Here is a 58,811-nt window from a genome sequence, read left to right as displayed (position 1 = left end):
GGAGGCAGCACTGACCATGGAGCCAGGTCCCTCCCAGGTTGAGCTGGGACTGTCCAGCGCCATTGATGGGGACGTAATCCTCCTGTGTTCCCAGCTAGGAGTCCTGTGCTGGTCTCCCCTCACCGCCAATCTATGGCCTCACTCTGGGAGAAGGAGAAGCACACCCCCACGCCATGGCTAGTTCCGTGCAGGGGTTCAGGTGCACTGGGCTCCCAGGTGAGGGACCGCCACCGTGGACTCATCAGCAGGTGGCTTCTGCTCCCTGGACACTGCTGGCCAGGGATGGGACTGTCCACAGACAGGGACATGGATGACTCACGAGGAGGCATGCCGCATGGGCTGCCCCCAGGAAGGGGACCTGGTGTCCAGCCACCTCTGTAACCGCAGCAAGGGTGACGTAGAACCGTGAGTGTGGGTGCTGGAATTCTGGGGTGGAAAGCCCTCCCTCCCCTGGACACCCACCTCTAGCCCTTCTTCCTGCGCAGTGTGGGAAATTCCAGAGGGAACACCATACTGTGCCAGCGCCCTCTCCCTGGGCTTGCAACTGGAAGCCAACACCTTTCTGGAGCCTCTGTCCCTCGCCCGGAGCTATGTGCGCCCCTCCCACAGAGCCTGCCCCTGGCTCCCCGATGGAGTTAGACAGGATGACCCACGTGGCCCAGGCGAGTGTGGAGAACACAGAGAGGGGCAGACAGAGGGAGCACAGGTGTCCCCCACCCCACCACCCCGCCGTCATCGAGGCTGCCGGCTGTCCCCACAGGGTGCCTGTGCCGTGCACGCAATCTATCAAGCAAAACACAGCGAAGACTCGCCTTTTAAAACAGTATCTGGAGATCCTTTATGAGCACAAAAGGATTCTGCTAAGGTCAATGATCCAAAACTTGGAGAGCCAGCAAAGGGTGACTGGGTGATATGAGGAGGGGTCCAGCAGGCCCGCCAGGGGATTGTCTCATTTGGAGGATTCATTCAGAAACTTCTGTTTGATTTGCTATTTGATACTCATTGCATCCCAGACTGTGTTGTGTCAGTTCTCAGATTTGTGCCCCCAAAAGACACAAATGATGATTTCTGTCCAGTAGCAAAGAGAACCCCGAAGTTCTGGTTTTCTTGTCCTAAGGGACAGTAAGCAATTTCGTCACTAACTGAACAACCTGACTCCAGCATTCTTTCTTCACTGACTATAAATACTCAGTTCCTCAAACGTTCTTTGAACCAGCTTTCCTGTCCACACCATGAACATAATTCAGCCTTAAATAGGAAGGGAATCCCAGGACCTGCTATGATGCGGATGGACCTGAGGACACGGTGCTGAGGGAGGTGAGCCAGGCACAGAGGGACCAGCCCTGAAGGACCCACTCCTAGGAGGCCCCCGAGGAGTCGGACCCACAGACATGGGGGCAGGGGCATGTGTCACGGGGACAGAGTCCAGTCTGGGAAGTAGAACACATCCTGGGAATAGACAGAGGGGACGGACGCACGACAGTATGACTGCGCTGACACCCCTGAGCTGTGCACTTAAAAATGCTTAAAATGACCAATTTTACGTCACATATATTTTACCATTCAAAACGTGTAACTAATAATTTATCAGACCTCCATGTGAAGGCTGCAAGGGTCAAACGTCAGGGATGGAAAAGAAACAAGACCTTTGGCGAAAAGGTCCCGAGCAGACACAAACGGGACCAGCCACAAAGGAAATTGCTGGTAAGCTGCATTTCATGGAAAATGAGAACTCAAAAGATAGTGTGGAGACAGGACCCAAGGATGCCCGGTAAAGACATCTCAAGAGCTCTATAGGCCAATCAGGAAAAGGACAACTCAGCGCAGGGGGGGTGGGGAGTGGGGGATGGCAGGGGAGGGGTTGTCACCAGGGAGACGGAGCAGGGCCTCCAAAGCAGGGAGGGGTGGGGGGGGGATGGGAGGGCACCAGAGGGTGTCCACAAGCGCCCACAAGGAGGATCAACCCCAAGCCCACAAAAGATTAGATGCTGACAACATGGGGACCTCCTGGAACACCTGCCCTACAAGCTCCTCCAGGATAGCACATGCCCGCAGGGTGGCTGCGAAGGGCCAGGTACTGAGTCAGGGGAGCCACACCCACTCCCTCACCTGAGGCTCAACAGGAAACCCATCCAGGTGCCAGGTGCTCAGTTGATGGGGTGGGGGTTGGGGGACTGGGGAAGGCAAGGGGGTCTAGGGAGTGCTTCCCCTCCTCGGGGTCACAGAGCAAACTGTGCACTCAGAACCTGCGCAGGTTTCTGCAGGCTGCATGGCAGGTGTGCCTCAAATAACAGGTGAGCAGTGGCAGGCTGAGACATGGAAGGAGGAGTAAACACTGGCATGTGCCTCATGACCCAAACCTGCGCCTTTCACTGGAGAAAATCGGGTAAGTAATGTCACTCTACTAACAGCTTTTGGTGGCAGACATTTCTGCAACTTATCTCAGCAATCCACACACAAGTTTTTAAAAAACATGTTGGTGGTGGGTGGGGTGAGGGACAGAGGCTGTGTCCACACACCCCACCCGGCACTGCAGTGTGGGAGGTTCCCCAGGATGGTCATCTGCTCTGCCAAATTCCCAAGATCTCAGAACCCCATCTCCCCAGGGAGAGCGGACGTAAACAATCCCAGGTCCCGTCGCTGTGGCCTCAATGTCCAGGTCCTGCCTGGCTTTTTAATCTTAGCTCAGGAGAAATGCCCCCTCCCCCTTTTATAGAGAGGGAAACCGAGGGTCTGAGCAGCAAAGGAATCAGCTGGCTGGCCCAGGAACAGGATGTGAATCTTGAGAGTGGACATCAGGCGTCTTGGTCCAGACATGACTCCCGGACTAAGCGCTCCTGGGCCACAAGTCACTGAGGACCCACAGACCAGGGGGATGCACCCCAGTGCCAGACAGCAGGTGGGGAAGAGCCCAGGCTCGGGACCCCAGGTGGCAGCCCCGTGGGGGCCCATGCGCGTGGTGTCAGGGCGCACCCAGTCTCCGCCTCCCCCTGGGGCAAGGCAGGGGGCCCAAGAGCCGCCCCAGCGAGGGTGGGGGGCTGGTGGCCAGCACTCAGGACCATCCTCTGTCCCCGAGGCCAGGAGAGCCGATGCCACCACTGCCAGCCACCGTCGCGGCGCCTGCACACTGCCGCACCTCTTGGATTCCCTAACGGTTCCCCCGGGAGCACTGAAGGTAAATATGTTAATTTGACTTCAATCACAGCTTTTTAAAACAGAGTGCGCACTCTCTCAGTTTAGGGCACTGAACCTGAAAACCGCCCACATGATTGTCTGAGCATGCTACCCTGGGCCAAGGGGACACCAGGAGAAGCCAACCTGCCAGCTCCCCCATGGGATCAGCCACCATGCTGCCATCCGGCTCCTCACAGGCAACACCTCACACCCTTGACTCAGGGAGGGCCCGGCTTCCTGGCTGTGCGGCCCGTGAGCTGTCCAGATCAGCCCGGAGGCTGGGCACCCAGCCTTCCCCTCCCACCTCAGTTGGCCCTGGAGCAAGAATGGAGCAAGCAGCCGGTGGCCACTGGGACCGAGGCGGGGGGCAGGCCCACTCACGAGCAGAGTCCCATCTGCAGCTGTGGGCCTCCCTCCCTCTGCCACCCTGTGGAGCTCTGTCCAGGGACTGAGCCCACATGGCCAGTCCTCCCTGAGTGTCAGCCCACCGCCCTGGAGTCTTAAAAATTGTCAACTCCACGGTGAGCATGTAAACCACCCCACCCAGACTGTACGGAATTTAGCCAACGAAGGAAAACTTTTAGGGCTCTTACCTTATTCTAGGGGGCAGAGGGTAGACCCCGTGGGGACACTGATACCTCTGCAGAAGGGGCTCAGGGAAAGGACACCAGCCAGATGCCTGAGCTGGACAGCCTGCCCCATGCAGCAGGTGGGCAGCACAGCCTCCCAGGGGGAGGCTGACAGGGCAGCAGGTCAGTGACAGGTAAACACCCACATTTCCAGCACCAGTGTTGTTAACTGTATAAATTCAAGAACAAGTAGGTAACCGCACAGCTGTGTCATTAATCGCCACACAGACAGCATCCCTGGGCCCCGGGCTGTGAGAAGCTTCCCCCCAGTCTCCCTGCCATCATAAGCAGCCATAAGCCCAGGAAGGCCCCGTCCCCACCATGGCCCGGGCAGGAGCCAGTGCGCATGGGGACAGCCGGGGACAGCCCTGGACAGCCAGCCCCTGCCCATGCCCTCTAGGAGGCTTGGGGACGGCTAACCCCATGAGTGGCTGCTTGGACACATGGGAGAGGCTGACCTAGAACACCCAGACCAGGGTCAAGGACCTCCAACGGTCTCGGGAATGACATAGTCACACACGTCGTCTGTTCCAGGACTGACAAGGAACCTGGGAAAGAGCTCCCAACGGTGGACACCAAACCAGACTCAGGGCCCAGACACCCACCTAAGGACCCTCCAGGCCCCCTCGCCACTGGAAACGCAGCCACCAGCCAGCCAGCTCCCCTGGAGGCCCTGAGTGGTGGCAGGACGGGGGTCAGTGCCACTCGAGGGAGCCAACGACCCACCACCATCACCCCAGGGCCACCTCTTGTTGAGCAGGAGCTGGTGGGTGCCTCCGTCCCTGCTCTGTCCCTGCTCCGTCCCTGCTCAGTGGCGGTCCCAGTGCACAGGGCGAGCATCCCCTGGCATGGCAGCTCAGATGTGCAGGGCGCCTGCCTCCACCGCGGGCTTTAACGCATTCCCTCATGGGGTTTCTTGGAAATCAGTGACTGTAATGTAATCACAGCTGCTGGGACTCTGCGCAAGCCCGCTCTGTGGCTCCGTTTGGTTATAATTATTACAGAAGCACAGTGAAGAAACAGGAGTGAAACCTTTAGGAAGACCCAAGAACCGGTGGAGGGGCAGCCCTACCTGGTGGCTGTGCCCTCACCCACCACCCCGACACCCCACCAACATGGGGACACCCTGTCACTTCCTGCAGGCCCCTCACTGAGCCCTCCTGACCCAGGGTGGTGGCCTCTGGGCCACCCTGACAGAACTTCATATACCTGGATACACCTGGTCCCTATAATCAGGCAGTTCTGGGGTGAGGGCAGGGCTAGGAAGGCAGCTGGCAACCACCCCTGCCAGCGGGCTCCTGCTGTCCCTGCCCTAGCCCACCCAGGGCAGTGCCCTGGGACCCCAAGACCCCATAAGTGGGGGTGGTTATAAGACACCCACTCGGCTCTTTCACCCAACTCCTCTGAGTTGTTTCCCTTCCACAAAATGAGGGAGTATCAGACACTCTCCAGAGACCCTGAGCCAGCAGCTCTGGGCCACCTCCTCGGACCAAAGTAAAACCAGGACTGGCCCGTCCTTCTTCAGTTGGGGGGAGAGGAGGGGACTCTCCCCAAAGGGCCACGGGGTCCAAACCAAGAGAGCAGCTCAAGGCCACCCCAAGCCGTGGCCCATGGCCTTGAGCTGGCAGCTGGACCTCTCAGACACCAGTTCACCTGCCCCCTCCTGACACCTTGGTGGGTACAGCAGCCTGACCCCTGGGGAAGGCTGACCCCAGAGCACCTGCCCTGAGGCGCCCTCACCCATAAAGCACAAAGCACAGCACCCAGACTCAGGCCAAACAAAAAAAGGGGCACGGAGAGGCACCCACTGCCCCAGGCAGCGCCTCCCTGAGGACACCAGGACCCCTGGGGCCACAGGTGGGAAGATCTGGGCAGCCCAGACTCCCACGGACAGGCCCACCACAGAGCCCCACCCCCCTCCCTATGCGCCCACCTTCACACCCTTGGGCAGGGTGTTCCACTGGCCATCCCCCATCCCTGGGTGTTTGCTTCCTTCCTTCTCCCCACAGAGAATAACACATTTTCTGGCTAATTTTATTTTGCTAATTCTCCTCTCACGTACGGCCCACCTTATGAGTAGGATCTTGTGCTGACTGCTGCAATCCCACCAAATTTAGGAGCAAGAGGAATGAGCCTGTGTTTTAAGTTCTGCTCCATCTCTTCGGTACAGACATGACACGGATCAGACTCTGTTCCAGTGCAGGACTCCAAGCACGACAGCCTGGCCCTGGGCTGGAAACCCAGAGATGGAGCCACCCTGGAGGAGAGGAGCCCGGACAGGTCAGAGGGCCAGGAGTGCACCCCCAGAGCATAGGATGAGTAGACATCCCTGCTGTGTGTCTTCCAAGACTAGGGGTCAGAGAGGGAGGAGGCAACAGTCACGCCCGTCCTGGCAGAGGGTCCACCTGGACGCAGACGATGTGATACTGAAGCCAGACATGGGGATGTGGTCCATCCAGGTGACAGGAGGTATCATGGGGTTGAGGGTGAGCTATACACTAGACAGTTGGTGTCCTCCTGAGAAGGAAAGGCAGACACACAGGACACACAGAGGACTGTGACCGGGGAGGCAGAGATGGCAAGGGTGTGCTGTGAGCTGAGCATGCTGGGAGAACCTCTGGCGGGGCACCATGACCTCCAGACCCAGGTGAGCGCCAAGCTCTGCTGTGTTAGGTCACCCAGCCTGCAGCCCCAGAAACTGGCACAACCCACCCCACAGACACAGACCTCGACCCTGCCTCTGAGGGAATGGGGACCCACTAGTTCAGGACTCGGACGATGCTCAGACTCTCAGACGTTGTCCCTCAAGAGCGAAGCTGGCCTGGTACACGCTGGGTCAGGGGAGGTAGAGGGGACATGGTCAGCAGAGCCAAGAAAGCCGCTCCCCTGCTCTACTGTCATCCTTAGCAGCTGTTGGGGATGCCTCCTCATCACCCATGTCAAGCTTGGCCAGCTCACGACTGCCAGGTGGCTGCACACAGGCCAGGACGAGACCCACCTCTGGGAGCAGCAGGTTCTGACTGGACCATGGCATCACCCATTCTAGTCCCTCGTCACTCACCACTCAATAGCTTCCTCTCCGGACCAAAGACCCAAATATTCCCATGTACATGGGGTCCCATGCAGCCCCACCACTCCCTCACCTACCCCTCCCTGCAACCACAGGCTCAGCTGCTGGGGTGGCCTTGGAAACACACCCACCAGATTGAAAGTCCCCCAATGACATGATGTGCCACCTCCAGCTGACAGGACAGTCATACACTGCAACATCCCCCCCCCCCACCTGCCCGCCCCAAGACACACTGCCCTGCTGGGTGCCACGGGTTAGCCTCAGACAAACCCAGGCTAGGGGGAGGCCTTCAGCCAAACTAGCCTGGATTCCAGGGCCAAGGTCACAAGAGCCAAGACCACAGAAGTTTCCAGATTGAAGGAGCCTAAGAGACACAATAAGACTCAAACACAGAAGAGCACACCCACATTCACAGCAGCGTTATTCACAAAGCCAAAGAGTGGGCAGGACCTGAGTGCCCGTCGACAGAGCAATGGATGAGCAGCTATGGTCTGTCCATGGCGTGGCACATGGCTCTGCCTTCACAGGCAGGAACCTCAACCCCATGGGAAGAGTGGGACGCAGAAGAACAAGTGCTGCAGGATCCTGCTCCATGAGGCCCCGGGGGGCCGGGGAACCCGCACACACAAGGGAGGGAGCTGCTGTCTCAAGGGGACCACTTCTCATTTGCTGGAGGCCAGGTCCTGGGGATGGGTAGTGGGAGGGCAGCCCAGCACCCAGCAGCCCTGAACCACACACTTTGACCTGGACTGATGGTGGACATGATGTTACGCGTGTCGTTTACCATATTAAAGGGAGGAGGAGGAAAAAATTCAAGAGACAGAAGCGGGGGAGGGGGCTGTGGGGGGAATGGACGGGGGAGGATACAGGACAGGAGGGGGCTGTGGGGGATGTGGGGGACGTGGAGGGGCGGGGGAACGGGGTCCGTGTGTCTCGGGACAGAGTTCAGTCTGGGAAGGTGACCACATCCTGGGGACGGCCGGAGGGGATGGGGCACAGCAGTGTGGACGTGCTGATGCCCCTGGACCCCACTTAAAACTGGTTAAGATGGTAAATTGTATATATGAGTAACTAGAATTGTTTTTAATTAAAACCTTAAAGGGAGCCCTGGAAGCATTTGGGACCCACACCTGACACTCTGGCTGCACCAGGCATCCTGGGTTAGTGTCCCAGGCAGGCGTCCTGGGTGAGCGGGCTGTCTCAGAGATCCCCAGCTGCCATGCATATGAGACATGGTGATGTACTCTGGGCAACTCATTCTCAGACAGTTCAAGAAAAAGCTGTCCTTTCCATTCTCCTGGGTTATTAAGAACCTGACAAGAGACTCAGAGCAAAAGCACAGGGCAGCCCCCCCCCCGGCCCCCCACCCCCCACCCCACCCCCGGACCTCGGAACTCTCACTTCTGCAGTCCCTCCAGGCCCAGGTCAGTGTGCATGGCTTGGAGAGGCATGGGGAGAGACCAAGAACCCTACTCTCAACCAAGGAGGGCCCCAAGGCCTGGTTCCCATCTCTCTTGAGCCAGCCACCTGCTTCCTGTGCTCCTGGGCCCAGGATCGGGGGCCTGTGGAGGTCTGGCCTGGTGTGTACTCCAAGTACAGCATCACCCATGCCCCCACACCCCGCTGCCTGGATGCTGCAGCCCCCTCCAGTCCATTCTCATTCTCATTCTCGGCACCCGCCTCCCGGGCTGTGTTACTTCCCCTCTTTCCTCTGGGGGATGGAGGAGGGACCAGCGGACCCCAGTGGCCTGCGTCTGTGCTACCACCAGGCCCAGCCCTGAGGACTCCTCTGTGGCCGACACGCCTTTCCTTTCCTGGCCCTTCACATAACAGGGACTGGCCAACTAAACTGGGTTACAACAATTAACACAAATTCTGCCTCCTGTCCCAAAACTTACATAACCACAGACACTGTGTCTCAGGAAATTCTTCCTCCGCCCATGGCCCCATTTCCTGCCCTCGACCCCGGCTCTGGTCCTGAAAACAAAGCGCCTTCTAGACTTCCCAACTGGTACTGGCCCTTTGGCCCCGCTGCCCAATACTCATTGGAGCAACGGCCACCGTCCGTGTGTCTGGCCACCCACCCTCCTGGGCAAGCACGGGCTGTCTCAGCAACCCCCCCCCCCCCGAACTTCCCAGACAGCAAGCACCTCCTCCCCTGCAGACACGAAATGGTTTCTGTGACCCCCACACACTGGGTTGTTAGCGTCCCCTGAGGTTCCCATCTACCCAGGACCTCAGAGTGGGGCCTTGTTGGAGACGGGCTCTCCGCGAACGTGATCAGCCAAGGACAGAGATGAGGCCGTCCTGGATGGAGGGTGGGCCCTGCACCCCTGACCGGCATCCTTGTAAGAAGACAGAAAGAGGGAAAGAAGAGGGAAATTTGAACACGGACACACAGAGGGAGGACAGCCAAGTGACCACTGAGGCAGAGGTGGCAGGGATGTGTCTACCAGCCAAAGGACGCCAAGGACTGCCAGCACCACCCCAGGAGCTAGGAGGGACCAAGATCCTGTCCCAAAGCCTCCAGAAGGAAACAGCCCTGCCCACTCCCTGACTTCGGACCTCTGGCCTCCAGAACCAAGGAGAGAATAAGTCTCTGTCATTTAAAGCCACCAGGTCTATGGTCAGTTGTTGCCCGGGGCCCACACGCATGCCAGGTACTCATGAGGCCCACGGCCCCCCTGTCCACCTGCCATGTGCACATACACAGACCTCATGGCCCTCCTGGAGCTGACGGGCCCCAAGGGAATCCCACGGAGCCCGGGAGGGGAAGAGCTCGGCAGGAGAGGGAGAAGCACCACCGGCCCACAGTGGGCAAGCACACGTGGGGCATGGCACAGCCCCTCAGCCGGAGCGTATGTTGCCTGGAGCACCGCCATCCTGCTGACCGGGAAGTGGGTGTGCCCACGTCTGCTTCTCCTTCAAAGCTCTTCCCCCATTTTCCATATGGGGAAGCCGAGGCCCAGGGTCCCACAGCAAGGAACAGGGCTCAAAAATCCCACGCTGACACGCCCAGACCCTGCAGAAAGTGGCCGCTTGGCAAGAGTAGCCCTGCGTGGCCCGACAGGATCGTGGGAACTGTCAAGGTCTCGTCGGGTCCCAGCTGCCTCCAAAACCCTGCCCTCTTCCTGCCTGTGAGGTCCCAGGGGAGAGAGAGCCGCCATCCACTCTGGGGGTCACAGCAACACCCCCATGTCAGGTGCCCTGTTTCCTGACCTTGCCCCCTCACCACCCCTCTCACGGAAAGTGCAAGAGATTGGAGGTTCCTGGGCTACCGCTGCTTCTGAAAACCCATAAATGGGTTCTTCTGTCCCACGGGGTCAGAGGCTGTTTTCACCCCAAACTTGTTCTGTCTGACTTCTCCCAGACACTGGGAGAGGGCATCTGGAAGGAATCCGAAGCCATTAAACTGTGGGGCCCCACCCCCTGCAGTCAGGACCCACAGGGGTCTGGTGATAGAGGGACTGTCCTCAGACTCTAGCCACCCCACCTCTCCCCAAGGGTAAGAGTGTGAGTAGACAGTCCCCACAATAACGCAGACCAAGGACAGCCTGCCACATCCCCTTGGGGGGTGCCCTAGGCCCCTGCACGCTGCAAAGCCAGGGTGCTGAGTCCGTGAGTGGGATGGCCTCTGCACCCACGGGGTTGGGGTGGGGGGTCTGTGACACAGTCCCCCACTAAGGGACTGACAAGTGTTTGGGGCTCATGAATCACCAGGTCCAGTTACCCCAGGACCTGGTCACAGTGAACCACAGCACTGGGTACCTGCAGTGATCCCAGGGACCTCTGGGAAGGCCAGGTCCCCCAGGGTGGCAATGCTCACTCAGCCAACATCATGGTACCCAGTGGCCAGCTTGCAGAACAAGAGCTCCCTCCAAGCCACGGCAGGGTCCGGGCTGCCCCTGCTCCCGGGGTCCCTCGGCATCCCCCGGAGGCACCCACCCTGGGCCCCACGCCCTTCCTGGGAGCAGGTTTCCCAGAGGAGCCAGCAGGCAATTTGCATAATATTCTTTGCAAGTTAATATCAGCCTCTGATAATGATCTCGGCATAGCGTGGAGCGCTGAGGCGGCTGTTACAACACTAAGTAATCATATTTTAAATTATGTTTCCCTTTATAGAAAGGTGTTGCAAAAACACACAGACATGAAATCTGTCTGTAGCAGCCCCACTGCCAACCACCTGACCAGCTTCCCAGAGTTGGCTGTGACTGGAGCACCCGGGCCCAGGAGAGCCCGCCCGCCAGCCTCACCCAGAAACCACAGGCCGCATGTTGCCCCAGCCTCACCCAGGCCAGGGGACCCTTCCTCGCTGGGGCCCCACCCCTACCCAGGGCGAATCACACGCAGAACTTCACGGATGCACCTACCACCCATTCCTGCCAGGGGCTCCCCCTTCCCATGGTTCCCAGCCCCAGCCACACACTAGAGACCCAAGTGCCCAGGAGGCCAGACATCCGAAGGACCCACGTAGGACGCATGATCCTAAAAACTCAATACTCCAGGCTTTGACGCCAGCAGCCCTTCCCTGTACCACCGCGGGCCTAGCCGGTAGCGCCCCTGTCGCCCGTCACCCAGCACCTGGGCTCTGCACCCTCTTCCCAGGGAGGTAAGCTCAGCCTTGACTCTCACGCATCCACACCCCACACCCCAGCGGCGCCTCCTCCATCAGCCTGGGGAGGCCTTCCTACCCTAGCAACCCCGGGCCTGGGGGAGGTGGGTGGTGAAGAGGCCCAGGGCCCTGGGGCAGGTGCAGGGGTGCCAGGAGCCAAAGGGGCAGGGGTCTCCGCCCTGCTCAGAGGGGGCACCCCGTGGGGGAGGCTGCGTACTCCTCCACTCCCCTCTCCTTCCACTTGTGAGCCAGGGCCACCACTCAACCTTTATTTTCTTAAAAGCTTTTTTTTTAAGTAAAAAAAAAAAATCCAATTATAGCACAAATCTCTCAGCAGGGGTCAGTGTGGAACAAGAATAGTGGAAGTTAATGGACATGACACAGGCAAGATTAATGCCTAAAGGGCTTCAAAAGTTGTATGATGCAGATTTCATTAACATTTTAATTGTAATGTATCTTTTTAATCTTGCCTCTCTAATGGCTTTATATCCAAAAAAAGGGAAGAAAAAACTGCTGACACAACAAAAAGTATCAGTATACACGATTTAACAAAGGCGCTCAGCAGTGCAATGGAAACTAAATTAAATGAACTAAACTATGTTAACATTGTGATTTTTTAACGGCACAAAAGTCAGGAATGCGGCAGAGGCGGTTACTTCTCTCCAATCCTGGCACAGAGACAGGGATGGGGGCAAAGATGGGGGATGGCAGGGCAGGGCCAGGAGCTGAGGGCTGGGGCGGGGAGCCCCGTGAGGGCCCACGTGCCAGAGAGACCCAGGAACATGTCCTCCCGCTCCTGACCCTCAGGCACCGGGGCACCCGTCCTCCAGACTCCCAGCAGCGTCCGTCCGGGAGCCGGAGAGGGGATCGCGCCATCCAGAGGGCACCAGCCATCCATGGAAGGCCCCTGGTACTGCGGAGTGGGGAGGGACATCTGGGGCATCAGCGTAACGCAGGCATTTTGCAAGGCAGAGGCTGGGATTGCGGACAAACAAGCATCCCACCCACAGCCAGGGACCCCCAGGCAGCTCTCGGCAACCGGGCAGCCACGTCTTCCTGGCTCCAACTCTCAAAAGCAGTGTTTCCAGAAATACATCTGGTCCTGACCATCGAGGGCTTGGGAGATTTTTATTTTCAATCAACAAACAGTCACAGAGTGCCAAGCCTGTCTCAGGCTGCTCTATCTAATGGTTTGCCCCAAATCCACCTCTCCTCTCAGCAACACCCCGACCCGGGAGGCAAGGCCTCCCTCGGGGAGCTGGTGGCTGGGCCTGGGGGCCGGCCAGCCCGGGGCCTGGGACAAAGCTCCGCAGCTCTTTGCTCAAACCCAGTGACTATATATGGGCACTTTCAGGCCCCTGCGGTCCCCGCCCCCGACCTGCCGGCTTCCCAGGCACACAGGCAGGCGCTGGGCGGGGCCCATCCATGGCCATGTGCCCTCCTGGATGCCAGGGCCCAGGGCCGAGGGGGAGGGGGAAGATTCCTTCAGAGACCCAGAGCCAGCCTCTCCTCCGGCCAGGACTGAGAACAACGCCTGCCTCCTCTCCTCCTCTCCTCGGAGAAAAGTATGCCTGCAGTACTGTCCTCAGTCGGAGCCACATGGACAAGCAGCCTCCCCTTAAAGGGACATGTGCTCCTCCCAGGCTCCAGTGGGGAGGGGGCGTCTGGGAGGGCCTGGGGCTGGGCCGGCCTCACCTGCAGCCTGCAAGTCAATGGGGAAGCCACTGCTTCCCACAGGCCAGGGCGGGGCTCAGAGAGTGTGCATCCAGCATCCAAGGTCACAGAGCCCCAGGCAGGATGTGACCTGGTGGAGACCCCACAGCTCCTGCCACTGCCTGGCCTAGTCGCCCAGACCCAGGGCCAGCGGGCACACAGGAGGGCAAGAAGGGGCCCAAAGAGCCCAGGGTCCTGGTCACATCGCCCTCCATTCTTTCCCCCACTCAGACATGCTCCTGCCGCCCTTGTCAAGGGCAGTGCCCCACTCTGAAGATGCTAACCACCAAGGTGGCCACCAGGGAGCCCCACTTCCAAGTTTATGTCCCCAACATCAATGACCACCACTTCCAGACCCCTGTGTCCACCCCACCCACAGTCCGCCAGACCCTCACCCACAGGGCCCCACTTCCAAAATCTGAACTTGAAAGCACAAAGGCCAAAGGCCACCACGGAGGAAGCCGAACGAACACCCGGCACACAACAGCTGCAGGTGACACCAGGGGGGAGCCCTGGCCAGCACAGCACCAGAGTTTACAAAGAGCCTGAGAGCCAGGCCTGGTGAGAGCGAGCGTTCACTGAAAGAGCAGCAGAGCCCCCTGGGAGCCCTGCTCTGCCCTGGGTGGAGGCAGAATGCTCTCCCCAGCCTGCACCCCAGGGAGCCTAGGTCTGAGTTGGGGGGGGGGGAGCATGGAACCTTTCAGGCACCCCGCAGTAGCTGTGTCCCCAGGGTGGGGCCCACACATCCCTGACTTAAGGTGTAGACACGAACAGACAACAGGCTGTAGCCCCCAGCTGGGTCACCCCAGAGGAATCCAAGGGCTAGACTGCTCATCTAGGAGAGGCAGGGGGGACCGACGGGGCACCACCCAGACAGGAATGCAGCACAGGGCTGGCGGGGGGGGGGGGGGGGGGGGGGGGGGGGGGGGGGGGCCTCCCAGAGGGCCCAGGACACAGTGGTCGGCAGACCCCGCAGGCAGGCCCTGTACAGGCCCTGACGCCACTCCCCAGCCCCAGGCTGACCCCAGCCCCAGCCAGACTTCCCTAGCTCCCAACGCGGCTGCCCAGAGCTAGAGCAGCTCACCAGAGCTGGAGCTCAGGATCCAGCCAGGGGCCGGCAGCACCTGTTCTTACCCTGGGATCTCCAACACCTGCCCCTGCCCTCCCCCCCCCCCCCCCCCCTGCACAGGACCGTGCTCCCCTTCAGAGGACCAGCCTCAGGGATGAGGCAGGGAGCTCACACTAACCACCCTGACTTGAAAGATAACTTGTCATGTCCCAAGAACCCAGCTAGGGTCCAACTTCCCAAGTATGCCCACTGCACTGGGGTCTGTGGAAGGAGGCCCCGGTTCTCGGGGGGAAACCAGCTGAGTGTTCTAGGGTGAGAGGCCATGATGTGGACTGATGTGGGTCTCTGCCTGGGTCTGCCCTCTCCACCCGCCATCTCTCCATTGTGCCCAGGGGCCAGCGGTAGGGGCTTCCCAGCACTCCCTCGCTGTCACTTAAGCCTAGCAAGGACACCAGGACAGTCTCTGGTACTGGCTTCATCTCGCAGGTGAGGAAGCAGCTGGGCACGAGGGAGCCAGGGGAAGGGTCAGGCAGAGGGCACCACCTCCCTCCTTCCAGAGAGCCACCTGTCCCTCCTCCCTGCGGCCCCGTGGTGGAGTCCAGCAGAAGTTCACCAGCCGCCCCAGCCCGGAGGACACTCCCACCCCCTACAGCATCCACCCTCTGCTGCCCCATACCCCAGCCCAGGGACAACAGAACCTAGGGGAGCCCAGGCAGGGGAGCCCCATGTGGAAGGGGCACGTGCTGGGGTTGGGCCATGGAGGGAATGAAGACCCAGGGGCCTGAGGCTTCTGCCCTTGTTGGTGGCCAGTGCTGGGGACTGTGACCACTGGAGGCCTGCATTCCAGGGAGCACGGGCCTGAGAGGCAGGGGTGTGGGGTGGAGCCTTGGGAACGTTCTGGAAAGGGTCCACGCCACGCTTTCATCTCCTGTCCCACGGTGGGGGGGTGGGGGAAGGACTGGGCCCACCTTAGCCCAGGGCGCAAGGCAGGCAGGTCCCTGAAGCAAAGGCACAGAGGAGCCCAGTTGCACAGGCCAGCTCAGCACTTGCCGTCACCCCTTTCCGCAAACAAGCATGCTCGTGTTTGAGTGGGAAACAGGGAAAGAACCTGGAGACACCCTTGTGCAGCCTCAGGGTGGCCTGAAGCCTGATGCTTCAAGGTCGGTTACAGCAGGGGCGCCCGCCCGCCAACCATCCTCGGGAGCAGGCTCTAAATGGCTGCAGGAGCGATGGGCAGAGTCAGCACCGCCTCTGCCCCGGTGTGCCCACTGACAGCAGATCTCCAGCCACGGACAGGTGACAAGTGATACCTTGTGCTTCTGTGCTCCCTTCAGCAGGCTCACTGAGGAGCAGGGGCCAAGCACTGTGGGCCTTTTCCTTCCATTTCCTTTGCTCAGGCTCCAGCCAAGGAGCCACCCAACAATGGAATGACCCCAGTGAAATGCCACAGGGCCTCCTGGGAGGGACAGTCACCACAGGGGGCCGCAGGGAGGAGGAACAGGTGGCTCTCTGGAAGGTGGGAGGCAGTACTTGCCGCCTGACCCTTCCCCTGGCTCCTTTGTGCCCAGCTGTTTCCTCACTTGTGAGAGGAAGTCAGTACCAGAGGCTACCTCACCTGGTGTCCTTGCCAGCGAGTGAGTGCTGGGAAACCCCTGCCACCAGGCCCTGGGCACAGTGGAGAGGGAGGGAGGAGAAGGTGGGGGAGGGAGGAGGGGTGGAGAGGGCAGACCTGGAGAGACACACACCACACCAGACCAGTGGGCAGGTGAGCGGGCACAGGAAGCAGGAGGGCCAGGAGCCTGGTCCTGGCCCGCAGAGTGTCCAGCACAGAGGAGTGCTTGCAGCCCGCTCAGAGAGAGCAGCGTTACCAGGTGGTGAGCACACCGCTGGCAGAAGGGGGGGGGGCTGCAGAAGGACAGCCACCTCCAGCCTTCAGGGCCCACCCTCCGCCCAGCCCCCACCACTAGAACAGGCAGCCAGGGGACACACGGCTGGGTCCTTAGGGAGTCCCAGGAATTTCCACTAGGAAGGAGAGGCCCAACTGCCTAAACAGCCACAGCATCCCGAATCTGGAGGCCCCCAGGAGGAGGAGGAGGGGGAGAAGGGGGAGGAGGGGGCAGTGGGAATGACCTGTAAGGCCAGCTCCCGGGGCCCTACCACCAGCAGATCCACAGGCTTAATGAAAGGGCGTCAGGAGAGAGTTGGCAGCCACCAGCCCAAGAAGAAACTTCTGAGAAGCCCGGAAGAGGGGACCCGGGGTGACCTGACCTCGTGACAGGCCCCTCTACACACACACACACACACACACACACCCCAACGCGGGCCAACTTCGGAAGAGCCTGGGTCACGGGCGTGGGCAGCGGGCTCAGAGGTCTCCCCTGAGCTCCCCGGCTAAGGGGCTTGGGCCACTAGACCTCGGCTCCGCAGGGTCAGGGCAGCGGATGACAGGTGCCAGCCCCCCCCCCCCCGCCCGGGCACCGCACCAGCTTCCCCCGGGCTGGGGGGCCCGCACGAGGGAGGGACCGGGCCCCGGGAGCAGGCGCGAGAGGCGCCGGCCCGGCGGATGCGCAGCGGCGCGGCCGGCCTCGGACCCGGCCCGGCCTCCCCGCCCCCCGCCCCCCGCCCGGGCCGGCGCTCTGGGGCGGAGGCCGGGAGTGCGAGCGGGGCCCGCGCCCGCCGGGAGGAGGGCGGAGGCGGGGGCGGAGGGCGGGGGCGGAGGGCGCGCCGGGGCCCCTCGCACCGCGCTCGGACCCCGCTCGGGGACGCGGGCGGGCGGCACCTCCCAGGCCGGGCCGCCGCCTCCCGCCGCCTCCGGGCGGGCGCGCGAACTTGGGCTGCGGGCGGCCGGCGGGCACTGCGGCAGGGAGGCGGCCGGCGCGCGCGGAGTTTGAGGGAAGTGCGGCGGCGGCGACCCGGCCCGCGGCGCCAAGTTGGGCGTACCTGCGGGCGCCCGGCCCGGTCCGGCCTGCGGCGGCAGGAAGTGTCGCGTCCCCGCGCTCCGGCTCACATGGACTTTCTCCGGCCTCGCCCAGCACCGGCAGCACCGCGGCGGGCGGGGCGCGGGGAGGCGCCGCGGGCCGTTTAAAGGGACAGCGCGCCGGCCGCGCGCGCGCACTCGCCGCCCCGGGGCGCACCGCCCCCCGCCAGGTGGGAGCCGGGAGGGCGGGGGGAGGCGCCGGAGGGGGAGGAGGGGGCGCGGGGCGAGAGGGACGTCCCGGCGGGGGGTGGTCCCGGGCAGCGGGAGGCGGTGCCCCCGGACCCCCCGCGCCCCCGCACCGCCCTTCCCGGCTCCCCACGTCGCGCCCTGCGCGGGGCCCGGACCCCCACCCTCCCGGCCCTCCGGCCGCCGCACCGACCCGCGCAGCCCGGCAGCCCCGCGCCCTGGAGCGCCCCCTCCCCGCGGCGCCCGAGCTTGCACCCAGCGGCCTCCGCGAGGCGGCGCCAAGCGGGACTGCCGGCCGAGGCGAACGAGGAAGGCGGGGATGCGGGAGCAACGCGGGGCGAGCCGGGCGCCCGGCACCGGGGCCTCCTGTTCCGGCCGGGAACCGGGCCGAGAGAACTTGGCCCGCGCTGCTTTCAGGCCTGGAGTGATCCGGGCGCTCGGGCGCGTTATTGTCATCCGTTACCGCACCATCCGCCCCTCCCCCCACCCCCGCAGCTCCAGGTTTGTCCGAGGCCACGCTCTTGGGGACAGAGGTGCACATCCGGAGGGACCCACAAACGCCTCTTTCTCAGTCCCTCCCACCCTCACCTGGCCGCAGTGGTCCCCTGCCAGAGGCAGCCTGGCACCCTCCCTCCCGCAAGGGTCCTCCTGGGAAAATGGTACCAGAACAGTGATCTTGAGCATGGGGTCACCAGGAGGAGGGGGTTCATGGGAAAAAACAAGATGCCCACTCACCCTCCCAGAGAATGTTATGGACCACGTGGGGACCAGAGGCTAGGACTAAAGACCTGCAAGACCTAGCCAAGGTCATCCCTAGGACAATGGTCAGAAGCTGGTCCAAGCACTCCCATCCCCAACCTCAGGCCAGGTCCTTCACCTTGATCTCAGAGTGACCTCTACCCCTCCGTGAGGTCAGCACAGAAAACATCCTCCCACACCTCACTCCTGTCTTGCCCTCTGGGAGGATGGATATGAGCTCAAGGCTGTCTGAACACACCCCTAGGTCCCCCACTCAGACCCTAAACTGGGTCCCAGTTCCCTCATCCCCAGACCAGTTCAGCCTATGGCCACTTCCAAGCTCATGGGGCAGTCTGCCATGTCCAGGGGGCCTCTACCCACTGGAGACAGTTGTGTGGTCTGCCGTGTGGTCACATGGTTCAGGAGGAGCAAGGTGAGGGAGCCTAAGGTAAACGTCTGCACCATGATGCTGCCTTCTCAGCACAGGTACTGGCAGGAGGCTCTGGACCAGTTGAGGTGCCCTCATGTCAGCCCAGCAGCTTCAGGATTCCCGCTGGCTCCATCTCAGCAGTGCAACCTCCCCTCCCCTCTGGAATCGGGGCTTCTGCAGATGAGGGGGGCGAGCAGGGACAGACCTGGCTCCGGGTACTTCCAGCCCAGGGCAAGGCCACCAGAAGCCATCCACAGGCCCCGAAGTCCCTCCTGGCTGCACTGGTGTCACTGCGGCAACTGATTAGCTGTTTTGCACATTCTGATTATTCCCCTCACTCAGTTTTCTAAATATCAAAGAAAGTCTTTCTCCTTTAATGGAGGACATTTGGAAAACATTGAGAAGTTTTTAAAAGCCGCAGATAACCAGAAACTTTGTTCCCACGAGGGGAACTAACAGGATCTGGTTTGGTTTCTGTGCGTCTGGCTGCCAGTATGCGGCACCTGCATGTTTTAAATGCTAATGCCGCCGCCCACTAAGCTCTGACTTCCAGGCCCAGGCCGGCTGCAAGTCAAAGTCCCGGGTAGCTCTGACAATCCTCCGAGGTTAGCCCCCGCCCTCCTATCTCCCTAACGAGAATAATGCCGCTTAGGAAGAGAGTGCAGCCAGCCTGGGGTTGACTCAGCCAGGATTCCCAGCAGGCAGGGCAGATGGGACTTGAACCCACCCCAGGGTATGTGCCTGGGCACCTCCTGCGTCCATTCGACCATTGCAACCCATTGCGAGTTAGACGTTGTGCGCGTCAGCCTGCTGCTGCCTGATTAGGCCGGCAGGGTGGCCACAGCCCCCTCTTGCAGAATCTGATTAGCGCTGCAGTGCCCCGGAGATGCCCGTGAGGGTTTCCTCAGCTCAGGAAGGCCTGATCTCACATCTGGCCCTGTAGCTAGTCCAGAGGTCATCAGGCTGGGGAGAAGAGGGAAGTCACAAGAGAGGAATCTGCAAACTGATGAACCACCGAGGTGAGGGCTCAGGACAGGGGCCCAATGTACTGGGAAGCAAGGCAGACAACCCATGCCTGGCCACCCGTGTGTCCTCCCTGGGATGCCACAAACCTTTGTTCCTGTAGGTCACCCAGTGCTCTGGGGAAACCTGGCCATCCAGCAAGAAGGAGTCTGGAGGAGCACCTTTCTCCTCCCAGGGCTTCCCTGGCCACACACCTGCCCCCCCCCCTCTACTTTCTCCATGGTTCTTTCCTGGGCTTCCTCTGCGAGGTGTTTCTGGGTGCACAGACCTCAGACTGGAAGGGGCAGTCAGGTCTGCGTGCTTGACTGCCCCAGTCCTGGAGGATCCTGACCTCCTCCAGCCGAGGCTTGTCTGGAAGAAGGATGAAGGCGCATCAGGCACACTCACCAGCTGCCTCCTGGACACTCCGCTTGAGTGGGGGATGGCCATCTTGCCGTGCCACGGGCAAGTGGAGCCCCTCACCAGCCCCACACCTGCTCCTCCTGCCTCCTCTGCTTCGGCAAACAGCCTCTCACCCTTTGGGCAGCTCAGGCCTGGCACCTCGTTGTCCATCGCCTCTCTTCCATCCCGGGGCCAGGCCTTCCCCTAGGCCCAAAGCTCCACCCTAAAGCTAACCCTTTCTCACACTCGCTAGCTCCCTGCTACCCTCCCGGTCCCATTCTGTGCTCCTCAAATTAGCGCAGCAGCCGCGAAGCTAGGCTCCCTGTTTCCACTCACCCCGTTGCCCCTGCCCATGTCTTATACCACACAGCCCCACAGAGACGCCTCTGAACATGTCAGATCCTCCTCCGCTCAGATCTCTCAGTGCCCCCCTCTCCCTCCCACACAGAACTTGAGCCCAAGTCTTTGCAACAGCTGAGACCTGGGTCCCCACCCCACACTCACCCTGACTTGGGTCCCTGTTGCAGCTCCAGGACTGGGGACCCTCTGCTCCAGCCACACTGGTTTCTGCATGGGCCTTCCAACTGCTGGCATCTTTCTGCCCTAGGGACTTTGCACCTGCTGCTCCCACTACCCATACCTTCTACTCCCCCTCGCCATGTCTTTGGGACGACTCACTTCCTTTGGGTCTCTGCCCAATCATCCCCGGAGCCTGTGCCTTCCCGACCCTCCCATAAAAAAGAGCCAGACAGGCCATTGCCAGCTGGCTCTCCCTGCCCCAACCCTGGTGCTAATCCACTCTGACATTCACAGCCCCCCTCCCCCACCCCCATAGGGACTGGCACTCCATTTTGTTTCCCATCCCATCCCTGGCCCAGTGGGGTGCCCGATATAGGTCAGATGACCTGGGACGTCTGCAGCAGGTGCTGTGCCCTCCCAGGTAAAGGCCCGGAGCCCTGCTCACCTGCCTGAGTTTCAGTCCAGTCTCCAGTCAGCAGGCAGGGGACCCCAGGGTCAGACCCTTGTCCGGTCTGTGGGCCTGGGAACAGACTCCAGCCCTATTGATGGCTGCCCAGCAAGGCAGCCATGCCCCAGGAGGGGCACACTGGGTCCTAGCGGCCTGTGCAGGGGGGCAGTGGGCCCTCCTTGCTCCAGGGAAGCCTTTGGTTCCATGGGCCTTTGCACTCTCGGGAGGAAGCCTCTTTTATCATCCAAAGAGGTGTTCACACAGCCAAAGTCAACTTCTGATGGCAGGCCCCTAACCCTCCTAACCCTCAACCGGACACTGCCCCAGATGGGCTCTTCCTTAGCCCTGACAGGCTGCTGCAGAGGCTTTTCCTGCAAGCAGCACCCATGTTCCCAGCAAAGGCTGAGTCAGGAAAGACCCCAACCCATGACCAGCCAGGGACCAGGTGGCTGCCAGGCCAGGGAGGCTCCACTTCCACCTCCTCCCCCTGGGAAGCTCCGGGAGAGGCCTGGCTGCCCTGTCTGCGGCCACACGCCAGCAGCCCACAAAGGACCCCTTTGTTAGGATTCAGCTCTGTGCCAGCCAGGCGGCGAGGGGGGTTGCCAAACGCTGGCCCATCCCCTCACAGCCAGGGTTTGAGCAGGGGGGGCCCCCCAGTCTCACCCCGGACCGTTTGTGGATCTAAGCAGGGGCCAGAGCCAGCTATGTTGCAGCCCCCAGGTTTGTAGTATGCATCCAGCCCCCACTTTCAGCAGTTGGGTTTTTGCCCGCCCCATCCCTGGTTTCGGATTCAAACCGAGGCCACCACTTAAAATACCCAACAGTCCAACCAGATCCTGTGGCCTACCCCCTCCAGGACGTCTGCCCCGACACCTGACCCCAGGGTGGCTCTGCTGAGCCCTTAGGGGAGCTGGGTTCCACAGGGGGACAGAGCCAGCGCTGCCCACACTTCATGGCCACCCCGGGCAACAGTGGTGCAGGGCTCACATCTCACCAGGTGGAAAAATGGATCTGACCGTCACAAAAGGGTGACGTGAAGTGAACGTTTATTAAGTGAAGATGAGGCAGAGAGCAAAAGAGAGGAGCTCTCTAGGGTGAGCGCTCACAGTCGGTGGCCACCAAGGGCTTTTAGGGTCGGCCTCTTACAGAAAACTGCCCAGGGACCTTGGTAAACATCTTGTCTCTAACAGGTAAGAGGTGGTGTTCTCGTAAATGTTGTGAGAATACCCTGTCCATCTTTAGAACCAACGTGGTGCTCTCCTAAATACGAGGGCAAATGAGGTGTCCCCTCTCTCAGTTTATATCCCATCTGTGGGATGCCTGGTGGCTCAGTGGTTGAGTGCCTGCCTTTAGCCCAGGGTGTGATCCTGGAGTTCCCAGGTCAAGTCCCGCATCGGGCTCCCTGCGTGGAGCCTGCTTCTCCCTCTGCCTGTGTCTCTGCCTCTGTGTGTGTGTTTGTCTCTCATGAATAAATAAATGAAATCTTTTTTTAAAATCCCATCTGTGATCTTTCTCCACATCTGGGGTTTCTGTGAGCCTTGCCAGGTACTAGGACCCCAGGCAGGGACCCCCAGGGGCCATCTGCCTCAAGCCCAGGACACCCTGCAGCCACAGCCCAGGTCCGGACGCTGGGCTGGGATCTGGGTGGCAGTGGCCAGCCTTGCACACCGCCCACTCCCCTCCCCAGGAAACCACCTCACTTCTGTTCCTGGCCTGGCTCCTGGAGGTGGGGGGTTGGGTGGGGAGCCAGGGCCTGGCTGCTGGGCAGCACTGTGTGCGTTCCTGCGGGAGAGAAAGGACATGGAAGGCGCTAGCAGGTCGCGAGTCTCTAGGCCCTGGACATGGGGGCCGCTCCCACCAAGGGGCGCGGCCCAGCTTCCCTGGGGACAGGCCACCCTGGCCTGTCAGGTTCCCTCCCAGTCCTCTGCCAGTTCTATTCTTTCTGTGGTTCTTCTGGAGAATCGGTGGCAGCCCTGAGGGGACAACAGCCCTCCGGCCCACTGAGGGGCCTCCACTGACCTCTGAGGACACTTACATAGGCCTTGGACACAAAGACCACGGTCACTGGCAGGTCTCAGAAGCCCAGCATGGGGTGCAGGCCCCAGCGGCTCCCAGCCCTGCCTGCCAGGCACCCATCACCCTCCGGGCTCCACATTAGCTGGCCTCTGCCCACTGGAATGGAGACCAAGCGTGTTCTGCAGTGAATCCAGCACCAGCCCCCCCGGGGTTCTGGCCGCAGCCCCCAGGCGGGGCCAGTCCTTGCTGCCTGTGGATGGTGAAGACCCCGTATGAGAGGAGGATTTTAAACTTTCATGTTTCTGATGGAGACTCTGGTCATCCTGCAGACACACAGGCTGGGGACTTGGGAAGTGTCCGAGGATGAGAAGCATGGAGGAAAACAGGGAGGGGCAGCCAAAATGGAAAGAAGGGCCAGTGGGGCCTCCCTCTGTGCTCAGTGACCGAGCAGTTGGCCTCTGCTTCCTCCCCCCGGCCTCTGTCTTCCTCCCACCCACCCACACTCTGCTTGTAGCACACGGGCCACCAGTCTGCTGTTGCTCTCCCTGCACCTACTGCCACAGGGCCCTTGCATTTGCCATCCCCCTGCCTAGGATATCTCCTCTCCCTGCATTGGCAAGTGAACTCTGATTGGTTCATCCTTTAGGCAGCCTGCTCAAGTCCTCTGGAAAGAGGTCTGGACCCCCTCCTCAACTGGCTCACACAGCATCGAGCACCCCCCACATGGCCCTGGGTAAGGCTGCACTCCTACACTCCAGCAGATGGTGTAATCTGGCCCGTAGGGTGAGGAGACACACTGGCCAAGAGAGCCTAGGAGGGTGGCAGGTGAGGCCCCTCCCCACGGTTGGGGGGTGAACAGGCCGCATACCTGCTCCCCCACCCCCGACCCAGAGAGCGGGCTGACCAGGTCCTCCTGGGCACAGCCGTGTGCCGGGCCCAGTGCTCGGTCCTGGGATGTGCTAGAGAGCGCGGGCCAGGGCCGCTCCCCCGGAGTGGGGTGGGGGAGGGGGCGGGGGGGTGTGTTGGGCATCCTCAGAACACCACAGATGAAAAAGTACTGGGGCTCCACACGGCCTGGACTGCAGAGCTGGGTTGGGCCCCAAACCAGCCAGAGCAACTGCTCTGGGAAGAGGGGTGTAGTTCTTCCAGAATTAAACAGAATTACCCACGACTCAGAGGGGCCCCTTGGGCATAAGGTCCCAAAGTGTTGTTTGTCCCCACGATTGGGGGCCAACACGCCCCACAGGCCATTTGGGGGAAGATGTGGCCTTCCCAAAGTGGAGCCCTATCCCTGTGTCCCTGCATCCGTAAGGAGTTGCCACCTGGAGGCAGCAGGGGAGGAGGTGGCAGGGGATGGCGTCCAGCGGGGACAGGTCTCTCTGGGAGGCGATCACGTTCTGGGGACAGCCGCACAGCAGCGCAAATGCAGGGTAGGCATAGATCTGATGTATATTTTCCACAAGAAAAGACCAAATGCTGTGCATGGACACTGAGAAAGGAAGCGGCCCGCCGGGTGACACATGTGGTTGTGCAGGGACAGGCTCCGGGCAGGGGGCGGGGCGGGTGTCCAGGAAGGGGCTGGTCAGCGGGGGACTATCCCTGGGTTCCGGGGAAGGTGAGGGGGGGTGAGGACCCCAGGAGGATGGAGATGCGAGGCCTGTGATGCCCCTTCCCTCCGGCAGAAAGATGGGGGAATCAAGGCTCCTGCATGGACCCCGTGAACACCTGGGTGGTCCCACTTGGGTCATACCAGATGCGGTCAGGGGTCAGTGCGCAGGGGTGGGAGGGGTTGGGAGTGGAGAGCCCTCCTGTCACTGGTGGTCATCGCTGCCCCAAATCACTGGTCTGTCCCTCGTCTTCCTTGACTTCTTAGTGTCCAGCCGCGTGGTTGAACTGTTCTGGAGCCACGCCACGACCCACCACTCCTCCTCCTCTGCCCACTCCGAGGCCCCCATCCTGCTGAACCAGAACCTGCACTGCACTGGGGCCCCCCTAGGGATGACCTGAGGTGCGCTGCCTGGTGCTGGGAGCCGTGGGGCCCAGCCTCCACCCTGCCTGAGCCCAGTGCAGGCTGCTCGTGGTGGGTCCAGAGCGCTCAGGGGTGAATGGGGCACCTGGTGGCTCAGACCCCAGGCCCCAGGCAGGAACCAGGGTCTGGGGGCTGCATGTACAGGCTGCAGCTGTTGCCGGGCAGCCAAGGGCAGCTGGGCCCCACGGATTGAAATCTGGGTCCAGTCTTGTGAGGAAAACCAGAGGGACTCTAAGACTAAACCCACCCATTTCCAAGGGACAGCCAGAGGCTGTGGGGTCTGCTCAGTGAGCTCAGATGTGACCACCAGGGGAACCCCCTCACCCCACGAGGCAGGGGCTGGGCCCACCCCCAGATGGCACAGGAGGTCTGAGTACCCTCAGGCCAAACCACACCCGGGTGGTTCCCTTGGGCTGAATGCTACCCATACATCAGGGCCTCCTGAGGGGGTCAGAGGTGACCTCACCATGGGCGGGACCATCCCTCACCTTGGGGCTCCCCACCGAGCCCTACTGCTCTGAGAGCAAGTGCCCAGGGCCCAGTGGCTGTGCCCCTCGATGGCCTGACCACAGGCATGGCCTGACCCTGAGACAGGGGCCTCTGCAGATGGTGTGGAGCACGGGGCCAGGGGTGTGATCGGGGATTCTGTGGGACCCGCCCCCCCAGGTGTGGCTCCCCCTCCTCCTTCCCCTCCACTGCCATGTGGCTCACAGGAGACCTGAGTCTTCTGCTCTGTGTCCAGGTCCGGCCAAGGATCTTGCTCAGAGGGGCAGCACAGAGGAAGGCTCAGGGCTCTACTGTTCCAAGCCTGACCCAAGGGACACTCCTCATGTGGACTCCAGGGCTCGAAAACGGAGGAGGGGGAGCCATGGCCCACAGCCCACAGCCAGGCATAGATAAGGGTGGCCCTGAGCTGGCCAAGCTCCTCAGGTCACTCTGTGTGGCGTCCAGGGGAGGGTCCTCCTGTTTACAACCTCACGTCCAAGGAGGAGTCGAAAGGGCTCAACACTGCCCCACCTCCCTGGCCTATGTGGTTGTGGGGTCACATCTCCCAGAACTGCCCTGTGACCCCTTGGAGTCCTCTCAGGTGGCCACAGTCTGGGCTTCCCCAGGGAAGGAAGCCTAGAGTGGCAGATGGAAGTCCAGCCCCTGCCCCCTGAGGACCCAACTGTCTGCTCTGGGCAGTGCCTGGGGCTGCAGGGGTGACAATCTAGCCGTACCCTGTGGGTACCACGGCCAGGTCCCTGCTGGCCATGGCCTTGATCAGCTGTTTTTTGTCCTGGAAAATTCTGGGTGAAGACCTGGTGGCTCAGATCCCGGCTACCGGAGTGAGGCGGTTAGCCTGGGGGAAGGGCTGGAGTGGGCTTTTGGGTTGCCAGGCATGGCCTTCGCTCAGGCCTGGGCTCTTTGTTGACGGACAAGTCCCTGTGGCAGCAGGAGTGCCAGCCCCAGCGGGAGCTCCCACCCCAGAGCCCTGTCTGCCAGGTTCCAGCCCAGGGAACTGGGTACTTAACACCATTGGGACGCCAGGCTTCAGGGAATGCAAAACATTCTAGAGTACTTTGTGGAGGGGCCAGTACCTCTGTGAACATGGTGGGGAGGGGGTATCGGCAGGGGCATTGGCTTCAACGCTAGGGTCCAGAGGTCAGCACCGAGTGGGCCTGCTTGGAGGCCAGAGCCCTGTCGCCGGGACAGCCCAGCACCATACAACGGCATCCCTGACCTGGGCCACCAGGAGCCCAGGAACACATCTAGGCGAGCACAGCCAACAGGGTGGTGCCCGGCCTGCCCTCAGAAGGACATGGCAGGGAGGCCGAGAGAGCGTGTGCCCGACTCACAGAAAGATCAAGGGTGCTCGAGGGTGCAGGGCCCTGGTCCCTGCTGTGATGGGTGTGTGAAGCCTTGGCTCCCTGGCAGACAAGGAGGGATCCTCTAGGGCGCTGTGCTGGAGGCCTGAACAGACCATGGGATGTGATGCTCTTTGTCACACAACCTGCCTCTCCTTCGAACCCCAAGCACAGCTGGTTCATTGTTAGGATACTAATTCCCGCCAATTGGAACATGTCTGCAATTGAGGCACCAGCAGGTGTCAGAGAGCAGAGGTGGGGGCCAGGCAGTGGCCGGGTCCGCCTACAGCTGCACCCACCCTGGCAGGGATGGGGTCCTCAGTTAGCATCCACACATGGACCCGCTCCAGGCTGGAAGGGGCGCCAGCGGCTCACTGACCGACCCTGAGCCCAGTGGGTCCACTGAGGGTGGGTCCTCCTTTGGCGACTGGAGATTAAGACTCGCTCCTGTGGCCCCCAGACTCCAGGAAGCCTCTGCTTCCTGCTGGACCACCTTCCACAGCGGGAACGCCAGCCAGAACGCCACAGAGCTGACCCGCCAGGCGACCTGGCCACCTGTGCAGGCATGGCCTGGGGCACCGCTGGACAGCAGAGTGTGGAGCTGGGACGGGGTGGGGGGGCAGGAGGAGGGCACCTGTCAGCGGGGGGCGGCCTGTGGGACAGACGCCCCGGCCAGAGCCTGGCTGCCCGTGACCCTGTGCCTGAGGGGTCTGCTGAGCCCCGGGCCATGTGAGGCCACACCCCGGGGCCCGGGGACATCTGTGAGTCCTCAGAGACCAGCTTGGGTCCCTCACACAGAAGGAAACTGGGTGAATATTTTGGTTTCTCGTCAGCGGCTGCGGAACCCGTGGCTCTCTGTGCGCGTGAATTAGGGCAGCACCGCTTTGGCTTCCATGTGCCTCCCCTCAGTTTAAATTGGATGCTCCAATCTTCTTCCTCTTTTGTCCTAAATTTCTCCCTGACATTTTGTGCAGCTGTTAAGCAGCTGCTGCTTCCTGCTTCTGAGAAGGCCAAGGGATGGGTGGCTGTGGTGACTCACCTCCCCTGAGGGACGGCAGGCCCTGGCCAGTCACACCAGGGTGGGCACAGCAACTGGGGGGCAGTGCATGGCCCCACGAGACACAGGTGAGAGCCAGGCACATGCTGGCCAGGGAGGCGAAGGCCACCTTCCCAGGAGGAGTCAGCACATGGCAGGCGCCCATCCCCGTGGACACCTCTGGAGGGAGACAAACGTCCTCCTGTGAGACTGAGCCTGGAGGGCACAGAATGACCCTGGACATAGTCTTTCAGGAAGTGAGTGTCCAGGGCCTACCCTGCGTCCGGCCCCAGGGGACACGCTGTCATCAGAACGTGTGTCCTCGGGGCACCTGGGGCACAGACAGTTAGGAGGCCGACTCTTGGTTTCAGTTCAGCTCATGATCTCAGGGTTGTGGGACGGAGCCTCACGGCGGCTCCGCACTCTGTGCAGTCTGCTGGAGATTCTCTCTTCCTCTGCCCCCCACTCTGCACGTGCATTCTCTCTCTCTCTCAAATAATAAATCTTAAAAAGAATGTGTGACAGCCCTCCCAAAGTCCCGTGTCAGAACCTAACCCCGCTGAGGTGGAGGTGAAGGTGTCAGGAAGTGGGAGGTGGTGGGGTAGAGCTGAGGAGTGGGACCCCAGAAGCTGTGGCATCCCTCCCGCCCTGTGAGGACATAACGAGGTCACATCTGAGAACTGGGGAGTGGCCTTACCAGACACCGACTCTGCGGGCGCCAGGACCCTGGACCCCAGCCTCTGGATCCCTGGTTGTGACCCTCAGGGACAGCCTGAGACACGACGGCCCCTTTGCCCCTTCATTCTCTCCACAGCCGTGGAGTGCACCAGCCCCAGGAGAAGGTCCGTCCACCCAGCCTGAGTTCAAGACCAGGGACAGGTCTAGGCCACACAGGGCAGAGAGGCTCTCCCTCCCCCACGCAGGGCCCAGGGCCTGGGCCCCTGGCTTCCAGTACCTTCCAGGCATGGACAGGGCCACCCAGAACTCCGCCCGCAGGCCCCCACCCTCCTCTCTGTTGCCCCTGCCTGAGGGACTGTTAACCCTGGGCTGTCTTCCTCTCCTGGGCAGAGCTGTATGCAGCAACTCTGACCACTCCGGACTGTGAGCCTGGATACTCTTGCCTTCCTCTCCTGCATCTCACAGGAAAAGCTGGTCGTGGAGGGGAGCAAATAGCCGCACATGCAGCGTCTAAGAAACGAGGCCGTTCATGGGAATCAGCTCTAGGACTCCATGACCCAAACGTGGGGAAGGCAAGCGGAGCACACGTGCCCTCCGGCTTCCTCCAGCAGGGTGTTTCTGGGGATTGTGGCCACTGGGGGGTCCCCAGTCACCCAGGGGCCCCAGACCCTCTGTTCTCCCTGAGAGCACGGAGGGGGGAGACCCAGGGGCTGGGCACAGGGGGCAGGGCCAGTCCACCCTGCCCCGCTCACTCTCTGGGTGAATGGGGGCGGGACCCAGAACCGTGGATGGTGGAAAACACACACACACACATGTGAGCACACACGCAGACTAGAGGCAGGCGGGCTGGCGGGTCGAGGGGGCTGCAGCTGCTCTGGGAAGCAAGCGCCACTCGACGCACAGGTGGTGCGTAGCGCGGGCTGAATCAGCTCCAGGCTGTGGCATCGGAGGCTCCTCGCACCCAGGGAGCCCGGGAAAGCAGGCTCGGGTTATCAAAGCACAAGTTGGAAAACATATAAATAATCTGTTACCATTTTTTGTCAGGATGTTGTTGTAAATGACGAATTCATGATTACGACTCAGATTTATATCCTAGGAGGGCTGCCCCTAGCCTGTGTGGGCAGGCAGGGCAGGGGGTATAGACCCCCCCCCCACTCTGAAGAGTGGGCTGTGGCCCCTCCCTGGGGGAGGAGGGGAGGGGGAGGGCCTGGGGGCCAGGGGAGAGGGGTGGGGAGGCAGAGCAGGGGTGCAGCTGGGCCGCTGCAAAGACCAGGAGACTCACCATCTCTGCTCACCTGGGTCGGCCTGTGGGGCACAGGAGTCAGGGTAAGCCCTGGGCTGCATGGAGGGGCGGCTCCCTGGAAGGACTCCTGCCCATGTCTCCCTGTCCAGGCCCCAGCGGGGGCGGCAAGGTCACCACTCCCTGCCCATCTACAACCTGTTCTGGGTCCCCCTGGAAGGAAAGGGCCCCCTGTGCTCTAGGTGACCTGGAGCTGACCCCCACAACCCCCATGGTGGGCACAGCACCCCCATGCAAGGGAACACGCCTCCCAGGAGGCCACCTGACTGCTCCTCTCTCAGTGATGTCACCATCAGGCTGGACGGATTGATTTCTGCATGAATATTCATGCAGCATTGCAGCCAGGACGAGGCATTAATATTCTCAGGAAGCAGAATGCACACGGGTCCTCAGACCCAGGGCTGGCTGAATGGCGGTCAATATGCAGCTGCTGGGAAGTGGCTGTGTGCTTTCCAGGCACTCGCAGGCCTGTGGGGCTCCTGTCTGAGGACATCCTCCTGGGGCCCGCTCCCTCTAGGGGGCTGCCCACTGTCGGGTGGGGTAAACCATAGCCTCCCACCCACGCCCGAGCCTAGTCGCCCTCTGCCCTCTTGCTCTGGCCTCTGTCCTGCTTTCCCAGACTCCTCCTCGGGCTCCCCGCCCTTCCCGGGTGAATGATGAAGGTCCCATCTCCCACTCACACCCCTGTACAGGACCCACTTCACCAGGGCAGCACGTGCCTGGCCCAGGCCTGCCCTCAGTGTCACCCTGGGCTCCACACCACAGTTAGAAGCCCACCAAACCCATGCCAGGCCCCAGGGGGTCCTGGCACGCGCCCTGCCCAGCTCTGGCCCAGGGCTCAGGGTCGGCGCCCAGCCCCAGGTCAGGGTGGCAGGCAACCCTGGCTGAACCGGCCCGAGGTGGAGGTGTGCCCAACCTGGACTTCCTCCCTGGGCCGGGGTAGCTCTGCACAGCACACACCCTCCTGCAAGCCCTCCCCCGGCACCAGGCACAGAGTCGGCCACACAGAGAGAGCCACAGCAACCCTGCCAGAGGCCCCGTGTGACACAGCTGCCAGCAAGCCTGGGCATGCTGCCCGTGGGGGCGGGGGAGGGGCGCAGCCCTAGAGCTGATTCAGCGGCTCCCTCCGTCCTCCCTGTCCCCTCTGGGCAAGGATGCTGGTGAGGCGGGGCGCTCCCTCTTCTGGGAGCTGTCAGGGCTGCCCGCCAGCCTGCTGGGATTTCTGGAAAGTGGCTCCTGCATGCAGCTGGGTACAGAGCAGCAGGCGAGCCTCGAGGGGTTGGCCCACAGGAGCCCTTTCCAAATAGCACGGGCGCGTGTGCGGGCACGGGCACAGGAGAGGGAGAAAGAAGCAGCACTGGCCCTCCGCGGAGGGAAAGAAGCTCTCGCCCTTCCCAGAAAGTGCTGAATCAGCACCAAGCGCCCTGCCTCCGCCAGCTCCCAGCTCCCTTGTCCAATCACAAGCAGGGAGCGACAGGGACCTCTCAAGGTCAGGGCCCATCCATATCTTCAATGTCTGTGCAGCCAGCCCCAGCGGCCCACCCTACTCCACAGCAGCGCGAATGTCATACTCTGGTCCAGAGCTGGGCGGTGCCTGCCCCAGCCACAGTCCCAGGTGGGGCTGTGTTCCTCTGTCCCTCCCCCACAGCCCCTGATGGGCCCTCCCGTCAAGGTGTGACACCGCCCGCCCACCCCTCCCCCAGGGCCAGAGGGGGCATCTTCAGAAATGCAGATGAATAGTACCCAGACTTTCACATGGTTGGTTTCTGCAAGTTCCCAAACACCATCCCTCCCAGCCACAGCTCCCGCTGAGGCCTTTCCTCCCACGTCCCCAGCGTCCCCAGCGTCCCCAGCACCCGGCTCTCCCCTGCAGGGACTCAGCACTCTGCTTCATGAAAGGGATGCGCTTCTCCCCCTCCTCCTCCCTCTGCTCTCTCCCTCCCTGCCCAGCTTCATCCTGACCCTGAACTCCCAACCCTGCCTGACCCACCTCCTTGCTGCCAGCCCAGGAGACCTCCTGGTACCTCCCCACATTCTACCCCCCTAGCTGCCGGCAGGCCAGGCTCCCAAATCAAGGGCCCACCTGCCACCACTGCTGCTCTGGGGCAGGCACTCCCACCTGCAGAAACTTCCAGGTCTTTTCCTCCCTCTCCTCTTCTCCTCCTGCTCTCCTTGGGCCATCTCCACCCACCTCCAGTCCTGCCCTCCCAGCCATCTTGTCCTGGGCTGGCTCGCTGGGGCCTGACCCACTGGCTGTCCCAGGTTACTTCCTCCCTTGCCCCAGCCTCGAAGGCAGCCTGGGTGACCTGGGGGTGAGGAGGCAGCAGGACACACAGGCCGGGCGGCTTTGTAAGGATGAATCCAGCCCCAGCGCCTAGCACCTGTTAGCATTGCCATGGGGTTCTGTCCTGGCTGGGCCCCCGGTCCCCGCCTCCCCCAGCCCACAGAAGCCTCCAGACCTGCAGCTCACTTGTTTCTCCTGAACATGCGGAGCCCGTCACGAGCACACACTCTGCTCCAAATAAGACATTTCAGCAGAATACCTGCTGCCCCAGAGGCTGCCCTCGCAGGTCACCCTGCCCACCCTCCCAGCCAGCCCCCTGCCCATGGGTGATGCCCTGGGGCTGAGACTCCTCTTCGGGTGTGGCGCTCACTGAAACCACAGGTCACCCTGCTCTCCCACTGCCTGGCCCAGGGGGCATCGTATTGTCAGGTCGCCACATCATCCTTGAAGACGGGGACGGGACTAGCGGACAGGGGCAGGGGGCAGGGCCTGAGGTCACCTCAGCCCCGGGGCAGGAGTCACCGGAGGGCTCACGCTCACCAAGCACCATCAGGACCTCACCAGTCCGACTTCTGCCCCCCTGGGTGGTACCCGGAGCCACCCCAGCCCAGGGGCACTCAGGGCCCCCGCCAGCACAGGCAGCCCTCCCAGCACATGGGCGTCCGGAGCCTCGGAACAAGAAGCCTCGGGGGAGGCGGGCGTCCTCGAGGCTCCGGCTCCTGGTGGCCCGGGCCTGTGAGGACCACCCTGCAAGGCGGGCTGGAGGGAGGTGTGGCGACATCTGCTTGCACGCCCACCCCAGCCTCTGCGGCTTCCAGGGATTTTACCAGCTCTGCCAGCCCAAAGTGACTTGGGCTGTTTTCTTCTGAGAAAACACCCAGTTCTACACAATTCTGGAAACAGCAGAGAAGCTGCCTTTCCGTGGCACTTTCTGGCCGGCGGGGGGGCAGCTTGGAGGGACATCGCACTGTAGGGGAGCTGGGAGAGGCGGAGAACGGGGGCATCCCCGCACAGAAGCCTAGACCTCCACAGTGAAGACACATAAGTGCTAATGTGTCTCTCGTCTCTCCCAGCATTTCACGTCAAGCAAGAACCACAGCTTTGGTTTTCAGCCAGCATCTTCCTCACACACACGAATCTTCCCCTGAAATGGAGCTCACCCTGGACACTCGGTTCTGTGACCTCTTTCCTGGCCTGTGAGGACCCTACACACTCGTCTGCTGGTGCCAAGTCGGCGTTCGTGGGCCTTGCCAGGACCTGCTGCCAGCATGGCCGTCCTGACCCAGCTCCCAGCTTCAAGGTCAGGGCAGGCCCTCAGAGGCCCCCGCATCTGCTCCTTCCATGCTGTCACTGAGGCCTGCTTGAAATGTTCCAATCTTACTCGTGACAGATGACAGATTCTGTGGCATTTTTGGTCTTTTAGACCCTCAAAACAGGAATAACAATTCTGAGCTTCAAGCAGCCACTCCATCAACAGGTTAAAAAAATAAGTTTAATGCAGGTGACTCATTTCATAAAGAATTTAACAGGCACTCGAGACAACGAGCATCTCTGTGTTCAATGTGCCAGCTCCTCCGTGGCCCCAACAACATTGGAGGTGGCCCGGCCAGATCCCTCCCACTGTCCTGACTGTGCGGACATGTGTCCACCTCAGTGACAGAAGGTGGGGGGTGGGGGGCGGGGGGCGGGGGGAGGGGAGTCTGAGTTCATTAACACAAAACAAAACTTTTAGGAAATAGCATGATTTAGTGCAAAAGGTTCTCTGTGGCGCTGAAATGTGGGATCCGTGCAAGTCAGCTTCCTGCCTGCCGTCCAGGCAACAGAACAGACTCAACCTGAGAAAGAATTTCGTCCAAGGAGCCTTCCCACTGTCCTCAAGTCAATGATTGCTGGGTAGAAGCTGGCTACAAATCTAAGAGCAGAGTTTACAGCCAAGCTTTCTCTACCTGATTTGTGTTTTTCTTCCCTTGGCACCCAACTGTGTGACAGCTCCCCTAGCCACTGGACTGCCTGGCCACGCAGGGTCAAAGGGGCCACTGCCCATACCCGGGAAGTGGCACTGGAACAACTTGGGGTGAAGCAGGTCTGTCACCCCAATACAGGGCTGTGTTCTGTCCCTGGTCTCCACATGTTATCCCAGCACGATTGTCCAGAGCACCTGCTCACCTGCCAAGGAGACCCACAGTGACAACAGAGCCACTAGGCCACCGTCTCCTCTGACAGAGAAGGCCAAGAGCAGGGTCTGGGCAAGACTCTGGCCCTCGATGGTCTACTGGCAGAAACAGCCACAGGGCATGGACCCAGGGCAGCCGAGTCCCTCGCTTGGGGCTCAGCCCTGGTGCACAAACCTCTAGGAGGTGCTCTTTAAACAGAAGCTCTGCTCGTGTTTCTGTGGTACACACTCAGAGACTGTGCTCCTCAACACCTCTGGCCTCACGTCCAATTCTAGCCATCCAAAGCCCAAAGGGCCCCTACCTGCCCCCCAGCTGGAAAGGAGTTAAGGTACCTCCTCAGAAATCTACATTCGAAGAGACTATGGCCTCCAATTTGACATCTTGAACAAACCTGCCCAAGAGGAAGACAGATCTGCCCTGGACCCAGCACTCCCCTGGGCTGGCCCCTGATCTAGTAACCTGCCAAGGCAGCCCGTGACTCCCACTAGACCACATCTAAGCAAACCAACATGGCCCTGAAGTTTGGCCTGGGACTCAGGCCCCTGAATGCCTCTCGGGGTGGGGGTGGGGAAGATGGAGGGACTGTGGACTGTGCCGGGATGTGGGTGGCCCAGGGCAGAGTGAACAGCTTCGTGGCAGTGTGGTACATCAGCTATTTGAGCCTGACACGTCCCTAAGGCTGGGGTGGGGGCCGGGGCTCACGGGAAGGGGGCTCCCACACCACCTGTGATGCCTGTGCTCTGGACAGGAGGCTTGCCCAGAGCAGACTGGGCCAGTGGGCCTCGCTCTGGCACAGCCTGGAAAAGTGAGGGCTGGAAGCACAGGCTGGTGGCCAGTGAGGCACTGTACCTAAGCGAACACACAAGGAAGGGTCAGAGCAGAAAACCGGCAACAGAGGGGGCGCCAGCGTCCCCTCCACAGAAGTCTCAGCACCCCGCCAGGACCCATGTGTGGGAGGCGGACACATCTGCAGACCCCATTCGCAGGACGGGCTGGGAACAACAGAATCCTGACCTACCCCATCAAGAAAAGAACACTGCCACGGGTGCATCCACCACCACGGTCACAATAAATAAACCCCAGAGTCGAGGCCCACTGGTACCCCTCACATGTCCACAAAGACCATGAAGCACCAGCCCAGGCCCCCAACGAGCAGCACGGTCACTCGGATACCATAGATGAGCAGTTCGTTGAGGAGGCGGAAATCCACGCGCCGGCGACCTAGCAGCAGCAGCAGCACCGACAGCTTGAGCTGGAAGCGCAGCAGGACACGCACGCCCAGGTACTGCAGGCAGAAGAGGGTGGCTAGTGCGCCCCACAGCGTGGCTGTGAAAAGGCTGCAGCTAAAGTAGAGCAAGAAGCGGATGAAGCCGTAGAGCCAGCGCGCCCGGATGTAGACATCGAAGTTGTTGTACTTAGTACGGGCCAGGCGAGAGGTGCGCGCCGGCCCACAGGCTGCGTGCAGGCAGGTGGTGTGCGGGCCGTGGAAGGAGCGCACCCGCCGCGGGATGGGCATGACCGGCATTGGGGCCTGGGCGCGGGTGCTAGCTTGTGGGTGCGGTGGTGTCCAGGTAGCAGTCAGCATAGGCGTCATGGGCACCTAGGCCTGGAAGCCAGCCGCTGAGCCCTGGGGGATGTGGCGGCCTGCAGGAAAACGACAGAGAGGAGGTGGGTAAGCCCCAAGATGAGCGAGCAGGTGCCAGCCCCAGGGCCACAGTGGAACTGCCCCTAGGGGAGAGGATCTGCTCCCACTCACATCCCCAGGGCCTTGCCCTTTCCACGGGCACCTACTGGGGACACTTCCAAGGGACAGAACACACACACAGATGAGTTCACTTCTGCAACCAGGCCAGCCAGGTGCTGCAGAGCACAGCGGTATCACGGTCACTCACCAGGAGTCACCTGGAGCACCTCACCCGCCCATCCCTGCCCTGTAAGACAGGGATGCCCCCAGCTGCGTCCCAGGGGTGCTGGGAGAAGGGGTGACCACCGGCGGCGTCATGACAGGCCTACAGACCCAGTGATGGGAAAAGAGGAACAAGGAGGGGCTCTGTGGTCACCGCCATCACGGGCTGCCTAGGTGACTGGCGGGTGGAAAACCTGCAGGTGCAGAACACGGAACGGGGGCAGCCAGGTTGGTTTCAGGTTGGGAGACACCATCGCATGGGCGTCGGCCTGGCCGTGCCCGGGGTCGCAGGGTCGCAGGGTCGCGGGGGCGCGGGGACATCCAGCCCTCCCTGCAGGCAGGGCCAGAGCGGGGGCGGACATCCGCGGGCGGGCGGCTCCGCGCTTCCCTCCTGCGGCCCCGCCGCGTCCCGCCCGCACCCCCGCCGTCCGCGCCTGGGCTCCCGGGCCGGGCAGGCGGCGGACCCCGGCGAGCACCGGCCCGCCGCTCACCAGGTGCCCTCTCCGCGCCGGCGCCGGGGGAGGCCGGCGGTGCGGGCGGCCGGGCCTGCGGGGCCCCCCGGCACGCGGGGCTCCAGGAGCAGGGCAGCCGCATGCTGCCCACCGCGCGGCAGCTGCGCGGCCCGGCCGTTCACGCGCCCCCTCCCGACACCGCCCCGAAGGTCCCGGGGCTCGCGCGCCAGGCGGCCGGCAGCGTTTGGCCCAGCGTGGGAGCCGTAGCGCCGTCCCTCTGCGGCCACCGTAGGACCTTCCTCCAGCCCCCTCCGCCCGCGCCGACACCGAAAGTGCCTCCCTTCCCCCCGGCTCAGGGCCGTCTCGGAGCGGCCGGAACTCGATGCTTCCCCAGGGCGTACGTGCTTACGTGCTTGCGTGCGCGCGCGGCCCTTAACGCGGCCGCCCGGCGCCTCGCCCCGCGTACGCCGCAGGCAGGTCGGTCTGCCCTGCGCAGGCGCAGATCGAGGGCCTGCGCGTGCGGACCACGGGCAGCCCCTCCGCGCACGCGCCGCGGCTCCCGAGGCGGCTGGCAGTGCGCAGGCGCGCCCCCCGTGGGCCGGGCCGTGGAGGGGCGTCCTGGTCCCCGCCCCGCGGGCAGGCTGACTGCGGCCGGCGCGTCCCGGGGTGGTCCGCCCCCGGAGAGTGAGGATTCCGTGCAGGCTTGTTACGTGAGCCCCGCGGGCGTCAGCGTCGCGGAGACACTGGGCCCCGGGCGCTCACTAGTCTACGCGGTACCTGTGCCCCGGAGGCTGGAGGCCAGCCGCTCAGGCGCCCTTCCGGGCCAGCGTGGAGTCTGCTCTGCTCCAGGCTGGCCGCCCGCCGCCTCTCCAGCCCTAACCCTAACCCCAGCACCCCGCACCCCAGAGCCCCCCGTTGGGGGACTCCCGCACCCCAACCCCGGAGCCCCCCGCAGCCTAGCCGCAGCTCCCCCAGCCCCCGCACCCTAACCCCAGGTCCCCCAGCCTCCCCACACCTTAACCCCAGGTCCTCCAGCCCCCCACACCCTACACCCCAGCACCCCCACCCTAATCTCAGAGCTCCCCACACCCCTAACCCCAGGTCCCCCAGCCCCCCCTTAACCCCAGAGTCCCCAGCACCCCACACCCGAACCCCAGGTCCCCCAGCCCCCTGCACCCTAACTCCAGAACCCCCAGCCTCCCACACCTTAAGCCCAGGTCCCCCAGCACCCCGCACCCTAACCCCTACCCACCCCCGCCCCACCCCATCCCTGTTTCAGGGCTCACTTGGTTCTGGCCCAAGTGGTCCTGGCCATCGTGCTCCTGCTGTCCTGGGGAGCAGGGTCTGGCAGGATCAAGTGCAGAAGGGCCCGGACGTGTGAACAGTGTGCAGAGCAAATGTGAAGCAGCAGCAGGAGAAGATGGGAGAGGAGGATATTTTAAGGGGTATTTCTTAAAATGCAGGCTTTGTGCAGACTGGGTTTCCTTTCTTTTCTTTTCTTTTCTTTTCTTTTCTTTTCTTTTCTTTTCTTTTCTTTTCTTTTCTTTTCTTTTCTTTAAGATTATTTATTTATTCATTCATTAGAATACACAGAGAGGAGAGAGACAGAGGCAGAGACACAGGCAGAGAGAGAGGCAGGCTCCATGCAGGGAGCCGGATGTGGGACTCCATCCTGGGTCTCCAGGATCACGCCCTGGGCTGAAGGTGGCGCTAAACCGCTGAGCCCACCCCCACCCCCACCCCCGCCCCCGCGCTGCCCCAGGCTGGGTTTCTGCAGTAGCTCCCTGTTCATGCTGGGCCCTGGGCTGGCGGTTCTCTCCACCCCCGCCCTGGTCTCCCCCAGGACATCCCATACAGGTCTCTCCTCACCTCTGTGAGGGGTCCCGTCACTCTCATATATGACCTGGCCTTTCATATACACTTGTTCTGTTCCTTGGTGCTGTTTCCGCCTGCCAAGCTCCTACTCACTCTCAAGACCCCAGTCCCATAGCCCCTGCTCTGGAAAGCTGCCTGGAACCACATGCCACCCCTTCCTGGGACCCTTGCACTTCTTGCGCGCGCGTGGGGGGGGGGCTCTTTGTGTTCCACCCCTGGGGCTGCGAGGATTTGTGTGTAGACCTGTGTACCCCAGTGGCCTGCTGTAAGGCGTGCTTCTACCTGGGGAGCCAGCCCGCGTGCACGTGTTTGAGCAACTGCAGCAGCTTCTAGGAACAGTACTTCTGAGCACACAGTCCACTAGGTTTTGTTGCTTTGCTGTGAAGATGCCAGATGCCACACACCTGCAGCCTTACCACGACCAGGGGAGGATGAGGATGGGGCTATGTTCTCTGGGCTGCCCGGGTCGCCCCCAACACCTGCTGTGTTTGTCTGTAGATTCTCATTGAGGGGGTCCATTGGGGGTCCTTGTCTTGCTCCAGTCATCCTGAGTACCTGCTCTCTGCAGGCCTCCCAGCCGGTGTCAGGCTGTAGGCGGTGGCTGGGCGCCACCTGCTGGGACAGCGTTGGGGTTGCCGCAGAGCTGGCCAAGGGTGAGTGAGTGGGAAGGGGGACTGGAGTGAGGGTGGCTCCTCGGAGGCTTGGAGGGGCAAGGGGCAGTAAAATCAGGCCAGCCCAGCCCACTCCTGCGTTGTCCGTGGCTGCTTTCAGGTCCCTGTGGTGGGAGTGAGCAGCCTCCGGAAGAGAGCCAATGGCCTACAAGCCTGAGAACCTTGACTCTGGCCTTTGTGAAGTTTGTTGGCTGTAAATGAGGGAAGGACAACTGTCACCCTTGGGTCACGTTCTTGTAGCTTACTGGTCTTTGGCAGAGGTCAAGTGAGACTGAAAGCTTATGGTGAACCGATGTTAGCTGTTGTGTGTGCTCAAGGCAGGAGAGCTTACCCCCCCCCCCCCCCACACACACACCCTGTGCCCTGGGCTTGGCTTAGTTGAGAGGCCTGAGCAAACCGCCTCAGCTTACGGAGGGGCTCAGCCTCCGTGGTCTCCACACCCAGTGCCACTGTCCCACCCCTCCAGCAGACATGGGCTGGAATTCCCGCCCACTGACCCTGTGCTGCCCAGCTAACCCCGGGCCACTCCACTGACCCTGAGCCACCCAGTTTACCCCAGGCCACCCAGCTGACCCTGAACCATTTCCAGGGTGGTGATGTCTGGTAGACACTGGGCCACAAGGGGAGCCCCGGGGGGCAGACATGTGACAGGTGTGCCAGGGGCATGTGGTGGGTATGTGGGGAAGCCACACAGGGGGGCTTCAGGGCTGCGCCTATCTGAGCGCATTGGGGCATTGTACCTGTGAATGATGTCATGCAGGTCAGTGGGGGGGTGAGCCTCGGGGCTGGGGCCAAGACCCCAGACAGCCCAGAGCAGAGAAGCCCTAGGTGGGGCTGTGTGGGATCCCGGCCCGTAGACTCTGACCATAAGAAAATATTGTTATCTTTTCGGTACTATGATTGGGCTGGTCTGTTTCCAGCCCAAACGGTCTGAGTGGCACATGTCATTTTGAATCATTATAACCACGTTGGGAGCAAGTAGCTCTCGGGTGAGGAGAGAATTTTTCTTATTGGGCCTTACTCAGACACCCGAGGTTGAGTCTGGCACTGCCAGGTGTGACACACACACAGTGCCACCTCCTCCGGGCTCCCTGCGGGCATCGCTGTTGGGTTGGCACTCCAGCAGGGTCCCTGGTTGTCTGACCAATGGCCCTTTCCCTACTAGGTTTCGGTTGCAGAAGTCCAGCCTACTTGGGGTGGCAGTTTGCCCCGCTGATGGATTCCAGCATCTCCCACCCCTGCCGTGGTTCCTCCTTCACCTCTTTGAGCCTCGGGAGGATGCTCTTCTGGTCAAGGCAGACCCTGGGCCAGAGTCCGGGGAACCACTTGCCGGTAACTGGTCCTAGGAGCCTGTTGGACGCCCAGAGGCTGGTCAGCATAGAAGCAGTAGATGGCATTCATGGAGGCAGTGCCTGCCCGCTGTCGCTCTGGCTCCACTTTTCAGCTGTGGGCAAAGGCGTCAGCCTCTCTAGACCTCAGTCTCCTCATCTGTAGAGTGGTGACAATAACGCCCAGGTGTCAACTTTGCCCCCTGTGTGTGAGGCCAGGAGCCGTTGCTGAGTGAGCCTCCAGGATGGCTGACCCCCGTGCTGGGCACGGCTGACCTGTGTTGCCAAGAGGGCGAGGCAGATGTGGCCATGTGATGCCACAGGCTCGGCCACAAACTGCTCTGCAGCCCCATCTTGTTGTCCCTTGGGTCACTCACTGGGAAAGCTAAATGATTGGAGACCAGCTGTCTGCAAGTGCAGGAGGGAGGAACCAGCCCCGCCCACCCTGGCATCTAGGACGTCCAGCCTCCAGGATATGAGGGAATACGCTTCTGTGACCTGAGCCACGGTCCGTGGTGCTCCGTCACGGCAACCCTGGTGAACTGACACGCGTGTTGTTACTACGTTAAGCTGTCTTGTTCCAGGACCCCTTGTCGGGCAGCAGGTGACCAGCACAGCTATGAGCAGTGGTACTGAGTCATGAGCACCAGGCCATGCTGAGTCCTTCCTGTAGTTTGTCTCCCGAGAGCATTGGTCCCCACAGCCTGGGTGGGGGCGATGCTGCTGTCCCCATCTCGTGGCGTCTCAGGTACTAGCACTTAGGTCCAGCAGGGCTGGAAGGAGGGACAGGCCTTAGGGTCTCTGGGCCATGCTGGCCTGAGTGCAAACAAAAGCATTCGGCTCCCTGGCGGGGGAGCGGGCCACAGCAGCAGAGACGGATGGATGGACAGGTCCTCTGTACTCTCAGCAGGCCCACCTGCTTGGGGAGAAGGAATGCCACCTCTTTTGCTCATCCTGCCCCTGGAGCTGAAGCCCTTAAGGGCAGAGAGCCCTGTATCCTGCCGTGTCCCTGGTGCCTAACACACAGCAGGGCCCAGTATAGACTGGACTGCTTGCCCCGCTGATTCCAGGGCCCGGCCTGAGTCGTGCCTTTAGAATCAGAAGCCTGCAGACCTGGGGACTGCCGAGGGCATTGGCCCACCCAGCTTCTGTCTGACCCCCACGCACACAGCCTGTGCGGGTGGGGGGGGCAGGGGGTCGAGGGGCGGACAGCAGCAGAGGGAAGTGGACTGGGCTAGGCTCTGGGAGCACACTCAGGCTACACCCAGGGACGTTGTGAGTGACCCCGGGGTGGGGGGCTGCCCAAGGCTGCTGAGAGATGGTTTATAGGCTACAGACTTGCCTAGATTTCACCAGTGCCTCAGCCCCGGGGCTCTGGGTTGGATAAACTACTCAATCTTCCTAGGTGGTACGGCCCCAGTGGCCGTTAGAGGGTTTAATGATGTGCAGCCCTCGGCCAAGGCTGAGTGGAATCCGCACTCAGTAACCGCCGCCACCGCTGGGACGCACAGAAACACTTGTAAACAAGCCAGGCATAGGTCGCAGGCGGAGACCTGGCCTTGCGTGGTGGCGGCGGTGGCCGCACTGCCAGCTTCCAGGCGGCCCTGCCCTCCTCCAGGCAGCAGGCTTTCTGCCACCTCACGGATGTGCCCTCCTGAAACCCAGGCCACGAAGGGGACACAGGAGGCTCGCTTTCGGGGGTTCAGCCCTGTCCTGCCATGCCTCCCGGGCCCTGGCTGTATTTTCTCCTGTGCCAATTTCACAGCGACATGGCTTCTACTCCTGCTGATTGAACAGTCTGCACTGACAGGGGCGAAGATTTGCAGTGGAGCTTATCACAGCCCCAGAGCATGGGCGGGGTGGCTGGCGGGGGCGCTGGGGAGGCGGCTGTATTTATGGCATGCTGGGAAGACAAACATACGCATTTATATGTCACTTGTTGCAATATAAATGCTAACTTGTACTCCTTTCAAAACTTTTAATGAATTGTATACATTCCGAGAGATTTATAGGGTGAACGGAATGGCTCAAAATGTTACTTTTAACATATTTGTCACTTTGGCAACAGCGCCCCCCCTCAAAAAATCTGGAAGATATTGCATTCAGAAATAAATCATAAACAGGCACATCCTAAAAGAGGTTTATTTGGGTCGTTAATGGTTGATGGGCCCCCCAGTACAGGATCTAAAGTTAAATTATGCAAAATCAAAAACAAACCTTATAATACTTAATCAGACATGCATAAAACTGGCAGGTCCAATAAATTCTCCCAATTAACTTGCTTCACATTGTGATTGCATTCGCTAATTTAATCAGCCCCGGAATAATCTGGCAGCCGGGAGCTGATGAGTGAGTGTGGGCCCGTGCCGTGGGAGGGGGCAGAGCGACGGGCAAGAGCACCCAGGTCAGGGACACTGAGAAAGGTGCTGTTTTCCACAGGGGCAGCGATTTCCCCACTTCCCCTCTCCCCGGGGGGGGGGGGGGGGGGCTGGCAGCCAGGCACTTGGCTCACATCCCAACTGGGCATGCTGTCCTGGGAAGCAGGCAGCATCCACCGGTCATCTGGAGGATGGATCTGGACATTGTCATCTGGGATGAACCCCACGTAGGTTTTGCTCAGCTCCAGATCCCTCGGCTCTCCTCAGCTGTGGACACCAGTCTCCTTCCAGAACGTGCTGGGGATGGTTCTGTCCCCCCTGGAGCCTGCCCATTCTGACCTCTGATTCTCGAGTAAAGGAGGGTTTTGACGGCTACCTGGGTGGCTCAGTCAATTAAGCATCCGACTCTTGGTTTCAGCTCAAGTCCTGATCTCAGATTGGGGGATTGAGCCCCATGTCTGCGACCAGCTCAGAGTCTGCTTGAGATTCTCTCTCCCTCTCCCCTGCCCCTCCCTCCTCTCTCTCTCTCAAATAAATAAATCTTTAAAAATAATAAATGAGGGGCACCTAGGTGGCTCAGCGGTGGAGTGTCTGCCTTCCGCTCAGGTCATGATCCCGGAGTCCTGGGATCGAGTCCCACATCAGGTTCCTTGCATGGAGCCTGCTTCTCCCTCTGCCTGTGTCTCTGCCTCTCTCTCTCTCTCTGTCTGTCTGTCTCTAATGAATAAATAAATAAAATCTTAAATGAATGAATGAGGGTTTTGACTCCAGTGTGCTTTATCCTTCTTTTCCGGAGGGTGGGGCGGGCAGTGACCAGCACCAGGGCCTGCAGGGGGAGGCAGGTGTCTCATCTCTGGGCCTAGGCCCCCGCTGAACTCACAGAGCTCACTCTGCTCTCCGCCAGACAAAATGTTTTATTTCATTTTATTTTATTGTCAAAACAGGGTTTACAAAAAAACAAAAACAAAAAAACAAACAAACAAACAGGGTTTACATTGCACGCCTGAGTTTGCATTCTGTGCTCCCCCCCAACATGACCTTATATTGAACATATTTCTACACCAACGAACACTCTTCATAATCCGGCATGTAAGGGCCACGTGGCGTTTTGGTGCCCGATGCTCCATCATCTACCACATCAGTTCCTCTCTGGTTGGACATGGGTGTTGGCGCCAATTTTTTGTGATTATAGATAATCCTGTGATGAACATCCTGGTGCGTAAATCCAAGTGCACACACACGTTTCTCCTGGGTGGACAGCTGCTGCGGGCTGACCCTTCCAGGCTCCCTGTAGTGGCCGTGATGGCCCCACCCCCGACCCCTGGCCCTCTTGCTGCGGCAGATGACCCAGGGCCAAGGGCCGGGCCAGGGGCTCCCTGGCAGAGCTTCTGCCCTCACCACCCCTTGCCTGCTCTCCCTGGCACAGGCTCATCTCCTGAGAGCCGCCAAGGGAATCATGCCTGCTGTTCCCAAAACAAGTGCCATGGCGCAGAGAGAGGGATCCACCTTGTCACCGCCAGTGCGGGGCAGGCTCCACACACATACATAAGCAGGCCTGTGGTGAGTCTCTGGAAGGAGAGGCCTGAGGTCACCCCAGCGGATGCTGAGAAGTGCCCTTGTGTGGAAGCACAGAGGGTGATGGTCTGTGACACGCCGGGTGGGGGTGGGGGACCTAGCAGGTGTGCAGGTGTGGCCAGGCCCAGCCAGAAGAGCAGCTTGCCACCTGCATCATCCAGACTCGAAACACGAATGCTGAGGAATCCACTCCTAGGAGGCCCCAGACGTGTCGGACCCACCGGCACACAGTGTCGGGGGGCATGTGTAACGGGCCTAGACTGTGCACTTAAAGCTGGTTCAGACAGTGACTGCACCCCAGCATGTGTTCTATCACAGTACAGAGGGCAGGGGCACCTGGGGTTCCGTCGGTGGAGGGTCTGCCTTCAGCTCAGGTCATGATCCTGGGGTCATGGGATCAAGTCCCATGTCAGGCTCCCTGCTCGGGGCGGGGTGGGGGAGCCTGCTTCTCCATCTCCCTCTCCTCTTCCCCAGGCCTGATCATGCTCTCTCTCACAAATAAATAAAATATTTTAAAAATAAAAATTAAAAAGAAAAGAAAGTGGGGGTGGGGTGGGGTGGGAAGATAAAATCATATTCCTGAATGCTTGGGTTTGTATGGAAAGCTCCCGAAGAGTAAAGAGAGTGGGTGGAGCCTGGCGGGTGGGCTGCCGGCAGGTGGGTCAGGGTGAAGGGGCTGCTGCCCTGTGCACAGACGCTGAGCTGTTTGCTGACTACACACTTACAAACGCCGCAGTGCCTGGCCTTGTACGGGCATCTGCTAAATAGGCATGTGCGCACTTGCAGTGTCAACCCTGCCACCCTTCCAGAAGCTTCTGTCTTTCCAGAGGAAATCTTCTCAAAGACACAGCTGACCCACAGGTTCTAGAGCCTCTGCAGCCCAGCCACTGTCACCTAGGCCACCCTATCCCTAGGAAACCTAACAACAGGTTTCTCCCCACAAGGGCCATGCCCTAGAAGTCTTCCTCCTCTGGTGCATGACCCTTTGCAACATTGTCCCTTCTGATCCTCTAAGAGTCAGCCCAAGTCCCCTCCTTGTGCAGGAAGCCTTCCTGACCCTCAGGGTCAGACCAAGTGCATGGGGCAGGTACCTATCTCAGGACCTATCCTGGTGGGACTACCTGCTGGGCGTGAACTCCTGGGTAGTAGGGCCTGGGTCTGCTTGAGTTGTATGACCCTCTGCCCAGCACAGGGCCTGCCTAGCCAGAATGAGCCAAGGTCACCTTCTAGGAGTCCCTAAAAGCAGGAGGCTCGACAGCCTGTCTGTCCCAGTGTCCCGGGGGCACGACTACTCAGCACCCCCATGATCCTCATTCCCAGCTGGGCCCCTTGATGCCAAGATGAGGCTGAGTGGGTAGAGGCTGATGCAGTAGCCAGCCCCAGCCCAGCTGGAAAGGAGGGAGGGCCAGGGCAGGAACAGGCTTTGGGCAGGCTGGAGGGCGAATGAGGGCTCAGCCAGGGCCCAAGGGAAGGGAGCCTTCCAGCAGTGGATTTGAAGGCTTTGTTCTCAGTGTGCTGGGGAAGGGGTGTGCGGGCTGGGTGGGGGCCCGTGAGGATGACACGCAGCCTCCACGTCTTTCTGCCCTGTGCCTTGGCATCACCAGGAGTCCCAGGTCTTCCAGCCCCACTGGGTTTTGGGGGTTTACTGGAAGGAAACATACCATGCTGGACCTTGGAGGGGCAGAAGCATCAGTCAGCATGTCCCTGTGGAGTAAGGCTCATGCTGGGAAACCTGACCCTGTCCAGGTGCCCCACTGGCTAAGGCACCAGCTCCAGCCCAGGTGACGGTAGCTGGCCTGTGTTCTCGTGGGGTCCCCAGCTCCCTGGAGAAGAAGCGCTCCCAGGACTTAGAAACTGCAGGGTGGAGGCATCATGAGCAGCAAAGAGACACTGGAGTTTGGTTTGTTGACCCTTGGCGGAGAGCAGCAGAACTATGTGCCCTGGACACTGAAACTGCCCCTGTTCTGTGCCCAGATGAGCACAGTGTCCCCCGAGAAGTGACACTTCCAACCCTGGTCACCAAGCCCCGATTCCCCAGGCAAGGGCGCCGGGACCAGACTGACCTCAGGGGTCCCCACATCCTTGCTGGACCTCCGTGGTCTCACTACATCTGGGGCCCAGTTTCTGCCTGTGTGCGGTGGGGTGGGCGGTGCCTCTGACAGGGACAGGTGGGAACTGATGGGCACAGGTGTGCACGGGCAGCCGTGGACATCATGGGAGGGCCGATCACACCTCACTGCAGCTATCAAGACCTGCTGCTGGGTAAAGGTCGGCCATGAAAAAATAACTCTCCTCAGTGCTGGGTAGACTTTGGAGCAAACCAAATGACCCCTTCCCCTCCCCTCTCCCTGAGGTCCTTGGGTGGGAGAGCCTTCTGCTGCTCCTGGGAGCACCGAAAGTTTGCAGGCACAGGACTTGTGCTAGATCCAGCCTGTCCTGAGCGAGGCCCAGGACCAGCATACTGACTTTGCCTTTTGCTGCTGCCCAGCTGCTCAGTGCGGCTCCCCCTTCTGGCTGCAGGCCCTGGCCCCGTGGTCTGGGTCTGGAGGAACAGCCTTCCAGAGGCCCTCCATGTCCACTCCCAGGATGGTTAAGAGCATGTGGACTGGGGCATCCTGGGGCAGGTTCCTCCTCGTTATACAGGGGGGATCACAACATTGGGTGCTCACCCTGGGGCCTGCCCACTGCTTCTCCTAGACCTGAGATCATGCTGGCTGCAGGGCCACCATTGTTTCATCCGCAGTGAAAGAGGGAAAATCCTGCCCAACACTGTACTGCTGCACAGGTGGCACGGAGGGCGGGCGTGCGTTTCTAAGGAGCAGATGTCTTGGCGACTCCCACCCCAGGGGGGGAGCGCCAGGGGAAGACCGGTGAGGGCAGGGGACAGGGAGAGTACCGCTCCCCTCACCGTACACGCAGCAGCCGGCAGAGGGCGTCCCCCGGCCAGGATACACCCTAGCCCGCTTCTGATCCACAGGTGCATGCAGCCAGCAGTCCAGGCCACTGGCCACAGGGACCCCAGGTGGCTGCCGCAGCATCTCCAGGACCCTGCATCTCCACACAGCCAGCGCACCTCGGGCCCCGAATCACCCCAGCTCGCCCCTACTCCCAGGAGCACCTGACCTACCTCCTGCCGCGGGGCACCTCTGCGTACACAGTGGCTAATCCCTGCTCCCCCATCTCCCCGAGGGACCCAGGCAGGTCACTCCCTCTCTCTGGGCCTCAGTGTCCTCTCAGGGTTAGCTGACTGTGAATTGGGGCCATGCTGCTGTGGGTCAGGGGTGGGGGTGCAACCACATTGGGAGCCCAGGCTGCCGCCGAGCACCCTGGGTGCCCCACTTTTAAGTGTTAGCAGAGCACTGAGGCCAGAAGGGACTTGCACCCCCGGACATGAGGATCCCCGGCAGGGCAGGTGGGGGGCACTAAGGGCCGGGCTGTGCATCCTGACCTGCCCCCTCCTGGGGTCCCCACCACGCGCCTGAAGTGAGTCATCTGGAGCTTGAAGGCAGCCGTGCCCTTCTGCCAGGCTCCTGGGCCCCCTAGCCCATGGCAGGGTGCGGGGGGCTGGACTCCCTCTGTGCCTCTGCTCCCAACCCTGAGATCCCTCAGAGGCTTGCAAGTGCCCCCGCTGCCTGGCTCCTGAAACCCCTGCGCTGTCCTCAGGTGGAGTGTGGAGAGAGCTGGGATTTCTTGCAGGAATGCAGGGGTGAGGGGTGAGGCCTGGGCTGTGTGTGCTCTGCACTGCTGCAGAAGAGTCATCTGTCAATGGGCAGCAGAGGACAGAGACAGAGAGAGACACACCAAGAGAGACACAGAGGGTGGGAGACCCCAATACACAGGTAAGAAAACGAGGGGCACAGTTTGATAAGAAATGTGACTGTGGACGGGGGGGTCAGATGGGTGAGGTGGCACCAGAGAGCAGGGGCAGGGGTCTCAGATACAGCTTGATGCTCTCTGGAGCTCGTCCCCTCCTGTTGCAGGGGGTCGGTGTCCTGGCCCACACAGGCTTCTGGGAGCTGGACCAGCCCTTGGGGCCCAGCCGCTGGTAGAGTGGCTGATGGAGTCAGTAGACCCATGGACAAGCTGCCAGCTCTCCAGAAGTGTCCCCTATGTCTGTTCTTGGCACCTTCCTGGCCGCAGGTTCCTGCTGGCCTGGTGTCTTCCCATGGGTGGCCGGGGAGATGCAGATGGGAGCCTTGAAGCCTCGCTCAGTGACTCATGCTGTCCTGTCTCTGGGGGCTTCTGGGCGCAGCCTGGGTCATCCCGGGCCCCAGCCAGCTCCGCCCCTGCCTCCCCTCCTCCCCGGCTGTCTGTCCCACACAGCTCCTGGGGTTTGCTTGCAGACACAAAGGGGCCAGGCAGAGCAGCCTTGCCTGGGGAGAGCTCAGGCGTGGTGGCCTGGGGGCGGTGGCCTGGGGGTCATGGCCACAGGCTGAGCTTAGGAAGACCTGCCATAGGGGGTGGTCTCACGAAAGCGTCTAAGGGATCCGCGAAAGGGTTACATCCATGAGAGAGGATATATATACACACACACACACACTATTTTTTAGGACACTTTAGGTTCACAGCAAAATAGACAGAAAGAAATAAAGGCTGCTATACCGTCTGCCGCACGCAATTGCAGCCTCTCCCATGGTCAACACCCCCACCACGGCCATTTCGGCCATTTCTCACAGTTGACCGACCTACATTGACATGTCGTCGTCACCCAGAGTCCATAGTTCCCCTCAGGGCTCACTCCTGGTTTGCTACAGTCTGTGGGTTTGGACGCGTGTGCCATGTCCTGGTCCCTCTCTTGTCATAGATCCTACAGGCAGTGTCACTGCCCTGGAAATCCCACCCCCCGCCCCCGCCATCCCTCCCTCCCCACTCAGAGCCAGGCTTCACTTCTCATTCCGATTTTTTGTCTTGGGAGTCTGGCCAGGCAGGGGCCGGGGTTCACAGATGAGGAGACATGGGCTCAGGGTGAAGGAACCGGTGCCCAGCCAGGCTGAGAACGTGGCCCCTGCAGCGCTGCTCAGACCACACGCAGGGACACAAGTGTGGAGCCTGGCTCAGCCAGGTCCCGTGGGTGGCCTGATGGCCAGTATGGTGGCTCCTCATGCCATGCTGAGCTGTTCTGGTTTCAATACAGAGCAGAAGGACCAAGGCAGGGAAACAATGGCCCTGGGGGAGGCATGGCACCTGCTGGCTCTGCCAGGTGCCCAGGGAGAGTCTGCAGGGGGCTGTCTCAGGCTGAACGGCCAGCTCGGAGGCCACCCTGCTGGCAGGGGTTACCAGGGACTCCCCTGGACCCCCCTGCCTGGCTCGCCTCGTTCACTGCTGTTCCCCCTTCATTCTTGGTGGCCGTAGACATCTGCCAAGTGAATGAATAATTCCCTTCTTACATGAGTCGCCTTGCTGCTCCAGCAGGCAGGACCAGGGCCCCACCACCTAGCCGTGTCCCCCCTTCCTCCCCCAGGGCCACAGATCTGTACCCCCAGTCCCCACAGGCACAGAGCTTTCCCAGGATGCCTGTCTGAGCAGCCACAGAACACTCACCTGTTTTCGGTGCAGGGGCAGGGGCGATGCATTAGCATTGCAGTAGGGTCCCAAGACTGGTGATTTCAGCACTTCAGGGTTATTTATGAATTCATCTATTTGCCGGGACAAGCCTTTCTGCATCTGGTTGCCATGGTTGCCTTAAAGTCGGTATCTTATTAATTCTGAATGTTATGAAATAAATATAGATCAGACAATCACAGTGAAGGTTCTTTTTTTTATTATTATGCAGTTTGGTTCTCGGTGCCCGAGGTAGGATGCTCCACAGCATCATGCTGACACACATCCATCAGATTCTGGGCACCTGGGCAGGGTGCAGAGAGGCACTCCTGAGCCTTGAGCCTGAGAATGGGGAGGGGCAGTGCGACAGGACTGCAGGGGAGGGGAGAAGCCTGAGGGACCCAGGCATCCTGGGCAGCCCCAGGAGGGATTCTCACAGCTGGATGGACAGTGCCATCCAGACGGGATGCCAGAAAGTTGAAATCGCCCCAAACTATTGCATGGGACTGCATGGTCCCCTCCAGCCAGGAGTGCTCACGAGAAGGGGCCTGCTCTGTGGCCTCAGGGCTGCCTGAGGCTGGCCATTCCCGCTCCATCTGTCCAGGCGGCAGGGACAATTCACCAGAAACGGTGCAAGCATCCTCATGCCCACCAGGTTTCAGGCTGGCTTGGGAGGCGAGGGCAGAAGGGTCCAGGACAGGTCGAGGATGGGTCCAGGTAGACTCTTTGTCCACCTGGCTGTATTGATTTTAGTTTCCATTCTCCTGACCATTGCAGACACTCGCCTAGCACATCCCATGGCCAGGATGGCCCTGCATCCATCCAGCCGTCGAGGCAAACACCACTACTTCACCTCCGATCAATAGAAGCACAGAGATGTGATGTCACAAGTTTGCGGTTTCACAATGATTGGGATTCGAACGTGGTCTGTTTGCTGTCCATGCATGGCCCTCACTGGCCCCTGCCCAGTCCTTCCCCAACCTGGGTCTCCTGGAAAGCTTGCCCAGGTCTGTTCTCCTGGCCCACTGCAGACCAGCGGTGGCCCCATCCTGCTTGGCCACCAGGTCGCCCCTGAGCACTCGTGCCTAGGGCAGTTCTGCAGGCGGTTTGGGGGCCAGCATCCTGGTCCCAGCACAGACGGCTTATTTGGAAACACAACAGCTTTGGCCAGGCTGGCCATTTGCTTTCACCGACCACTAAGGGTTCAGGACCAGGGGAGGGTGAGGAGCCCAGGTGGCCAGGGGAGGGAGGCTCAGCCCAGGGCTCCGCAGGGAGCTGGGGGCAGAGGGGACCACCTGGATGCAGAGCCTGTGGAGCCGGGGTGCCCATGAGACCCCTGGATGCATGGCCACTCCAAAGGGAGGTGCTCCAGGGCAAAGTAGAGGGGAGACCCTGGCACCAGACTGCTGAGTGGCCTCAAGCACTTGGCCAGGTCTTGGGGGGCCTCACCTCCTCTGTCAAATGGGGGCCATCTCCAGGCTCTCTCCAGGGGCGCCAGGAGTGGTTGATCTTCTGCAGGGCAGGATCACAGCTCCCCCCCCCCCCCATCCCTCTGCAGTGCCCGGCTGCCCCATGACACCTGCCACACTTGCCACCGGGCAGCCAGACCCTGCAGGCCTGCGGCTCATCGACCCCCTCCCTCCAGGGCCACCGCGGCCTCCCCAGATGCTCCCAGCCCCCCAGGGCCTGATCAGGGCATCGACAGAGCCGTGCTCACCATTTAATTAAGCTTAGTTTAATTAAAAACCTAGGATCCTTTATTAGACTCTGTAATTGATTTAATTTCCTATGGAATTCAAGTGTCAAACACCTCTGCTGCATGAAGTCCCAGATTCCGGGGGGGTGGAGACAAACGGATGGTCACACAGCCAGAGCTCCAGGAATGCAGGGGTCTCCTCCCAGAGCCCCACAGACAGGGCACGAGCCGCCTCCCCTTCCTGCCCCCTCCCCCCCCCCCCACTTTGGGCTTTGTCACCTGAGGAGTCCACCCTCCCCCCAAGCTGCAACTCTTGCCACCAAGAGTTTTCCCTGATGAGAAAGCCGGGAGGGGCCTAGGAGGCTGTGCCCCTGCTGCCGAAGGGGTTCTGGAAATCTTAAAGTTTGAGTTCCTGTGGTGGGTGAAGCCTCTGTTGCTGCCCCTGGTCTGCGGGGAGACAGGGTCTCCTCCAGAGGTCCCAGGAAACAGTGACATATGTTCTGACTTGGTGGGCCTCTGGATGGGGAATTCCTGCCCGGCTGCCCTTTGTGTCCCCTGCTGAGCGCATGGGGCTGGAGAGGGCCTGGGGGGTGGACAGCCAGTGTGTGTTGACTGTCCCCTGCCCCAGCATGGATCCCCGAGAGTAGAGTGCCCTGTGTGGCAGCACTGGGAAGCAGGGACATGGGAGAAAACTTTCCCTCCTCAGTCTCCCAAGAACTGGTCACCGTCAGCAGGAAAGATGGACCTGGAGGTCATCTGTGAGATGAAAACCCCTGGAACATCTGGGGGTGTTGTGAGCGGTGACCTTTCATTATTTGAAGCCACAGAAGGACAGGGCATCCTTCAGTTCAATATGTGATGGCTACCTTGGACCCCGGGTCCTCCTAGGCCAGAGAGCAGCTCTAGGGAGGAGGCTTTCTCCTCCTGGATTGGGGTACATCGTGGGGCCACCTTTTAAAATGTAGGTCAGGGGACACCTGAGTGGCTTAGTGGTTGAGCGTCTGCCTTTGGCTCAGGTCATGATCCTGTAGGTCCTGGGATTGAGTCCTGCATCAGGCTTCCTGCAGGGAGCTTGCTTCTCCCTCTGCCTGTGTCTCTGCCTCTCTCTGTGTGTCTCTCATGAATAAATAAATAAAATCATTAAAAAATAAATTAAAAGTAAATTTTAAAAAATGTGGTCGGGCTCACAAAACAAAGTGGCGGCTCCTCCAGCCTTAGCCACAGCATTCCCATTGGCACCGCAGGCCTGCTCCTGTGTGTACCCCCAAAGACCCGAAAAGGCTCTGCAGCCACGGGGTGTGACTCCCTTCACAGGTGAGTCCAGAACAGAGCGTGGATTTGTGGCCGCCTGGCAATGGGCAGATGGGGGCATGGGGGTCAGAGCTAGTGGGTACAAGGCTTCTTGCCTTTGCTTTTCAATCCTGGTAAATTGTACACAACACAAAATTTAGGTGATATCAGGGGCATCAGTGCATTCTCACTGTTGTGCACAATCCCATGTCTGACCCCAGGACTCTCCATTTCCACGGACTGAGCCTCAGTCTCCACTGAACACGGTACAGTCTCTTCCCCCAGTCCCCTGTCTATGGGTCCAACTCCTTGGGAGCCTTCTGGGAACAGGTCCTTCAGGGCTGGTCTCCGTGCACGTGCCCTCACCTCCGGCATCACGTCCCCCAGGTCCATCCACGTCGTAGCAGGTGTCTTTCTGGGGTCATAAAAATGTTCTAAAGTTGACCTTGGTGATGGTCATACACATTCACAGATACACTAAAAATCACTGAGGGGCGCCTGGGAGACTCAGTTGGTAAAGCATCCACCTTTGGCTCAGGTCATGATCTCAGGGTCCTGGGATTGAGTCCTAAGTCGGGGTCCCTGATCACAGGGGAGCCTGCTTCTCTCTCAGCCGCTCCCCCTACTGTGCTCTCTCATTCTCTCTCTCTCTCTCTCTCTCCCTCCACTTAGGTGTAGGGAGATCCACTTAAGTGGATCAGAGTCCTGGTGTTTGGCTGGTGCCCAGGAGAAGGCTGGCGGGACCTCCTCCTGGCACATCCATGCCAGGCTGTCCCCATGCATGCCAGGGGCAGATGCGGGCTTGTGCCGTTGGCACCGTCTGCAAAGCTCAAGTGCATCATAGGAGCTGAGAATCACAACCCACCCGCTTGCTCTAATGTGAATCCAGAATCTGAATTAAAGAATCCTCATCTGTGCAGAGGCCCGGGGGGGCAGGGGAGGCAGTGGGGAGGCCCGAAGGCGCTGGGCTTTGAGGTCTAGCTCATCCCTGTTGGCCCCATGGTGGCTTCCTGCGAGGTCAGGGAGGGTCCCCAAAATACCCATCATCCACCCAGTGTGCACTGTGGCCCTTCCCCCAGGCCGAGTCCCAGCCGCAATTTATTCTGCCTGTTTCACCTCGTAATACGATGGGCTGCACTGCGCCCTATAGGTATTGATTTTGCTCTATTTTACTGGTTTTAACTTAATGACTAGAAACCCCAAACAAATAAAATTTCTTTTTTTTTAAGATTTTATTTATTTATTCATGATAGACATAGAGAGAGAGAAAGAGAGAGAGAGAGAGAGGCAGAGACACAGGCAGAGGGAGAAGCAGGCTCCATGCCAGGAGCCTGACGGGGAACTCGATCCCGGGACTCCAGGATTGCGCCCTGGGCCAAAGGCAGGTGCCAAACTGCGGAGCCACCCAGGGATCCCCAAATAAAATTTCCTTTACAAATTCAGGGAGATCAATGCGTGGGACCAGAATCACTATTCTATGAGCTGAAGGGACGGTCCTCTGGGTCATCGGAGTCATCGCTCAGGGCCAGAGGCCCCCAGGGAGTCGGGGGCAGCCTTCAGTAAGGGCAGGGCCTGTGTGTGCCCAGGGCTGGCCTGGGTCCCTCAGAGAGCGAGACCACTGCCTTTCTGTGGTGAGGCCATCTGAAACCCTGTCTCCAGGTCGTAAAACAAAAAATCTAAGCGTTATTCATGTTTCCAAGCCCTCAGCAGTGTCTACTCCCCGTGACCTCAGAGGGTGACCAGGGGTGTCCCAGGAAGTCCAGGCTGCAGACATCCAGGTTCTCCGGGGCAACCGCTGGGAGGGGTCTAGGAGATGGGGTTGCCTATGTCTAGGAGGAAGTGCTCTGCTGATGTTTCCCCCTGCTCCAGGCCTATGGGAACATTCCAGCACCAAGGCCCCTACAGGGGCCCCCCCTTCCCTCTCTGGAGGGGAGGGACTGGCAGGTCCTCCCATCTGATGCCCAGAAAGTGCCCTTCTTGCCCCTCCCCAGGGTCAGGGCCAAGCTGGGCAGACTGTCTCTGGGGCAGGCTCATACTTCCACCTCCCATTGGCATCACTTGGGAAGGTTTGGGTCCAGCCAACACCGGGTGCAGGAAATCGGAATCTCTCGGGCAGTGAGGCCACCCCGGGAATGTCCACATGCCTCCCTGGGTGGAGCCAGCCTGGGCCCCCTCCCCTCAGGCAGCACTACGTGCGGCAGGGGATGGGCCCATTCTCTGGACGGCCGCTGGGGGCTGGGGTTGGTGAATTCAGACAAAGAATGAGTCTCCATTAGGGGACATGGACCATTCTGAGCAGAAGCTGTTTCCTAGACCTTGGTGGGATGCCCTTTCCCCCAGCAGCTAGAATCTCTGCTCCACAGTTTTCTGCATGGCTGGGAAGCCCTCCCCTCCCCATGGCTGCCAGCTGGGTACAGCTGCAGGCTGCAGTGCAGCTTCCCATGTAAGCCTGAGGCGTCTTTGGGATGGTGGACTCAGGGCCCAGAGCGTGAGATGGCCCCTGGATGGGGCCAGTGAGGAAGGCAGAGGAGCCATCAGGCCAAGACTGTAGAGGTTCCTGCCTGGCCTGTTCTCTCCTCAACCACCTGTCCAGGGGCCCGGCAGAGGTGCAAGCCCACTCCTCCTACCAACACCAAGGGGTGCTACCTGGCTCTGGGAAGCATTCCCATTTCCTCTTCACCAACATCAATCCTGGACATAGTATCCGAGCCCTGGATGGTTCCGGAGCCAGGGATGCCTCTCCCTGCCTCAGCCTACAGGTGGGACCTGGTTCCCCTCACCTGGTGGGGAGCCCCATGCTCTGGCTGCCTGCCCCCAGGGCCTGCAGGGAGGGCTGGTGTGGATCTGCCCAAGGGGCTTTGCACCAGCTCCCATGTGGGCACGGATGAGCATTGGAAGGGCAGGGATCCCCTGCCTGGCCTGGCAGCCACGTGAGTGAGGATCTGGGCATCTGGCTGTGACGTATGGTGCCAGCAGCTCTGGGCAAGCACTCTGGCCTTAGTTTCCCCAAATGTAAAACGGAGTGAATATGCCAGCTGTGAAGAGTAAATGGAATGACATGAGAGGAAGGGCCAGATGCCAGCTTGTCTGTTCCCACTTAGAGTGAGAGGGGTTCCCTGAAGTCGGGCTCACCAGGAGGCACCCAGCCCCGCCCAACCCCTCCCCCCACTCCACGCTGTCAAGCCTCAGTGGGCAGCACACTGACCAGGAGACTTGCCAATGCCCGGGTCAGGACCGTGTCCTCCTCTCTCCCACCTCCAATGGGGCTAGAGGAGGTGCCCGAGGTCCCCAGAATCAGGGCCAAGACGGCAGGTCGTGCTCACAGGAAGGGCATGTGCACATGTGCGTAGTGTGTGCCTTGGTGTGTGTGTATGCATGTACACACGTGTGCACAAGGGCACCTGTGAAATGTTTGCCTGTGTGGGAGCACATATACATGTGAGTGCCCTTCTGAGTCCACATGCACCCCTGGGAACAGGGAGAGGGCACCCAGCAGGCGTCCTGCCCCAGGCAAACCCCACATTTTGACTCATGGGTCACAGAGCGGGCACACCTGGGCACAGCCTCCCACCAGCCAGCACCCCCCTCCTGAAAGGAGGTTTAACCTGACGCTACCACAGGTGGAAGCCCCCTGCCTGCCAGATGTTCTCCAGGGTCAATTGTTCACGCTTGCCATCAATTATTTAAGGGGAGAGATCCCTCTTTTCTTAACAAAGCAGTGGCAGCAGCAGAGGAGCAGGCTCGGGTTACCTGGTCTGCAGGTGCCCACGCGAGAAGTGCAGGACTGGGACGGGACGGGCCCGGTCGGGAAAGGACATGGTGGGCATCCCAGAAGCAGCTGCCAAGCCCCGGGCAGACCTGGGAGGGCCCCTCTCTGCCCTCTGCCCTCGGGTCTCATGTCCCTGTACTCTCACCGGCCTCCATGGGCCCCCGGGACAGAGATGGAGGAGGCAAAGGCCTGGCAAGTGGCCCACCCCCCCTTCTCCCCACTCCTAGTGCTCCCCTGACCCCTGGAACTGGCATCTCTGGGGGGACATGGTTAGGACACCTTTGTGGTCCTGGAGGCTGGGTCCTCTGAGCCCGGGGCATCCAGGGTGCATGTGGCTCAGGGCCTGCGGGGCTGGCCGGCTGCAGGGGGCAGCTCACCCATGACAGGCCTGCACACGTACACTATCTGGTTCTCCACTTTAGCCAAATGTTCCTTGTGGTCACACAGAAGATTCAGGCCAGGAAGGGCTGCTAGGGGTTGGCCCTTCCTGCAGCCCCCATGGCAGGAGGGGCAGTGGGCTACCCAGTCTCCTGGTGGCCCCTGGCTGAGCCAGGAGGAAGAGCCGTGATGTCCAGAAGCCCACAGGTTCTGGGGGACACAGGTGCAGCGATACAGCAGTGGGTCCCCTTAGAGCAGCCCCGATGGGGGTGGTCATGGGTTCCGGGTGCCACAGACCAGGGTCTGAGATCTCATTTTAGGGGCAGACCGAAGAGGCCAGAATTGCCTCTCCAATTTCACAGAGTGAGAGGCCGTGGCCAGGACGGGGAGCATGGCCCCAGGGCAGGGCACCCAGCTCCTGTTCAAGGCCAGGTCTCCAGGCTGCTGGGCCTCCAGGGCCAAGTGGGCACCTCAGGGCAGTCCCCATTCAGAGGTCACCAAGGGCTGTCCTGGGTCCTTTTAACAGATGGGAATTGAGGCTGGAGGGCTGGGGGTATGATGACCCAAGGGAGGCCAAGAGGTAGGTGAGGATGGGGCTGGATCTAAACAGAGGGGCACCCCCGCACTGCTCCTTGCCCGGCCTGTCACCGAAGCACAGACAGGGCAAAAGGACACAGGTCCTGTTGCTCATGGGTCCGATGTCTCGACACCTGATCAGACTAGTCAGGCCCTGTCAGCGCCCATTCTCCGGGACCTCCCCCAAATGCCTGAATTATGCACGAGGCCAGCCACGCGGGTGGCAGATGGCGGTACACACGGTAACCAAGCCTGTGGGAGGACCGTCCAACAGGGAGGCATGCCAGGACCCCTCCAACCCTGCTCCCAGGGGGCAAGGACATGCCAGGGACCCCCTCCTGCCCCAGGGACTCTGCTGGGAGGGATGAAGCCTGTAGACATTGGACCTGGGAGCATCTTTAATTGTTTGTGTGTGCTTTCAGCACTGGGAGCCTTGTGGGTTCTGGGAGGGCACTTGTCCTCACTGGGCACAGACAGGCCCAGGGCGCTCCACAGGGCCAACAGCTGGCCCAGCCTGGGAAGGAGCCCAGTCCGGGGTCCCCTAGGAGTTGTGCTGGCACTAGCTGCATGGCCAGGCTGTGGCCCGGGACTCAGGGCCCAGGTGAGGCTGGGACAGGAGGGGGGCCCCTACCCAGCTGCCTGCCCACCCCCCACACTGACACCCACAAGTGTCTTTTGGCAGCTGCCTAAGGGCTTTGCACTCTCCCCCGAGGGCTCTGGAAGATGTCCCTGGGCAGAGCCCTCTCCTGGCCTCCTCCTGCCCCCAGCCCGGGGAGCCGGCCCTCCTCACACGCTCGCCCCTTCACACGCACATATGCCCATGTGGGGCGGCCAGCGACAGTCCCCTGGGTGGGGCGGGCTGAGAGTGCGCCTCTGCAAACAATGATTTATTTCAGAATTAAGTGTATTACACCGAGAACTTGCCAGTTCCGTCCTGCCAACGAGCACAGGAAATCTGGCTAATTAAATATATTATGCAGTGTAGCCTTGATTGTTGGGAATGAATCAGTTTAATTACAGTGAGCATCACACGTCATAATTAA

The 58,811-nt window shown here is 60.8% G+C and overlaps 2 protein-coding genes and 1 long non-coding RNA gene across 8 annotated transcripts in view; 1 reads left to right on the top strand and 2 right to left on the bottom strand.

The window, feature by feature from the left end:
- NACC2 (NACC family member 2) overlaps positions 1-21,515 on the bottom strand; it is a 71,373-nt gene extending 49,858 nt beyond the window's left edge. The window contains exon 1 of one of the 3 annotated variants that reach the window (XM_025982117.2): positions 20,967-21,515. The gene's annotated coding sequence lies outside the window, so the exon portion shown is untranslated. Of the gene's footprint in view, positions 1-17,207; positions 17,407-20,966 lie in introns of those variants that run through there. The other 2 variants (XM_072748147.1, XM_072748148.1) reach the window with 2 other exon arrangements.
- A 12,117-nt stretch (positions 21,516-33,632) lies between these two features.
- On the bottom strand, positions 33,633-37,267 carry TMEM250 (transmembrane protein 250). Of its 3 annotated transcripts, none has more exons than XM_025982049.2 (2): positions 37,101-37,267; positions 33,633-35,977 (listed from the first exon to the last, which is right to left on the bottom strand). In XM_025982049.2, the coding sequence occupies exon 2, from the start codon at positions 35,925-35,927 to the stop codon at positions 35,439-35,441; it is 489 nt and encodes a 162-aa protein (XP_025837834.1). In that variant the 5' UTR covers positions 35,928-35,977; positions 37,101-37,267; the 3' UTR covers positions 33,633-35,438. The 3 variants fall into 3 exon arrangements, with proteins under 3 accessions (XP_025837834.1, XP_072604247.1, XP_025837835.1); XM_072748146.1 differs by lacking the exon at positions 37,101-37,267 and adding an exon at positions 36,731-37,034; XM_025982050.2 differs by lacking the exon at positions 37,101-37,267 and adding an exon at positions 36,226-36,437.
- On the top strand, positions 37,265-42,829 carry LOC112906969 (uncharacterized). Of its 2 annotated transcripts, none has more exons than XR_003232662.2 (3): positions 37,265-38,136; positions 39,135-39,219; positions 40,403-42,829. It is a non-coding gene; the product is annotated as an uncharacterized lncRNA (long non-coding RNA). The 2 variants fall into 2 exon arrangements; XR_011999778.1 differs by having other exon boundaries at positions 37,292-38,136; positions 39,065-39,219.
- Positions 42,830-58,811: the final 15,982 nt, after the last annotated feature.

The sequence above is a fragment of the Vulpes vulpes genome, chromosome 2 (assembly GCF_048418805.1).
Source record: "Vulpes vulpes isolate BD-2025 chromosome 2, VulVul3, whole genome shotgun sequence".
Lineage (NCBI taxonomy): Eukaryota > Metazoa > Chordata > Mammalia > Carnivora > Canidae > Vulpes > Vulpes vulpes.
This window is presented reverse-complemented; position numbering and strand designations above follow the sequence as displayed.

Excerpts from the sequence above, each read along its gene's own strand:
- TMEM250 (XM_025982049.2), bottom strand. The coding sequence starts at position 35,927 with ATGACGCCTATGCTGACTGCTACCTGGACACCACCGCACCCACAAGCT.